General features: G+C 33.8%; 3 protein-coding genes, 1 long non-coding RNA gene and 3 pseudogenes across 6 annotated transcripts; 4 read left to right on the top strand and 3 right to left on the bottom strand.

The window, feature by feature from the left end:
• Nucleotides 1-2,537: 2,537 nt before the first annotated feature.
• On the bottom strand, nucleotides 2,538-3,530 carry LOC120188823 (annotated as a pseudogene).
• A 9,065-nt stretch (nucleotides 3,531-12,595) lies between these two features.
• On the bottom strand, nucleotides 12,596-13,087 carry LOC120190215 (nuclear factor 7, ovary-like). The gene has a single exon (XM_039193325.1). The coding sequence runs from the start codon at nucleotides 13,085-13,087 to the stop codon at nucleotides 12,596-12,598; it is 492 nt and encodes a 163-aa protein (XP_039049256.1).
• A 14,394-nt stretch (nucleotides 13,088-27,481) lies between these two features.
• Nucleotides 27,482-31,398, top strand: LOC120190205. The gene is made up of 7 exons (XM_039193318.1): nucleotides 27,482-28,134; nucleotides 28,217-28,369; nucleotides 28,721-28,828; nucleotides 29,020-29,052; nucleotides 29,840-30,354; nucleotides 30,437-30,650; nucleotides 30,805-31,398. Exons 1-7 carry the CDS (start codon nucleotides 27,558-27,560, stop codon nucleotides 31,239-31,241), a joined length of 2,037 nt encoding a protein of 678 aa, XP_039049249.1. The 5' UTR covers nucleotides 27,482-27,557; the 3' UTR covers nucleotides 31,242-31,398.
• Nucleotides 31,399-34,016: 2,618 nt separating this feature from the next.
• Nucleotides 34,017-38,071, top strand: LOC120190195 (annotated as a pseudogene).
• A 103-nt stretch (nucleotides 38,072-38,174) lies between these two features.
• On the top strand, nucleotides 38,175-63,376 carry LOC120190186 (annotated as a pseudogene).
• A 30-nt stretch (nucleotides 63,377-63,406) lies between these two features.
• LOC120189614 (uncharacterized protein At4g22160-like) lies at nucleotides 63,407-64,328 on the bottom strand. Of its 2 annotated transcripts, none has more exons than XM_039192849.1 (2): nucleotides 63,840-64,328; nucleotides 63,407-63,614 (listed from the first exon to the last, which is right to left on the bottom strand). In XM_039192849.1, exons 1-2 carry the CDS (start codon nucleotides 64,259-64,261, stop codon nucleotides 63,599-63,601), a joined length of 438 nt encoding a protein of 145 aa, XP_039048780.1. In that variant the 5' UTR covers nucleotides 64,262-64,328; the 3' UTR covers nucleotides 63,407-63,598. The 2 variants fall into 2 exon arrangements, with proteins under 2 accessions (XP_039048780.1, XP_039048779.1); XM_039192848.1 differs by having other exon boundaries at nucleotides 63,407-63,593.
• Nucleotides 64,329-66,409: 2,081 nt separating this feature from the next.
• On the top strand, nucleotides 66,410-67,441 carry LOC120188939. Of its 2 annotated transcripts, none has more exons than XR_005522461.1 (3): nucleotides 66,410-66,584; nucleotides 66,728-66,876; nucleotides 67,005-67,441. It is a non-coding gene; the product is annotated as an uncharacterized LOC120188939 (long non-coding RNA). The 2 variants fall into 2 exon arrangements; XR_005522460.1 differs by having other exon boundaries at nucleotides 66,675-66,876.
• The last annotated feature ends 4,648 nt before the right edge of the window (nucleotides 67,442-72,089 follow it).

The raw sequence follows: 72,089 nt of genomic DNA, 5'->3' as shown, positions 1-72,089 counted from the left end.
TCCTAATTTGGAGTTAGAATAGATAACAAGTAGAAAAGAATAATCAGATTGATAAAAAATTTAACGTAAACTAACTCATGCCATCCTGCAATATGATTGATTCTCTTTATTCCTTTCTCTCAAGTCCTTTCGTGGACGCAAATCATAGCCTTGATGGACTAATCTACCAGTTCAACTGTCGAAAATTTTAGCTTTTTTGCTCTCTTTTAACAAGGAATATCCCCGAATTGCTTTTTTGCATAAAATAAATTTCATATTCGAAATATAAATTGGGCCACGTGGATTAAGCCCATTGAAGCAGATTCAGGCATTCATTCAGCTTGCTTGATGAACATATCGGAATCAAATGTCCGAATCAAAAATAATAATAATCATGAACAGGATGCTTGCCCATCGTGTAGCTAATAACGGATTAAAAATATATTTTTTAAGATGAGTATATATATGAATAATATAAATTTTTTAAATAAGATAAAAATAAATAAATTTTTAGGTGGAGATCATCATTAAAATAAATAAGGTTTAATGGTATGCGAGGTTTTTAATTTTTTAAAAAAATTAATGTGACCCTAAAATTTATTTTACACTTGATGTGACCCTTAAACTTTGAGGAAAAAAATTTAATGTAACCTTTGATCAACAGAAATTGTCGTTGACCAACGGTTCAGTTAAAATATGCTGGTGTGGCTCGTTCACTCTGCTATGTCACTCCATTTAATATTTGACTAGGCGTTGAGCAGACCTTTTTTACTGACTTGGCATTTTAACCGTCTCTCACACCGTCTCACGCCATTGTTGCACTCTACGCCTTCCTCTTTTTCTTCTTCTACACTGAATTCGTCATCCACACCCTTGTCGACAGCAGTTTCTTCACCTAACTTTAAATATATCAATTCAAACGCCAACGCTGCCAAGGACCTCACTTCCTATTTAGTTGCTACAATGGGTATCTCCAGGAAAAAAATGCAAAAAGCCAGAAATTTTACTTTGCATTCACATCTTGTTTCATGCAAAACCAAAATACTTCATCTTTTTGGTCCTCCATGATGGTGAAAGTTTTAAATATTTCTCCACTTGTTTTTTAATAATATCTAAACTTGTTTCAACGTTTCATTAAACTTAGAAGATACAATGCAAAGTCTAATTTTATGAGAGATTTTAAGACTAAGCAAAGCTTAGTTTTATGACATACCCATTAAAGGACCAGAGGAGTCGTGGGGGAAGAAACCAGAAGATTTCTGAGGATTCCTGAGTGTGTAAAATTGTATTAATCACCTCTTCAAAACACCATTAATGTAACGATAGCTATGAAAAAGATATGTAATGGGGGTGAGAATCATGTTGACGATGGAGCTTTCTATGGTGCTGTAAAGGATGATGAGCGTGATGATTAAGATGACGGTCGGAGCTAGGAGGCCGACTTCGATGACAACGTTGAGAAGAAATGGAAGGACGAATCTCCATTCCACCGGCTAAATATGAGGTGATTCTTGGCGACGACGGCGTTTAAAATTATGTATTCAAAGTTATTTGAAGGTACCTCTGAAGACTAGGATGTGGACGACAAACTCAATGTAGCAAAAGGCAAGAGAGAAAACTGCAACAATGGCGTGAGACGGTAAGAGAGACAACGAGCCACATCAGCATATTTTAACGGAACTATCGGTCAACGATGGTTTTCGTTGACCAAAGAGCTATATTAAGTTTTTTTTCGATGTTTAAGAGCCATAATTGAGTATAAAATAAGTTCGAGGATTACATTAGTTTTTTTTTAAAAGTTTGAGATTGAGGGTTTCACATATCATTAAGCCAATAAATAATTAACCGAGGAAAAAGTTTAAATTTGAGGGCGAAGGAAAGCTATTGATCAGCCAGTGCCTGTAGCTGTGTAGGTTTATTATTTCCATTTACATCCTCCGAGGAAGGAATCGCTGTTGGTGGACCTGCGTATTCGCTAATATAAGAACAAACATACATGCATATATAAGTATATGTTGGTGGAGATAGGTTAATAAAACCTTAACCCTTTCACTTAAAATTAAAATTAAACTGGTAATTACGTAATTTTGTGATGATAAACATTATTCAAATAATAGATAATAGGAAGTATAGTTCCAAATATTCCAATAACATAATTTGGTCAATAACATAATTTGGTAAAATTTTATAAGACATCCCTACATTAATTTTTTTTGTATTTAGTCCCTTTTAAAATTTGATTATTTCATTTTTTAATTCATGTCTTTGGTCTTGAAATATTTTTTCTAATCATGTTAAACAATTTCTCATGTCTTAATTTTTTAAAACATATATATCTTGGTATTTGTTATAGTTAAATAAAAATTGTACATTTTAAAACGAAAGACAAAAATGTAAAATATTATATATAATGATTGTTCAACTATATAAAAGATATCAAGGTGGACTTATTCATAAAAAAAATCAAGCTAGAAAGGCAGAAACCTATTGTCTGATCACAAAGATTAAGCGTGTAGTGTCTGAATTTGTCTTAAAAAATCACTTCAAATCATGTTTGAAAGGATAAAGTTATACAAATGATGAAATAAGGGTAAATAAATAAATAAAATAACAAAAACAACATAATTGAAGGACCTTTTACGAAATTTGACCAATTAATTACCTTTCTTCCTCGTCCCCGTTCTCCAACATCTTATGATCTCGAGGCAGCACCACATGATGATGATGATGATGATGATGTTCAGTCATTGACCTTCACCATCATCATAATGATCATCAAGAAGAGAGGACAGTTAGATGTTCAGAAAATGTCAAGAATCTCGAGGATCGAACGGTTGCAGAGGGGACAAGACCCTCGATTGAGCCACATTTCCCTAAACGCTGCAGAAAGTGTGTCCACATGGGATAAGCGCTGCACCTTTCTTCCTCCCCATGCACAGGCAGCACATCGAATCATCCCCCATTTCCAAGCTCCCCCCTTTCTCCGCTTCGCCGCCGTCCGCCGCCTCTATCAGCCTCATCAACGACACCCTAATGGGCGTCCCCGGCAATCTACTAAACCCCACATTACTTGTTGGAGTCCCTTGCGGTTCACGCGATGCCCGGAAATGACGCTCGGCTGCTAGAGCCGCCGCTAGGTTCATGCCTGAAGAAAACGGAGCCGGGTTGACGCAACCCGGATCCGGATTACGAACCGGCTCTTGTTCTGGTTCTTCTACTCATCTTCGTCCCTGAGGCTTATGGTCGTTGACCGGGATCCCCAGTTGGACCCGCAACAGCCCATGACTTTAAATCCCAGCCGTTCTTTGAAACTCCTCCTCCTCCTCCTTTCCCTATCTACACCGTCCATTGTTCTTGCTTGTTGCTTCCCTTTCTACCTGCAAAATAACGCACCGAGTTGACTCATTTTCTTGTTAACAAGGATATTGCAAGTGCAAAGAAAACCCATAGATTATTACTTGAAAGAAACAACGAAGAGAATCTCTAACGAGTTCTTAAAATAACTTTTTTTTGCAGAGCTGTTGAAGCCTAATATGTAGTCAGCTCCCCTGAGAAAAGGGTTTACTTTTCAAGTTTCCATGAGAAGGAACAAGGACAAGATAGAAGGTGAAGAGGAAGAAGAAGCATATGGGTGTTTGTGAGGAAGGTGCTTGGGGCCTGAACTTTTGGATTGAGCAATGAGCAGCACTTTGGGTTAAATATATACTATAGTTTTTAGATTTGATTAGTTATAGTTTGTCAATTAATTGAAATTAGAGATATTATTAGGATGATCTTGGGTTAGATTGAAATTTTACACTTAATCTGACTCAAATTTATAAAAGTTTCATTTAATTTTAAATTCGATTTTATTTTTTTTAAAAATTAAAATGCCTAAAATAAAATGATTGAGTAGAATTATATCTTTAAATTTGTAATTGAATAAAGTTGGAAATTTAATCACTATAGCTAATGTTGGCACAAGTGGTTAAGATTCATGAATTTGAGCTTGTAAGGCTAAGTTCGAATCATACTACCGTCACTCTTGGTGGACAAAATGTAAATTTCTATGTAAATCTCTCACTCTTGATGGACAATCTGTAAATTTCTATGTAAATCTCTCACTCTTGGTGGACAATCTGTAAATTCTATGTAAATTTCAATTGAATTTTAGGTATGTCCTGACCTTGGACTGGGGGAACCACCCTTAACCTAAACTTTTCTTTGTATAAAAAAAAGAAATTTAATCTCTATAATTGGAATATTAAAATTATTATTTTTAATTTAAAAATCTTAATTCAGCTATTGATATTGTTAATATTTTTTTACAATGCTAGAAGAAATCATTATAAATTCAACAAACCTATTAATATAGTTAACAATTAAAGTAAATTTTTTAAATAGAAAAGATAGATTTATTTTTTATACCTCAAACTTTATCAAACTATATTTAGAGGAGCAATGATATATTTTTGACCAAATGATTAGTACTCCTTATAAAATATACACACCATGGCATAAATAAGGATTTGGAAATGTTAGGGTGTAATAATTTGGAAAAATAAGGATTTAGAATATTAGAGTAAAATAATTTTAGAATTAAAAATAAAAAAATAATTTAAAATAAAAAAAATGTGACCTGTACCTAACCCAAAAAACTACAAAAAAAATTATGGCAGATCACCTGACCCGTAAAGTCAAATATTTACCTTTAAAGTACCTAGTAATTTTAAACCAAGTTGACAGGTCAAGTAATTCAAGTTAAATATTTTTTAACACTCCTAGTTAAATAATTGAGAGAGAGAGAGATTCATCGGAAAAACAAAAATAATGAGTTAATCTCAATCTTTGATTTCATTCAATCCCTTCAAAACAAAAATAAAGATTTAATCTCAATCTTTGATTTCCTTAAATCCAATAGTATGAAATAATGTATAAAACTAAAAATGTTTTACTAGTGAAGTGAATTATAATCTACACACACGCATACCAAGAGGTCAAAATATGTTATTAGTATTTGTACTTTGTTAAAGTTATAATGTTTAGGTCTCATTTTATATCTTTTAAATTTTAGTCTTAGCCTAAACAATATGAGACAATATGATTAAATTATAAAAATTTAAAATAATTAAACTAGATAATAGGAACTGAATCTATAATTTACACATTGTACATGAACTACTGGCATCATTTGAATTAACATAATTATATAAGATCAAAATATCAAATTTTAGAAAGTACAAAAAATAAAAATGAATCTACAAATTTAACATAGTAAATTTAAGTTACGTAAGAACTTCATGCAAACAAGTGGCATGTGATTCCTAATAAAATTAATATTATCATGTTAATTAAACAATAATTTATAATTTATGTCAAAGTATTTTAAGTTTGAAGATAGCATTTCCCTATCAAACAGGGGATCGTGAAATAATTATAAGAAACAAAACAAGAACTAGTCAAAGTGCATGAAAAATATGAGAGGAAAATACCTATATGCATAAACATGGTTGCTTGGCTTAATTTTGTCATTAAAGGTAAAGCCTTAAAAGGCTCAAACTTGGAGAAAATATAAGGAACGACAACTTAATTTAAGGTTAAGGAACGACAACTTAATTTAAGGTTAAGGAACGACAACTTAATTTAAGGCTAAGAAACGACAGGGATTAGGCGTGCAACAAAAAATGTTAGAAAAAATTAATATTTTAAGTTGCGTCCAATCGAAAATATTACATTTTTATAACATTTTTTATTGTGTATATTCTTTATCGTTCCTTAAACTTAAATTAAGCTACAGTATGACATATCTCAAACTTAGTTTGCGTGAGTTGTGCAAAAGTTAAGATGAGTATGTAAGTGATCACCACTTTTCTGAATTATAAGAATATTTATATTAATTTAAACTCTAATAAAAATGTCAAAGGACAAATAATATAGACATGAAGAAAGTTGAGGGGTTAAACTAAATGAAGAAATAGTAAACGGGTAAAAATGAGAAATTTACTAAAGTTGAGTGGTCATTTTAGGCATTAAATCATATTCATATTGTTTATTAATGGTCCATCGGTTTATAATTGATGTTAAGCTCAAATGAGCTGTGCAATGTCCTCTTTCCGGTGATTTTTGAATTTTATTGTAATTAGGTCATCATAATCACCCTTCACCACACATTGATTAGAATCTTTGTTATAAAAATTCAAACTTTTGTCTACATTGATCAAATTTCTGTAGACAATTCAGATAAGTCTTTTTTATATAAGTCATATATCCGTTGTATACTTTATATCATAATCTTATTTAGATTATTTATATATTAAAAAATATAATTAATATTTCATATTTACGTTATGATAAACTATATATATTGAATATTTGGTTGGACGAATTTTTTCAATATCATAAAAATAGAAGAGTGATTTGTTTAATTTTTAGGGATTAAACTGAAAAAATTATAAAAGAATAAGAGTATTTTTTATAATTATGATCAAACTGGTAAAATGTGTAACTATTGAAGACAAAATATGTTATTATGTCAATTGTTAACGGTTACCTCAACATTTCGTTAGGATAGTAATAACATATTGGTTAAGTATAAAAATAGTAATAAAATAAAAAAGGGAATCAGGTCGACAAGTCAACGGATACTTGGTTAAGTATAATTTTGTGACAAGGGCTCGACTTGGAAACCGCCAAAAATAACAGATTGGGTACCTAACTCGCAAAATCATGTATTTACCCTATTCCCATATGTAATGGGGTGAGGGAGAGGTAGGATAGTAGGCTGCCCCCAACGCCAGGTTGAGAGCAACTTCCGTAGAAGACCTCCGGCAGTCAGAATTATGAATTGCCCACCGTGGGACTCGATCCCACAACCACAAAGTTAAGAGCCTTGCGCTCTACCAACTGAGCTGGACGGGAAATTCATATTTACCTCTAAAATACATGGTAATTTTATACAAGGTCGGCGGGTCACGAGTCTAGTAATTCAGGTCGGGTATTTTTTAACACCCTGGTGGAGATTAAATGGAAAAGTTAAGCATTAATTGACTCACCTTGTAATACCCTAATCCGATCTGACCTGAAGGTTGTCAGATCAAAGTATTACACGGGACCACCGAAATGGCTAACCCATAATTTTTCTTTAAAACACGTGGAAATCAACATTTAATTACCATCATTGAAATCATAAAGTAAAAACATAAGTATTTAAGTTTACAAACGAGGAGCTCCCAAATATGTTCCAAAATAGTACAAATAAAATATTTCAAAATAAAGTTATGACTCAAATACACGAAGGTCTATGAATAGTATATACCCTATAATAAATAACTCAAGACGTACTCTGTTATTGATATGAAGTCTGGAATGTCAACTACATGATAAGCTCCTCAATGTTCCTCTTAAGAACCTATACACGGAAACAAATTCTGAACACTAAGTTCACAACCTCAATTCCACACTAATGGCTAAACTATACTACATGCGTTCACTACATGGTCATGCTAGCAACCAAGGACATAAGCATACAAGTATGCTAAACACATATTTTGAGGTAGGCATCATGGTGTGGTCAAAGGGTTCACTGCATCTCGGGACACACACCCCTCTCGCTTACCTAGGGTGAGATATGAAATTTCTACATCGAAAACATACACTCGGTCAACTTACTCCTTGTGAGTACTTGAAGCATCTACTCCGAGCTAGCGACTAAAGTGCCTTGGCACTAATTGAGATATGTTCGAACATTCTAAACATACAAGACGATCATCATAGTGCTAGAGTAACTCGAGTGTCCTGATTGTTTTCCTAAGTGTCACACAATGACTAGTTTTATGTCATCTTAATTTACATTGGTTCTAGATGTAATTGTATTCATTAACTTATTCTCACTTTTAGTCTCATTAGTGAAGTTTTGGTGTTATTAGATTCTTTCTCAACCCCTTGGTCAAATTGAGTTTATAACACAATTCAAGACAAGGGTATCAATATTCAACCTTTTAGTATTGATGCTAGTCAATGAGTATCCGTACTCACCCTTGGTACCGATACCAAAATTGGCTATTGAAATTTGGGATTGCTTAATGGAATTGATACTCCTACTTGGAGTATCAGTACTTATGTACTAGGGTATGCATACCATCCTGAGTATCGATACCAAAATCTAATTCAATATTTTAAAAATTGATTCGGTATTGATACCCTTACTTAGGATATCGATACCCTTCACTCGGTATCGATACTCCCTTGAGTATTGATACCAAAATATGCTACTGGAATTTGAAATTTGCACGTGGTATCGAAACCCCACCCTTGAGTATCGATACCCTATGAACAATATTGATACCTAATGAATAGGTATCGATACTCCTAGCAAAAAAATCCCTTGTTTTAGGCTATTTGAAGAATAGTATCGGTACTGTTCATATGGTATTGATACCTAAGTCTATAAATGCTCTATTTTGTGCACGAAAATGGGACCTAACTCTATCCATTTTCCCCCTCTAAATCGCTTAAACGTTATTTAAGTCTTATTTAAGCTGTTAGATGTCATAAAGAGTCATTTATCATGCTAGCTAACATCATAATTGAGATCTACCATGATTGTACTCATATGCTCCTAAACTCGCGCAAACTAACTATGAACATCTTATGACTCACAAGTGGTATGGAGAACTTAGAAATGTGTTACATTGATCCTACACTACTGGAAAAAAATCCTCAACTTAACCAAGAACCAACTTCTCCTTGCCTTGGTCTTAGAGCTCTCTCCAATCTCTTTCACTATACAAGAATTAGAAAAATGTGTTACCACTCACTGAAGAGATTGAAGAGAAGTTAGGGGAGTTTCCTACAACTAAAAATCTATAAAAAAAATTGGGTTGGATTGATGAGTGTTCTAAGTCGATAATATTTTCTCGTTAATTCTTTGTTCTTGTGGATTTATTGCTGCTGATTTGGTTGTATTATACTTATTTTCGTGCAGGATCTTACTTTTCAGAATTAGCAGTAAAAAGGGTGCATTCTGCAGTTTTTTATTATTTGGTCACGGCTGGAGACATGGGCATGACTCTGGGTATGACATAGTCTGACGTGACAGTTTCTAGAAGGTTCAGTCAGTAGTAGTTTTCTAGAAGATCTAGTCAGCACCTTCTAGAAGGTGGACGGGCAGAGATATCTTAGGAGATTTAAAGTTTGAATTTGAATAAAACATTTGGAATTATCTTTAGGATTATTTTTATTCCATGTTTATCTCTAGGATTTTAGTTTAAATATTTTAAGAGTTGTCTTTTATATTGTCCATATTTTTAGGATTTTATAGTTTAAGAATTACCTTTAGGATTTATTTCTTATTTATTTTAGGAATTATTTTTCCTTGTTTTTAGGATTTTGAAGGCTATAAATATCCTCTTAGGGTAAGCCTAAAAACACATTCAAAATTTATTCTTCTTCTTTCCTCTGGTTTAATAAAAGTTTTCTTTTTTTTTTCAAAGTTTTTCTTTGTTTTTATTTTTATTTTTAAAGATGCTAACTATGATTGTCATACTTAGCTAATTTCTCCATAGCCAATGGTTGAAGCGATAACTCAATGTCTATTGTGAGGATTGAAAAACACTAAAATAACTTCGAGTTATTTTCTCAAATTTCTGGAGGAATAAGATTGGTAATCAACCTATCTTTTTAAAATCAAAACGTTTTTAATCAAAAAGAGCTCGTTGGTTCGAAAGTTGTTCTGATTTATAGTTGGGAGGAAGAATCGACTAGTAGCAACTTTGACTTCCTGTGAACACACTTAGCAGTAGTCTACTAAGGGAAATTGAGATGGGCTTGATTCTCATTGAGGCAATATAGTCCAAGTAGGGTTTTTCTAGATCTTTAAAATAGGCTGGTGCTAATGAAGATAGTCGTAATTAGTCTCCGTAAAGGGTTGATATCCAAAAATAGATTTTGGATTATAAGTTCACAAGAGAGAAAAACAAGTTACAGGGGTTGGACCCTGTAAACTGTAACCGACAAATAATCGAAGCAAAAATTTATTCTGAGGATCAACTGGAATTGAGGAAAAAGCTAAAGCTTGGGGCTAATTTCAACATAAGTTTTTCTTTATCTAAATCACTTTAAATTTATTTATTTATTTTGTCCGTATCTTTTATTTTAAAATAATTTTTAAACCCCCCATTTAATCTCATCCAAAACTCTACCTTATCGCATCATTATCAAAATCAGAAAGTTCACTTCATCAGAAACTCTAGAGTTCCTGCGGACCGACCATGCTTCTCTATTCTACTATTTATTTATTTATTATTAAGAAGCCGAAATTATTATTTTGACAACAAAACAAACTAGGAATGGACACCCTAAACCCTACAACTAAAAATCTATCCAAAATTGGGTTGGATTAACAAGGTTTCTAAACCCCACTAAAACCATAAATGGACACCATAACAAAATCTTGACATGGAGAACTTGACTGGAACCTCTTGGAAGGCTAAGCAAGAATCTTACCTTCACCAAAATGAACTAGGAATGCTAGCAGATAAAAGCTTGCACCTTTGAGTGGTATGCTAAGGGGAAAAGAGAGTGCTTTTGGGAGAAGAAGACAACTTAGGTGAAGAAAAAGAGATACAATGCCCAACTTTTGTTTTAAATAATGAGATATTTATGGGCTTTAATATCGATATTATTCTTAAGGTATCAATATTGTATGAAATTATACTAAAAAGTTGTACAAGTTATGAAAGGAGTATCCATACTTATTCTTCAGGTATCGATATTGTCCTATTGATATCAAGATGAAATGTTGGATTTCAATAAGCTAATTTAATATCGGTATTGTCCTAGAATATAAAAACCATCTTGTGAGTATCAATATCTTATTTGGTATCAATACCTAAGGTTGTTTGAGCCTAGTTTTACTTCTAATTTAGGAAAATTATAATTGATTCATAATGGTCAAATGTCCATATAAGGAGGCCTAGATGTACTAAATGAATGGAATACCCTTAAATGGTGTAAATTATCAAAATGCTATTGTAAACACAAAATTATCAAAATACCCCTTAAACTTAATAATTGGTCTTGAGGGGTTAAAACTTAAGGAAATGGGTACCATATTCTTGGGGCTTAGTATTGGATCTTGAGAAACCTGTGTTGATATTAATGGAAATGGCTTGAAGGTTAGAATAACTAAAATGTCCCTAAATATAAAACAACCAAAACACCCATATATAGAAGAAAAAATGTTAAATTCCTCATAGTTTGAATGAATCATTCATAATTACTTGATGAATCTTATTAACGATTATAAGGTACTAAAAGAATATTATACCCTTAAACATAATGTTTTAAGAAAGAATTTATAATTGAGGGTAAGTTGTATAATTATTTGTCAGAAAAAGTTTTACGTCTAATGAATGAATAAATGTTATGACTATGTAATCAAGCTACATCGATTGGCCTTAAAGGGTGACGATTAATATGTTTTGCCTACGAGCACTTATATACGTGTGACTGCATACATCGAGATCATTGTTTGGATATCTATGATTGTACAATTTGATCGTTTGATGATATCATATGTTTGATCCTTGTATTTATTCCGGTGGAGAACAATACTTGATTACTTAAATGATACAGGATACCACATATATCATTGATACTAGATTGCCTGACTGCTTAGAGATATTCGTTGCTATTATGATTTATTATCTTCGATATCTATATTTTAATTTGATGATCATTTCAATAGCTTAATGTAACATTTTAAATTGACCTACGTTTAGAATTTCTTTATCTATATTTAGAATTTATACATAAAAAATAGATCAAAATCAAAAGTCTAGAAAACAATTTTATCTACCTACGTAAACTTTAATTTTTTATTAATTGGTAATTGATCAAGCTCGAAAAGAGAGTATGGCCAATTTTGTTGAAAATCAAAATTGGAACGACACTTGCAGTTAATCTGTTAAAGGATACATAATTTTGAAATTTTGAAAAAAGAGAGGGAATATTTTATTATATTACATAGTCATTTTTCCTTTAATTATATGGAAATGTAAATGCAAATAAAAATTAATTAATTGAGAAATATTAAAAAAGTTAAGAATAAAAAATTTCATATAACTTTATAGTATTTTGATGTTTTTATTGCTCCCTTCCAATCATTCAATCAAAAGAGATAAAAGTCGGTGAATAAGAAAGAATAAGAAAAAAAGTTTTTATAGAACGAGATTAAGATATTACATTATCTATTAATTCAATTACACTATAAGGTGTTTATAAATTCAATTAAATTATAAGTTGATTATAAAGTAGTATATATTCTAATTATAACGAACACTCAATTACACTTGTAGTCATTGGTGCTCGAATCCGTGATCTCTAAGAACAATAACGATTCCTTTAACTATTGGGGTAATCATACAATATTAAGCATAATTTGGATAAAAATAACATTTTAATGTAAAATAAATGTTTCATATAATGCTTTCTCACAATTGTATATGCCCTTCACACAAATTACAGCAAGGAGTGGCCCAAAATTTCTACGTTGACTAACCTAATCTGATTTGGATTTTTTATCTTCATGTTCTGTATTGATCAGCCAATAACAGTCATCAAGAAGAGAGAAGACCTATTAGAAAATGTCAAGAATCTGGCGGATCGAACGGCTGCAGGGAGATATGTCAAGAATATCGAGGATGGAACGGTTGCAGAGGGGACATGACCCTCGATTCACCCACAGCAACCTCGAACACACCCTGCAAAAAGTGTGTCCACACGGGATCAACGCCGCCCCTTTCTTCCTCTCCATGCACACACAGCACATCGAATCACTCCCCGGTTCCACGCTCGTTCCTTTCTCTTTCTCATCCGCCCTGTCTCCGCCGTTTGCCTCCATCGACGGCGGTGTAAGCCCTGGATCCGAATCCGTTGCTGCTACTTGTTCTTCTATTTCAACTTCACCTTCGTCCTTGAGGCTCAACGTCGTTGACCTGAAACCCCAGTTAGACCCACAGCATCCCATGACTTTAAATCCCAGCCGTTCCTTGAAACTTCTTCTCCTCCTCCTTTCCTTATCTACAACGTCCATGTCTCTCCCTGCAAACATCAAACTGAGTTGACTCATTTTTCTTGTTAACAAAGGATATTGCAAATGGAAAGAAAACCCAGTAAAAGACTAGCTAGGGAATAGCGGTCTGATATCAAAATAACAATATTTATAATGATTATAATTTAAATGTATGTATCGTATCACTTGAAACATTAAGAAAATCTCACCTCTTGAATTTTGATTCAATTTTGCAGAGTTATAGTCTTCGATTAATCACTTTATTGATTCAATTTTGGAGTTCTGATTAATCACTTTATTGTAGATAAACCATTAGGTTAAGTTAAAGTTCAAATGTTTAAAACAATATTAAATCATAACACGAGAAAATAATAATTAAGTAACTAAATAAAATAATTAAATAATTTTTATATAATTAAAAATATAATTTTATTTTAAAATTTTGTGCTTTTTTAATTGAGTTTATCATTTGTCGAATGGACGTTGATATCATAATAAATAATAAAAAGTAAGAAAAATTATATTTTTCTTAAAAAAAATCTACCTAAAACTAAAAAAAATGCAAAGTTATTTTAAAGTTTACACAATTTCATTTTTTTTCGTATTATTTCTTTGAAACAAAAGTCGATAACTTCTAATAATTCTCGTACCAAAATTAATTTGAAAATATTTTGCGTAAAAAAAACTAGTGTTTCATATACAATTAATAAAATTAATTTGAACTTTACATTTTTTTAAAAAAAATTCCAATTTTATTGCAATTAATTTAACAAACATAGGAGTTGGAAGTAGTGGTTAAATGGTTTGCTGAAGTTTTTAAGGACTCATAAAGTTTAACTTTTTACTACCAATAGGATGGTGACACGAATCAATAATAAAAAATTACTCATAAGCATATAAATTAAAGAAAATGAAATCTAAGTATAGGGATTAAAATTAAAATGAAACCTAAGCTTATTTTCAATGATGAAAATGAATTTTTTTTTATAATTGAATGACACAATGATAAAATTTACCCTAAAATTATTGAATGGGTATATATATAGGGACCCATATGATTTAAATTATGGGAGCAGGTGCAAAGCTAGAATTAGTTTAGTTGTAAACCTCACCTCCCACGGGAAACATGAAGGAGACCGCGGGTTACTTTGTAGCTTTACGCAGAAGTCAAGTTGATATATCAAGGTTTAATGTACTTTAAGTCCCTTAACATTTGTATGTTTATATCATATTAAAGGCATAATAAAAATTTACCCCAATGTTTACACAAATGATCACATTACCCCTTATTCTTTTCTTAGAGCATTTTAACTCCTAGCGTTTCAATTTTTAGTCACCATCGGGGTAATTTTTTTCATTATGCCTATATTAACTATTAAAATTTTATAATTAATAATATAAAAATACCAAAAATATATCATAATAATATTATAGATAAAAATTTATGCATTTGATTATTATATAGATTTAAATTTTTTATGTTCTTATTTTTAAAGGAATATTAATGATAAATTTACTATTTTTTTAATTTTAATTGAAGTTGAATGGTTCTAGAATAATTTTAATGAGTCCAATGTATTTTTTTTTTGTGAAATGGACATCAATTCACGTTCATGAGATTAAAAAAAATGTAAACTAAAAATTTTAGGGTCTAATAGTCAATGGTGGTGAATATTGATGTTGACTAGCACTGATCGATGATGCAGTAGAAAGAGATGATCGATGGCATGTGACTTTGGTTGAATTTAGGGGTTAAATTGTTATTTTATTTTAAGTTTAGGGGTTAAATTAAAAGTTATCCCTTTTTGTCTGATATGTCACATCATCATATTAACCGAATTAATGACTCAGTGACCAAAATATATTAATAGATAATATAAGTAACCAAAAATAAATAAATAAATAAATAAATGAGTAATCGAAATGTACTTTTTTATAATAAAAAAAATCATGAGCAAAAATATATAAACATGAAAGAAAAGTGATCAGTTAGATAGTTAACACACAAATCTTATATTCCTCTTCTTTAGACTTTGAAAGGTCCCTCACACAGTCACACTAATAGAAAAACAAAAAACTGAAGCGTGTACGTAATGGACTACAACGATGATAACGTATAATGATAATACATAATAAAATATATATATAAATTATATAAAATACAGATTATATAAATTCTATTTTATATGTAGAGATTTTATTTATGATTTAGGAGTTTAGTTAAAATTAAAAATTTTAATCATGAACCAAGCAATATTGATGGTAAATGAATCGTTGTTATTCCTTAAGGTATTGGGTTCGAGCATCAGGAAATGTCAGAGCTGTGAGGTTCAATGTCAATGGTTGAGATCTTTGAACATATATCACCTTATACTTACCCTGGATTAATAAAAAAGATTTAAAATTTTAAAGGGTAAACTATCGGAATGGTAATTTATTTTATACTTTTTACATTTTTGCTCATCAAATTTAAAGAAGTTAAGATTTGGTGGGTGGGATGTTGAATATTGTTAGTGTGAAATGTTAGTAAAACGGTTTAATTTTATTTTAACCTCTAAAATTTAGATAAAATACTAATTATGAGTTTTTCTTTCTTTCTTTTTTTGTAAACCCAAAGTAACTTAGGGACACATTTTTAATTTAGTCCCTTTTTAATATGTTTTCCCCGCTTGCGTGATACACCCCAATTCTTGTTGTTCATATTTATCGTCGTCGACAGACATGAACCAAGATATATGACTTGGAAAATTATCTCATTTCTTGAACCAAGTTATCATGGAAACCGAGTTGCAAATCTTTGAAGCCTTCTCACGGGTTTTGAAACCCAAGGGGCCACTCCTAATTTTGATACCGAAAATGGGTAATGGGATCTTGGTTTTAATACAATATCTTCCTCGATTTTGATACTCATGCATGAAAAATGGTTAAATGATTCTATAAAACCTCTTAAGTCTCAGACCCCTATTATTGATACGCAAACCATTTATAACCACAAGACAACACTCTTGACCATGAAATATTCATTTTAAGTCGTTTAAAAATTAAGCTTCAAGTAAAGAGATTAACATTTGCATATTTCATTCAAGAATTGTGAGAAAGGGGCCATCAATGACTAAAATATGATATATTATTATGCTTCTCATGCAACTACATCATAACCAGCTTGTATAGTAGCTATGACTTCAAGCTTACTCAATCTCTTAACTTCCTATAACAACATTCATAACAGAATCCAAAACAATCATAACAACTCACACCACACTCAATGCACACATTAGCAGTGCATGTTCTAGAATGCACTGTATATTCTAGAATGCATATTCCAATATTCTCCCTACTCTTTTCCTTCTTGAGCAAATGAGAAAACGAACACTTGGATCGGAAGTGCCGATGTTTCATTCCGTTCGACTTGAATCGGAAGTGCCGATGCTTCCTTCTGTTCGACTTGAATCAGAAGTGCCGATGCTCCTTCCGTTCGATTTGAATCGTCGGTGCACCTTGAAGGCTGAACGTGCTTGACACGCACATGAATCCTCATCCTGATACTCCTGTTTCCCACCTGCTTGTTGACTTTAACACCAATGACACGTTTCGTGACATTCCAAACCCGACCAGTGCGGCCGTGGTAAAACTTATGGGGCATACCCTTATGAACGGCGCTGTTTCCCTTGACGTCGACATAGTCGCCGATCTTGTAAGTCTTGAGATAAGTGGACAAGGGAATGTAATCCTTCTTTCTGAAGGGTCTGGAGAATGAATCCTTTGTTTGAGAGCGGACACCATGACCGGCTGGCATTTCCATGAAGTAGAAGGAACCTCTTTCATCTAAAAAAAACTCAATAGTTCCTACACCAATGTAACCAATAGAAGCTGCAGCAACAACTGTTGCATCACCCATGGCCTTCCGTAACTCTGGTGTCAATGCTGGAGAAGGTGTCTCTTCTAGAAATTTTTTATTCTGTCTCCGGATGTTGTAATCACGCTCACCCAAGTGAACAACATTACCATATTTATCTGCGAGAACCTGGAACTCAATATGCCTTGGATTCTGAATGTACTTCTCCAAATAAATTCCATCATTTCCAATTGCAGCAGCAGCTTCACTTTTGGCTTGTTGCAATAACTTCACAAACTCATGAGGTTCTTTAGCAAGACGCATCAGAGGAAAATAAGAGGGTTGCAGAAAATTAGTGCATGCAGCAAAGGAAAGTGACAATCCAATGGAAGAAGCAACAATAGTTGAACTGATTTAGATCTACAAAAAAATGAAAATAACAACAACGGATGAAGAAAAACAAAGACGTCAGGATCTTTGGCGAATGATACCATGTGAGAAAGGGGCCGTTAATGACTAAAATCTGATATATTATTATGCTTCTTATGCAACTACATCATAACCAGCTTATATAGCAGCTATGACTTCAAGCTTACTCAATCTCTTAACTTCCTATAACAACATTCATAACAGAATCCAAAACAATCATAACAACTCACCCACTCACCCACTCAATGCACACATTAGCAGTGCATGTTCTAGAATGCACTGCATATTCTAGAATGCATATTCCAATAAGAATTAAGCATGATGTGAACATTAATGCACCACTTGACATATACACACAACTTTCCTTTAAGACTGAAAATGTATAATGCTTACTGCAAAACAATATAATACCCAAGGAAAACTTTAACAAAATATTTAATATACATGTCACTAGTATTAAGAAGAGATGGATAATACATGAGGTGACTATGTTGCTTTCCAAAATTCAATGTAAACCCCAATACGAGCTAGCTTTTAGCAAAATAACCTACACACAAAAACATTGCACGTTGAACCTTAAACTCAGTGATACCAAAGAAATACACACATGCAACAACGATAATGTAAAACATGTTTTGATAATTAATTAAGCATAAATACAACATTCATATTACATTACCATCATAATTCATCATAAAACTTCATTAATTATTCGGTTGACCTTCGTAATAGTGTGAACTCTTCCATAGGTATACGAGTAAACAATATTACCTAAAAGGGTGACAGCGTAACCTAGAAGGGTCAACAGTATGGTGCATGATCCTTATAGCTAATCAATTATTCTTAATAAGAATCTATGGCTTATGAGATTACATTTATCGAATAAGTGGTTATACACTTTATGTAGCCCACTCATCCTGTCTATATAGTCAAGATAGTATGGTAACAATAACCATATATCCCTACAATGACACTTTTTCATGTCAGATGCATAAAATATTTTTGAATAGTACGTGATGATTATAAGAAATGACTGTTTATAAATTTCTTAACCAATTGATAACATATACATACCTTACAGACGCAGTTGGTCAAATCTAAAATCTCTAAAGACAACAACATTTTCTTTTACCACCGAGGCTACTTAGTGATTTCCAGATACATAATATTTATTCTTAAATCATTTAATATAACATGTTTTTTTATCAACATATACAATCTACCTTACGAATTCATATCTCCATGAATTTACCTTAAATTATTAACACACATATAAACATAAGCATAACATAAAGGTTAAATGGAAACCTAATTAACCACAAAATTGTAAGTGTTGTAACACCCTAGACCAGTACGACACACAATCGGTCGATTTAGGATGCCACAAGGAACCACCGAAGTGGTTGACCAACTCTTTACTCATTTCTTGTACTTTAAAACGACCATTTTTTTAATATAAAAACATCCATGAAATAAAATATACTTTAAACTTTACATATGAGAGCTCTCAAAATAAATATATACATTTAAATAATACAGACCAACTCTTAACTGAATTTACGACTCAATACAATTGGGTTTATGAATATACATGCACTTCAAGAAACTTGATGTTGTACTTTGCTCTGCTGAAAACATCTCAAATCAGAGTTGGTGACTAAAAAGTAATTTTTAGAAACTTTATACTCAATTTTGAAACAAGTTAAAAGTTCAAGGACTTAAATGAAAAATTTCAGTGTTATATTAAATGGTGATTGTGGAAATTTTTAAGGGAATAATAGTAATTTCATAAGAAAGATTTTTATTCCTCTTTATATAGGAGATGGCACGTGGAAAAGGGAGAAAAGAAAATAGAAAAGTCTGGAGACTTTGGTTCAACCTTCTTCTTCTTCTCTTCTCGTAAGCTCCATAACAAAGGTAAGTTTAATTTCAACGGATTAATTCCTGAGTTTTAAGCTTAGTTTTGATTCTTGGAGTGATAAGAAAGATTATTTAGATATTAAAGCAGGTTGAAACTTCAAAATGGATGAGTTATGAAGGATTAAATATGAAGAGTTTTTAAGTGAATTATTGCAATAAAGGGAGTTAGTATATTTTGAAGTTGAATTTGACGTTTCAATGATTGAATTAAGAGATATGAGGTGTTAGAAATGGATTTAGAACATGTTGAAAAATTGAGTTTAATTTTTCAATCCCAGAGGTGAATAGGATTTTGAGGTTTAAGATGTGATAAATGGGTATTAATTGGTTTAAGTAAGAGTACGTAAGTTAAGGATATCAAATGGGTTGAATTATGGAAATATTGAGCTAAGTTGAGTGATTTTCGTGCATAAATTGGAATTTTGGACCAGTGTGCATCGGTACACATTCAACATGTACCGATGCATCAAGGGTAAATTTCCAGAAATTGTTCAGTGTGTATCGATGCACCCTTAAAAATGGAAACATCGAATGCAATTAGTGTATCGATGCATAAGGAGTGCATCGATGCACATGTTAAGGGATGCATCGATACACTGTAGAATGTACCGATGCACTTTAAGGGAAAATAGAATTAGGTCTTTCTTTTGGCCTAAGAAATGATATATTAGAATACATCAATTAGATACTGATATGTATCAATGTATAAACATGTAGATATCGAGCACGAACAAGTTCCGGGATGACCATCAAGTTAAGATTCGATCGGAAGAAAGGAAATCATAAAAGGGGATTGGAACTTAGTGAGGCCAAGGTGAGTGCATACAAGTTAGTTTATGATGTTTAATGGAAATAAGACTTGCGACGAGTCTATTTCCTATATTAGAATGCATGAATTTATGATCATATGCATATGTTTGATTTGGGTATATGTGATATATATACATTATGTATTAAATGATTTGCGTGAATACATGTATTGTGATAAGTTATAGGAATTAATATGAATGATCTATATGATTATATGGGAATGTGAAATAGGTTATGTGATAGGTGACCATACATGTTACATAGTATACGTGATCAATTATAAGAATCAATATAATAGATTTATATGACTACATGAGAAAGGTGATGAGTTAAATAAAATTAGACTATAGAGTAATATGAGAATAATATATTAGTGAAGGGAATTGAGTATAAATGATGATACCAAACCATAAGATAAGTATTTACTTATAAGATAATATGAGATTATATGAATATATAGTATAACTTTATGAGGAAGAATTGGGTGTTTTATGATTTACGTATGGTAATGATCTATGTGTAAGTAAATTACGTAATTATGTGACTATGTGTGAAATGGAGTACACTAGGTAATTATAAGGTATGTGAATATATGTATAAGATAAGCCATGACTATGAATTAGGTGAAATTAAATGGTGAGAATGATATGACAGAAAGTTATAAGAGAATATGTTATGAGAATATATAGAACAAGTATAAGCTATGTGATATGTGAGTATTATGAATGTTCTAACGTGCAAGTGATCTACGTGTATGTGTGATTTACATGGAAATGAACTACTTGACTACATGTGATCTTATAAAAATGTAATAATAAGACATGTGACAAGAGATGTGTGATTACATGAAGGTATGATATAAGCTATGTGAAAGGGATCTATATGACTATTTGTCTATGTGAATACAAATACATGGGATATGATATATATGATAATGAGATATGAGACTCTACGAGAATATTACACGATCTACGTGATAAGAAGCTATGAGATTATATGTCTATTTGATATGAATGTCTGAATATGTGACAAACATAAATATTAATGCCCATGTTATGTGTCTTGAGAGCTAGAGGTATAGTTGGAATACCAAGAGTCGAGGGTCTACGCGGTCCTTCGGGACATATATGTATTCCTTAGAACATGTGTGATGTCTTTTGAGACACATACTTGATCCTTTGTATATGTATATGATTCTTATGGAATTTTCTACGTGGTCTTTAAGGACATTTTATATGGCACTTCGGTGCAATTCTACGCGGCACTTCGGTGCAATTCTACGTGGCACTTTGGTGCATTTAAACGAGCTATGGTGACAACATTAGTGCACAACCTCTAGAGACTCACATATCAATAGTTCTCACATATGTACATGGGTTAATCAAGAGATAATAACAAATATATGTTGTGATATGATAAATTTTATAGCAAGGACATGATGAGGTATAAGTATAGTATATGATTAAGAAGGTTAAGTATATGTGTTGTGTGATTAAATGATAGTGATTAATGATGATTTATATGTATGCATGTATTTCTTATTAGATAATCTTATATCATTTATATAATGATGTCTGTATTGCTTGGTTAATTGAATAATATGTTGAGTAAAAGAATAGATATAAGAGGATATAATTATAAGATATAAATGATAAGAATATTGATAGTGAACTAAGGTTAGAGATTTAAAATAATGTGGGATATGTATATGTTATATATAATGTTATATTGTTATGATGTGGTATTATAAGATGATATGTTCATGCATATGTAAATAGTTAGAGTTCTTTTATAATTTAATGTCTCACTAAGTCATAGACTTAGCATGTGATTGTTTCACACGTAGGTTACAGAAACGAGAAGAGAAGTCAAGAGGAGCAAGACAGATTAGCATCTTCCTTACGAACATCAAATCAAAAACATATGGAGTCGATGTATTTTGTGTTATAAAATTTAGTAAAACGATTTAATTATATTTAATTCTAAAAAGTACTCACTTTTTCAAATGACGAATTTAAGATTTTGGTGGATTTATAAGGAAAAGAGTATTTAAAAGTCAATGTGACACCTCAGACTCAGATCCAGGTCAGATACGGGTTGGGGGTGTTACAGCTGCACTGGATCTGGATATTGGTCACTCTAAATCTTCTCTAACTAGTCAATCTACTAACCTGCCAACGAAAACATATGAAGGTTGAGATAACTAGCTCAGTGCCACACTAACAACTAGCTCATACTAAAAGTGCATCACTGAAAGGCTCATGCTATCAAGTCTACTGCTTTTCTTTAATGAGTATATTTGTACACTCATTATCTACTCTATAGTAGACATAATGGTGCGGTTGAGGGTTCTACATCTCGGAGCTCAAACACCCCTCTAGTCTATCGAGGTTGGTTACCCATAATCTTTGCATTGGTTAACCCCCTCAACTAGCTCACTCCTTGAGTGTTTGACCTTGCACCCAAGCTAGTCAGCTTAAAGTGCCTTGCACACTTCCTAAGGATATATCCGCACTGAATCTATACTTTTGACTCTGCTAACTTTTCTAAAGGAACTCGGGTGTCAGAATCGTTTCTGAAGCATCAAACAATGCTAGTTTTATGTCACTCTAATTTATCTCGTTTTTAGTTGTAATTAGCATTATTTTGTTCTCACTTATTGTTTTATTAGAAATTATCCCAATTAAAAGCATACTATAAGTCCACGGCAATCAGTGTACCATTCTAGACTTATTTAGCCAAAATCAGTCAAAGGTTTTGAAACCTACTATATTGGTCTGGGTAGCGGTTTCGAAACCTATTGTATAGATTTCGAAACCTTTGCCTAAAATTACATTCTGGATAAAAGGTTTTGAAACCAACCATAGGGGGTTTCAAAACCTCTTCTACAACTTCAAAATTTTACCTATTTAAACACTTCCAAACCCCCACAAAACCATTCTAACATTTTTAATTGACCAACATAAGTTTATACATGATAAATAGATTATAAAAGGGGCTTTAAATGAGTTAATTAACACCAAATGCTAAAATATACCATGGAAATTTTCTTAAAATACTCAAACTCAACTCTCAAGCTATTTTGCAATTCTAATGACTCACTAAGAGTATAAAGGAGTTTTGGGTGTGTTACCTGGCTTTCTTGGCTACTAGCACTTCTTTCAAATCAACTAAGAGTCACATTTCCTTCATGTCTAGCATTGAAACTCTCTTTTACCTCTTTAACTAAATGAAACAAGGAAAAAATGGATTACTACTCAACTAGAGGTTGGATTAAGCTCAAATACAACTCTTATAACTCAAATCTACCTTAAAACAAGCTAAAAACACTTGATTCCTTTCAAATCCTAAAACCCTATTTTCTTAAACCTTGCCCAAAACCTAAAATTTAGGGCTTGAATTGAAGCTTAAGGAATGAGGATTAAAACTCTTACCTTGGTTAACTCTAATTTGGCTTGGAATCTCAAAAGCTCTCACATTTTCTTGTTTTTGGAAGGAATAAAAAGAGAGAAAATAAGAGGAAAGTAGAAGATATTTTTTGGGGATTTGGTTCACGTGAAAAACTGGTGACTTAAGGGGGGTTTTAACCTTAAAACTGATTATGGGTAAACTAAACTTTTGGTCCCTCACCTTTTAACTCACTTTTAAAAACACCACTTTCCTTTAATTATTGGGCCAACCCAAGCCCAATACCCTTTTTGTACTGGTCCAAACTATCTAAAGAGGTCTAACTCACTTAACTTATAGGTTTTGGGTTAACTCGAACTACTGACCTAAAATTCGGGGCATTACAACTCTCTTCTCCTACAAGAAATTTCGTTCTCAAAATTCTCCTAGAGAAATGTTTCACTCTGAAACTCTATTGGGCATCTACGACAGATCTTAACTACTAGAACATCTAACACTAAGGGCTAGAAACTCAAACCCCTATCTTTTGATCATTGGCTAAAACTTTCTCTTTAGAACTAGGTTATAACATGTACAAGAATCCTTATGACACTTACAACTCACCGGGTTACTCGAACTACTGACCTAAAATTCGGGGCATTACAACTCTCTTCTCCTACAAGAAATTTCGTTCTCAAAATTCTCCTAGAGAAATGTTTCACTCTGAAACTCTATTGGGCATCTACGACAGATCTTAACTACTAGAACATCTAACACTAAGGGCTAGAAACTCAAACCCCTATCTTTTGATCATTGGCTAAAACTTTCTCTTTAGAACTAGGTTATAACATGTACAAGAATCCTTATGACACTTACAACTCACCGCTAACACTAAACCTTATACTAAAGTCGACCTCTATACTTCTGTTGCACAACTCTAATTTAATACTCCTATACGCTATCCAACTTCTTTCTTAACTTTATAGTTCTTCCATAGAACCTTAACTAGAGGAATCCTTATGTGCCCTAATGGTCGGCACGGTCTTTAAACCCCTAGGCTTCTTACTAAACATCATTATCTTAGTCTCAACTTCTTTTATAAGCTTAAACCATCGAGCTTACACCTTAAACTCACATCACAAGAATCACCATCTAGGGAGGTTCTACTCTCATTCTTTTCATCTCTACTGTGGTCTGAGCTCTCTACTGTGGCCTAAGCTCTCTACTATTTCAAATGCACCCAGATCTTCTGGATTTAGCCGGTGGTCTTCAACGGCAGCGACTCATGTGGCGGTGGCTGAGAAGTGCATCTGACAGCGGTAGCTTATCCTCTGCTAGGCAATGATTGGCATAGCCCTAGGGTTATGATGAAACCTCAGAGTTCTCACTTTTCATCTGGATCGTTAGATCAAGGTAAGATCCAATGTCTTAGGGGTGAGCGGCAGTTAAGATAGGGTTTAGAAACCCTAACTATTTAGGTCTCCTTTGTTGGGCTTGAACCAGCCTACTGGATTGACTGTTAGGCCTCAAGTTTAATTGTAATTGGGCCCCGAGTTTTGTAAATGGCATGTAATAATATTTTAATTATTAAATAATAATAATATATATTAATAAATATATGGACGAAAATCACTGTCTACATAACTATAATTAAATTTAAAGAGAAACATGAATAACTCGATTTAAAGTTTTTTAAATAAAGTTTGAATCATAAAATAAGACATATAAACTCAATTAACTTAAGATTCTTTGATTCGACTCGATTGAATATCTACCTTTAATTCTTTTTTAACTTTATCATGGTTCATAACCTTAACATTTATAAAATTGGGTTGGTTGATTGTTATTATCTGAGGACAATTCATCCCCCATAGATCGCAATCAATAGTGGCAGAACTTGGTGATAGAGTTTTGGGGGACAACTTAAAACTTTAAAAATTCAGAGGTTTAAATTAATTTTTTTAATTTTTTTTGAAGTGTTTAGTTTTTTCCCCAAAAAATAGGGTCTAACTAAAATTTTTGAAATTTTGAGAGGCTTAATGAGAATTTCTAAAAATTACGGGAGGGGCTTACTTAAAAACATTCAAAAAATTGAAAATTTAATTGAAATTTCTAAAATTTTGGGGGGCAGATTAATTTTTTTAATTAAAGGGTCTAAATTATAATTTTTAAAATTTTTGTTGTGCATGACCCCCTCTAGTTCTGCCGTTGGCAATCAATGTGGAACCAGGTACAAACTTGTATGAACACATTGGAAAGATTAGATATCCTAAACTAAACTAAACTATTAGTTTTTGTCTATTTTAGTGCCTAAACTTTCAGTTTTTTAAAATCATTCCTAATGTTTAGTTTTCATTTCATTTTAGTACCTCACCGTTAAAATCTTAACGTGGTTAGTACCTAAACTATCATTTTTGGTTCATCTTAATACCTAAACTTTCCATTTATTCAAAACTTAACGTTAAATTTTGAATGGAGTACTAAAATGAAACAAAAATTAAAGTTTTTAACGGCGGAGTACTAAAGTGAAACAAAAATTAAACTTTAGGTATGGTTTTCAAAAAAATTGAAAGTTTATGTACTAAAATTGACTAAAACTGATAATTTAAGTAATAAACATGTAATTTACTCCCTATATAAATATCTCCAACTATTATTTAATTGATGTTAAATTTTGGGATATGATAGAATGTGGTAGCACCACAGTCAAATATATTAAATTATCGTAAATCACCGTGAACCACAGTCGAACACTTCGAATTTGATTGGATAAAAGACTAAAATCACCGATAATCTTTTAAGCACCGGACACCTCATTGGATGGAATAAAATTCTAAACATTTTAATATGAAATTGCTTTGAATTATTTTTATACTTAGGGCTATCATGAATTATTTTAATACGTGCATGGAATGCACGTATTGTTCCAACACTTGCTCCTTTGTCTCTTCAACCAATAATTACTGTAAATTAATATAAAATAATCAGACATTGTTAAATATAAAATTTGTCTTTGTCTTTAACCACAATGTTAGTTAAAATTCAACACCCAAAACTTTTTCTAAAATAATGCTTATGCGGTCGTCCCTTTCGAATTGGCCATTTGTCACAGTTTCTTAAATTACACTTCTTTGGTCTCAACGTGAATAATGAAAAGCAAATTCCTTTATCAACTTTGCCCAATTGTTTCTTGTATTTGGAAAAATATGAAAATTCCTTATGATAACTAAAATTTGTTACTCTCTTGCCGACAATTTTAAAGGATTTTAACCCCTTATTCTCATCTCTTTCTTTTTTATGATATATAATCACTCATTAAATAAATTTTTAAATCGAATCTAATAGTCTATAGAACATTTTATGACATTTAATGATTAAATATTATTATTCTTATGTTTAAATATCAGTGGATTAAAAATTCTAGAAAAAATATCAGTGAATTAAATGGATTCGAGTTAAATTAATATCATGTATAGTTATTTAAGTAAAAGTTGTTTAAGTAGGGACAAACATAATATTTTATGTTAGGGGATGAATTTATAAAATTTTAAAAGATGATGAACTTATAAAATTTTAGAGGATGAAAATATATTTTCAATAAAAAATATGAAAAAAATATAAAAATATATTAGAATTTAAAAAATTTAGTGGTGTGTCTCATCCACTCCTTCCTCAGTCCATCCCTTAATAAAAGTCTAGCCTAACCTAAAACATTTCTTATACAAAAGACGATGCATGATTTTATGTTAGAGAGTGCACACTTAAGAGATTATATTAAAAATTTGAGAATACAAAATTAGATAATCAATAGAAAATATAAAAAAAATACGTAAATTATATGAGAATTTAAGGTACAACTGCATGCAAAACACTTCTTGATCCCTATTCATCCTTGCTCCCATGTGTAATGTGTTGTGCATCAGGATGGTGGTGCCTAAGCTTAGTTTGCATGTTTTTAACTTTATAATATGCTCACGGTTTCTTCATCTTTTTTTCCTTTTTCATGTTTTCAGCTTTATCAAATAATCAAGCAAAGTAAGATGCCATGCACGTATATTTTTCCAGCTACTAGTGTTCAAGTAATATCAAGCTATAAAATCCCACCAGGTGAGTCGCCAATCCCCAACTCATCTCAAAGTTTCATCAATGGAGAAGGAAATAAACATCTTCAAATCCAAGTTAAACAATTTGAATGAAATGAAAGAGGTTTATGCCAAGCTTCTGGCAAACGACGCCCAGGGCTTGAAAAAGATTTACCAGAAAAACCCTGGAGCGTTGTTCGATCGAGTCACCGTGTGTAGGGACACCATATTTCACGTTGCGGCCTACAAAGGGAGCGATGGAATGCTCGAAATGCTGGTGAAATTGGTGCCCCACACGAGGAGACGTGAGCTGTTGAAGATGAAGAACATCTATGGCAACACGATTCTCCATGAAGTGGTCACCTCTGCCAACATCAAAGCGGCTGATTTGCTGATCGGCGAGCTGTTGTTCTGCGATGGACCGTCGAACCACGAGACCGATGTGCTCGAACGGGAGGCGATACTGGCGGATCGGAACAAGTTGGGGGAGACCCCGTTGTTCAGAGCAGCGGAATATGGGAACAAACTAATGGTGATGTATTTGGCGAGAGAGATTGAACGAGTGGGGAATATTCATAAGCATTACACCAGAGATGATGGAGTCTCCATTCTTCATATTGCAGTCGTCGGCCAACACTTTGGTACGTAAAGGATATCATCTACATTGTAGAGGGACTAAAACAATAATTACACCTTTTAACATTGTGTGTTTTTGCATTTCAGACACTGCTATTTGGTTTGTGGAAAAGGATCCAAAACTTGCAACCTACAAAGACAACAATGGGAAGACGAGCCTTCACCTCCTGGCTAGCATGACCACTGCTTTTAAGAGTTCTTCTTTTTCACCCACCATGTTCGAGAAGCTCGTCTATGATAGTAAGTATTTTTTTTTATGAAGGATATAGATTATACTTTTCAGATAAATATCAAGATTTACACTCACATAAAGTGAGACAATATTAACGTCTTTAATTATAAGATAAATTAGTAAATATATGTGCTAGTCCGTCTTTTAAATACTGCTTTGAGATTAATTGTAGCTCTTTGTCTTCTAATAAAAAACACTTTTATTACTGAGTTCAATGATATCTTTTGAGTGACTTTAGTGATTTTTTTTTTTTTTGAGGTTTTAAGTTTAAATAATTGTATTTATAAAATATGTATAATCAATAAATCAAAAAAATATTATGAATAAATATATCATATAATGATATTGTTTGTTTAAAGGCATTCCGAGAGAAGCGTGTTATGGCGATGGCATGGATAAACTTCCGGTAGCTCTGCGAAACAAAGATTTGGAACAGGCCGAGCCGAGTCAGTCGGTCCACTCCAAAGGTATTTAGGAAGATTATTCCGTAATGCTTAAATTAGATACAACTTCCTATCCTTAAATTTGATCATATTTTAGAGAATAATAATATCAATCGAATTTACATCATTTTATTATGATTTAAGAATGAATTGTACAATTAATTAATTCTTTACAAAATTTCTGACAGATTTTATATCATTCCATTATGTTACAGGTTTCAATTGGTGCGGCAGGCGCCTTGCTAAAGGTTAGAGATCAACTGTCCCCAGATCATATACTATATTTAGGATTAAACTAAGAAATCCCTAAACTTATCTTCTTCTTTGCTTTAAGCTCCTAAATTATTTTTGGGTCAAAAGAAGTTCTTAAACTATTATATAACAACTTTAAGTACTTAAATTATTTTTTGTCAAAATAAATTCCTAAATTATGACTCTTTTTTGCTTTAAGCTCCTTAACTATATTTTTTTTGTCAGAACAAGTATCTATTTTTTTGTGACATGTCAACATGTTATTAGCCGAAAAAATTAAATAAAAAATGGATAGACTTAAAATGATTAAATATAATAGTTTAAAAACTTGATTTGACCTAAAAATAATTTTGGGATTTAAAGCGAAAGGAGAACATAATTTAAGTAATTATCTTTACTTTACAAACATGATTCCAAGAATCTTTTTATTTTGCTATTTTTGCTTGTTATGTGTATTAAACTATTGAAAACAAAAAACTAAGAAAACGGTTGAGCCTGTATGTGTATATTCAAAAATATGTATATATAAAATTTATATTTTAAGAATATTAGTTTAATTTAATTTATAAATGCATATAAAATGTAGTAATATATAATTTTAATAGTATTAAGAGAATAAAATGATTTTTTTAAATATTTTAAAGGGACCAAATAAAATTTTGTAAAAACTGTAAGGGATTTAATAGTAAGTTTCTCAAAATTTGAGGGGCATGACAATCTCTAATCCTCGTGTAGTTCTTGATATGTGTGTGGTGTCATTTTCATATGTTGTTGTATTTATAGGATGGAAAATGCTTGATCGGATGTGGAAACAAAAGCAAATGCATTTATCAGCTGTTAAACTGACGAAGCTTTTGGTGCAAACCGATTTGTCTTGGTTCGAGTCTCATGAACCACAAGAGGATGATACAATTTGCTTGGAAAGAATGGAAGGTATAGAAGGGGTGATGGAAAGTCCGGTGACCGATAAAGAGAGGCGTTCGGAACCCGATACGCCATTGTTTATAGCGGCCAGCACGGGGATCGTTGAGATTGTGAAGGAGATACTCCGGCAATACCCTCAAGCAGTTGAGCACATCAACAAATCAGGACAAAACATATTGCATACCGTCACTTTACATCGTTCATACAAAGTGTATGAACACATTAAGTATCGAGAAGAGAAAAACAGGTTGGCTCGAGGGATCGACAAAAATGGTTGCACCATATTGCACCATGCTGCTGACACCAAATATTATCAGGGTGGAACCAAACCTAGCCCTGCTCTCAAATTGCAACACGAGTTGGAATGGTGCGAGGTAATTAGTTTGTCCCTTAACCAAAAGCAGCACGAAAATTTATGTTAGGAGGTATCTTCAGTGTTATTATGTCATGTTACAGGATGTGAAAAATCTGGTTCCTAAGCATTTCGAGCTGCACCGAAACAAGGACAACAAGACGGCATCTGAGTTGTTCAATGAAATGCACGAGGAGCAACTTAAATCGGCACAAGAGTGGGTGAAGAACACCTCTCAATCATGCTCTACAGTTGCTGTTCTCGTGGCCACCGTCGTCTTTGCCGCTGCGTTCGCCCCACCAGGCGGCTTCCACCAAGGTAACTAATCGAAACCTTTTCATCATTTCTCTTTGACATAATGATAAAGTAGTCTCAATGTTTCAATTTTCAGTTAAAATAACTCATTAGATGAAATCATTAGTTGATTGATAATTAATACATATTGTTGACATAACATTTTCACATGTTGCAGACAAGGGAGATCCAATTCTCCTCGACCGCAAAAAGCCTCTCTACTCGTTCTTCACCGTCATGGATGTGGCGGGCCTTGCAAGCTCCTTGACCTCGGTGGTGATCTTCCTCTCGATCCTCACTTCTTCACTCGAATTCAAAGATTTCAAATCAAAAATCCCTCGGAATCTCTCACTCGGATTCACTTTTCTATTCTTCTCCGTCACTTCGACGATGCTTACTTTCACGGCCACGATTCTTCTGCTCCTTCATTTCAAGAAAAAGTGGACTGCAAGTTTAACATACGCGGCTGCGTTCCTTCCCATCTGCATATTCGCATTGTTCCAGTTCCCTCTGTATTATGAGTACTCCATTGCAGCTGCGAAGAGCATTTTTGATTTCCTCAGGAAGAATATGCCTGGAAATTGGGAGTTTCTTCGGATTAAAGATGATTATTGATTTAAGAACCCAGAAGATTCGAATTCGAGAGGCTATGCATTAAATATTACTAGTGTTTTTATTTTTCCTGGATTTGTTTGTCTCATTAAGCCTTGATAATATTCACTAATGCCATGGGCAGAACTTTCTTCCATCGGTTCTTTGATAAATAATTCGAGGGTGGTGTTTGATAATGTATTATTAGTTTACTAAAATATGTTTGAGGTAGTTTTTCCTTTCTTTTTGCATATTTTATTTTATTTTTTTATGTTATTTTGTTTTATAATTTTTCAATCTCACATAAGAATAATATATATTTGTTTGTCTCGTTTATTTATTTCTTTTTTAGGGTTGAATTTGATATTATATATCTTTTCAATTTGTGTTTATTTTATTATTTTTTAATTTATGTTATAATTAGATAAAAACAAAAATAAAAGAATTAAAAAATATAATTAGATAATAGCAAATAAAATACAATCTTTTATAGCCTACAAGAGTGCTCAACCATTTTGAAATACTAGCATAAACATCACTTTTAGATCTCGTAGGAGCATTTTTTAAATTTTGCACTTACAAAGATATTTTAATAATGTGTACTCTGAATGACACTTCAATCATTAATGAGCTAAAACACCTTATTAATTTCAATTAATCCTATTATACAATTATTTCTTATTCTCATGTATTTTAAATGATAAAACAGTCTTTTCTCAATCTTCAGTATTGATACTATACAAGGGATATTGATACTTAATCTTATGATATTGATACTTTTAGATAATATCAATACTAAATTGACACATTAGAATTTTTAAATTTGCAGCCAATATTTGATATTGATATTGAATGAACAATACCGATACCTCAAATAAAAGTATCAATGCTCTTAGAGTAATTTACCCAAATTTCTACATCATATTCATATGATATCTGTGTCTAAAGAACAATATTACTATCAAAACTCAAAAATATCATTTTAGGCCCAGAAACCACCCTCAAATCTCCTATACACGCCATATTTAAGGGCATGCATCATTCGTAAAGTCTACGAGGATACTATAGATTCATTTACCATCAATTAAATATATGTTTAATAATCATATCCACAATTTGATCACTCTAATATACTCAACAACAATATAATACACACAACAAGACATCACATTTACGGTAGCCATTGATTTTACCCATAAATTATGCCCTTTTACATCAAATCTCATAGATCATTCTTTAATTTTGAAATATTTTTAAATTAAATCCACGGATATATTTTAGTACTATTTGAACCTTATATGTTGAAAATTACTTATAAATTTCATAAATTATATATTGTTAATCCTCTTTGAATTTGAATTTTATTTCTCAAATTAAATACATTTTCTAAACTTACACGTAGAACTCACGTTGAATTCTGATTTTTTTTCACTTCTAAGCCCATATTAAAAAAAAAATTCTGGTCGGGTAACTCTCGCCAAGGCAACCCTTCTTGATATCCCTAACTATTTCATGCAAACAGTAGAGATTCCTCGGGGTATTTGTAAGAAAATCGAGCAAATTGTTCGTCGCTTTATTTGGGGTGGGTACTGATCACCCGAATATGACGCTGGTTAATAGGAAATCTTGCTGCCAACCTTAGATTAATGGTGGGCTGGGCATTCGGCCTCTGTGGGTTCAAAATGAGGCTTTCCTGATCAAGTTGGCTATTCTCTCGTGACTAATCCTTCTGCTCTTGGGGTCCAGGTCCTTCGCTCTAAGAACAAAATTTCGGACCCCCAGCCTGATCAAATCCAGCCTACGAGATGCTCCTACGTGTTGAGATCCTTATATCGGGTTTGGAACCTTGTTCATGAGAACGTCTGTTGGTCTTTGGGGGATGGGCGTAGAACGAAATCCTGGACTGAGGCATGGATCCCTGGTTCGAATCATCTTATTGAATTCATTACTCCAAACTGTCATATTAATCTGCATGCTGTCGTTCGAGACTTTGTGGGTGTTGATGATAATTGGAATCTTCCGTTGTTGAGGCATTACCTGGACGATGAGGTTATCATGCTCATCTCGGCGATCCCTCCCCTCGGTGATGAGGCGGGTGAGGACAAGCCACGTGGTGTTGGGATTGCACGGGAGCCTGTTCCGTGAAGTCTGCCTCCATCGAGCTTCATAAGAGTGGTTGGGATGCTCGTAACCCATTATGGAACATTGCGTGGGGTTTTGATGGTCCTCAAAGGATCAGAAGTTTCATTTGGTTAGTCCTCCACCAGCGTTTAATGACGAACAGTGAGCGTTGCCGGAGAGGTATAGCGGTGGACCATCTTTCTCAGGTGTGTGCCACGGCGGAGGAGACCATTATTCATGTTCTCCGTGACTGCACCACTGCTCGAATGGTGTGGCAGGCCATTGTCCCAGACTCTTACAGGGATGTTTTCTTCTCCTCTCCACTTGTTGATAGGCTTAGAAATAATTTATCTCATAGTTCAGTTTTTGACAGGATTGACTATAGATGGAAGCACATTTTTAGGATTACAATTTGGAGACTTTGGAAACATGGAACTGCTTTGTTTTTCAGGGACAAGTCTGGTCTTCGCAGGAGATTATCCGCTCGACGCTGGCGTGGGCTAAGCTGCTTCGTAACTATCCTGGTCGTCCTGGCCTCGACAGGCTCAATCAAAGGTGCGCGTCGCAACAATGGAGGCCCCCTGACGTTGGAGTATTGAGAATAAATACTGATGGTTCGGTTAATTCCAGCACAAACGAAGCAGCTGGTGGTGGTCTCATTCTAGACAGTGAAGGAAGATGGATTACTGGCTTTGTTCGGAATATTGGTCGATGCTCCATCTTACATGCAAAGCTTTGGGCTATTATGGATGGTCGCTCTTTTTAAAATTGAAATATTTGGCAGATGAGATCGCAAAGCTGTTTCCGAATCAGTTCGGGCAACCCTCGGCGATGCTAGTGCCAAACGGAGTTGACAGTGTTGGAACACGTGCTAATGGAAGTAAAATGATTTATCTCTTTATTTGGAATGACAGATTACTTGCAGGAGCGCACGAAAGGTAGCATTTCGTATGGTTTTAGGGGAGGTCCTGCCGGGATAATGAAGTGCAAATACATAGAATTGAGTGCAGATACATGGAATTGAGTGCAGATTATATTTACCCCTACAGAAATCAGGTATCATTCACTGGTTTTTGCAGAAATTCAAATGTTAAGAAGTAAAAGCAACTAGCGAAAGAAACCAAATGACGCCTTAAGCAGTGCATACTTAAGTATCCAGTGTCTGGTAGCAACCGCTGCTGTTGGGGATTTTGATTGTTTTGGAATTTCTATATTATCATCTTGTAAACTGTTGGTGCGAGTGTATAGTAACATAGCTTCAGCTTAACTTGACTCTTGCTGATAAGGAAAATTTAATCAGTGTAAAAGATCATGGCATGACAATATGTCATGCCACCTACATCACAGGTTTGTTATGGCCAATATTAGCATAGCTATGTTTTCATATGTCTCACGCTGATAGATTTTAGCTTTGCGTCTATCCATTACAACATTTGTGCTGACCCTTAAAGCAGAGTTCCCAAGTCCTAACAATTGTGTTTCTTTATTTATTCTAACCAGGGCGGCTTCGATATGATATGTAGTGGGAGAGACAAGATTGAAACTCCTGAGCAGGTAACATTATTTCTGTTTTTCATTCTAGTTATTTAGTTTTACTAATGGTGGCTGACTTATGTGGGTACCATTTTCAGTTTAAGCAAGCTGAAGAAACAGCAGCGAAGCTTGATTTGGATGGGCTTGTTGTTATTGGTGGGGATGACTCAAACACAAATGCTTGCCTCCTTGCTGAAAACTTCAGGTACAGTTAGAGAAATTTTTAATTGTTGACATATAATGATATAATAGGCTGATAGCCTGATATATAGTTTACCTCATTACTTCACTTGTCCATTAGGGGTAAAAATTTGAAAACTCGAGTGATTGGATGCCCAAAAACTATCGATGGTGATTTGAAATGCAAAGAGGTTCCTGCAAGTTTTGGGTTTGATACTGCTTGCAAGGCAAGGCTATATTTGCGTTCGCATTTTATAATTCTAATTATAGTTTCTTTCTATCATTTTTGCAAGTTGTTCTTAGAGACCCTTTAGCTGTATATTTCACTGGTTAGTTAGGCACTCATGGTTGCTTATCTTCTTATAGATATATGCTGAAATGATTGGGAATGTAATGATTGATGCACGATCAACTGGAAAATATTACCACTGTAAGTGCTTAAAGCCTTCAAATAACATGAACCTGTTGAAAATGTTCATGCATGTCTCATGTGTGATTGACTACTTTTTGAGTAGTTGTGTTCATTCATACAAAAAAACACTTGAGTGTACTTTTCAAGATACGTTAGGGTAGACATTGCTTCTCTGTCTTTTGCTATCCTGTGATTATTTACGTTGGTAACACTGTTCAATTCATCTGTCTGTGTAGATGAGCGGCTCATGGGGCGTGCAGCGTCACACATTACTTTGTCACACATTACTTTGGAGTGTGCCTAACATTTTACTATTATTGGAGAAGAGGTATTTTATAAACTATTCTTATCTCTATGACAGTTTTTGTTGTTTGTGTGACCAAAAAATTTGAAGGTCTACAGTTCCATTGTTTTAGGACATTGTCTTTGTACGTTATCAAGTATATGTATCTATTTGTGTTTTGAGTTTTAGGTTTTCTAATGTTTAATTGAAGATAAATGGTTGGTAAAGGTTTGTATGGGGTATGTTACCCTTATTGGTTACATACTTGGATATGGGTTTGAGGGTATGATTCTTCAAAACAATAAAAAAATAAATAAAAATTCAGCATACCTATATCTGATGCACACACATTTCCATTATCACCACCTAGTCCAAGTAACAGGTCCTGAAGATACTTGGATAAAAACCTTTCCATACAGACTACATGGTTGATGTCATTTGCAAACAGGCTGAACTTGGTTACAACTATGGTGCTATTCTCATTCCTGAAGGTCTCATTGACTTCATTCCTAAGGTACTGTTCATCATCAGCTGATCTTTTTTTTATCAGATTATTTATTTCATTCTCATAATGACTTGTAGTTGGGAAATGTGATGCTTTGCTATTTGCAAACATTTGCATGTGTACTACTTGATTGATATGCATGCTTTTGTGTGCTTTCAGGTCCAGCAGCTTATTGCTGAACTAAATGAAATTCTGGCACATGACATTGTTGATGAAGATGGCCAGTGGAAAAGAAACTTACTGATCAGTCTGTAAAGCTTTTTGATTTCTTACCTCAAGCAATTCAAGAACAATTGATGCTTGAAAGGGATCCACATGGAAATGTTCAGGTATTTACCTTGTAATGATGTTCCTCTGCTTATCTTTGTTTGCGGAACTATTTCATGGTTTCCAAATTCACAATGTTAATATCTGTTCTTTTATACATTAGGTCGCCAAAATAGAAACAGCGAAAATGCTCATTCAAATGGTTTAAACAGAATTAGATAAGAGGAAGCAGGAACGTTCCTATAAAGCTGATTTTAAAGGACAGTCATATTTCTTGGGTACTAATCGCTTTCTGTCCAGAAATGTCTTTTCTTGTAGGTTTAAACCTTATTGCTGAGTGACTTGACCCATAAAGTGTGTTTGTTATTGGATCGACAACTTGGTTCATGTTGACTGACATCTTTTCCTATCTGATTTTATAATGTTCAGTGATGAAGGAAGATGCGGTTTGCCAACTAACTTTGATGCCTCATACTGCTATGCATTGGGCTATGGTGCTGGAGCTCTCCCCCACAGTGGGAAAACTGGATTGATATCATCGGTTTGTTTTCATCCCTTTCGCTGCCTTCTTGCCACCATCCAACCCTTTTACTTCTGCGTTGATATTGATATTCAATCGGCCATTTAAATTTAATGTTTAAATTGTTGTATTTTCTCATTTTGTAATGTCATCAGGTTGGAAATTTGTGTGTCCCTGTTGAAGAATGGACTGTTGGAGGGACTGCTCTTACATCAATGATGGACGTGGAGAGGAGACATGGTAGCGTTACTCTTCAGCCAATCACTTCAATCAACTGTCTTTAGAACTTTCATTTCTTATTTCCTTTGTTAATTTATCCTGGTGAAGAACACTTCTTAGAATGTACTTGACCCCTCATATCATGCATTTAGTTTTGTTTTGTAGGTTTACATTTTGTTCTGTTAATTTAGAATACACTCGACGAGTAAAATAAACCCTACAAAAAACAGAAGAACACTATTAGAATGCACTTTAGATTTTGTTCTATTAATTTTAGTATAGAGGGGCTTTTAACGAGTAAAATGTAATTCGGAACAAAAGCATACACCATACTATAGTGATGCCAACTTTCTCCTCTAAAACTAAACAACAGTTTCATATGCACGTATCTTTCGGTTGATTTCCTCTCAAATTTGAGCACAAGATTGACATTGAAATGATTTGCAGGTAAATTCAAGCCTGTTATCAAGAAGGCAATGGTAGAATTGGACGGTAAGATCTGCAGATTTCTTATTTTGCCGATGTTGTTTATGTACTCTATTCAAGATAATGATGCTACAAGGTATTTGTTATGACGAACTGCTACATTAGTCCCGGTTGGTGTTGAATTTTGTATACTTCGTGTCTATTTGTATAATTTGTCTTTAAGTTTGTCCACAATGTATTTTGGTATCAGGTCCTATTCAATTTGTTGGGCCATCTTCCAAAGCAGTTAACCACACTCTGCTCCTTGAACTCGGTGCTCAAGCTTAGAGGTATTGATTAAAAAAAACTGCTATGGTAGAAAGCTCAAATGTCTAGTGATAACAAGTCGAACTTAGTATTTTGTTTTTCGTGTTTCACTCTTGTTATTTTTTCCTTCGAGTTTTGAAACGATACTTTTTGAGGTTTTTGGACCCATAAATTAGCTTATATCTATGGATTTTAAAGCCTGTAAGAATCAATCATATATGTTATTGTGAAGCGTTTTGGTTAGCAATTGTGGTAATTTTTTACTATCATGATCATCTTACCAAAAGACATTTGATAGATTGTGCAATGCCGTTACTTTTAAATTTCAGCGCATTCGCTCCTTTTTGATGTGGGATTACTGTCCCCACTCCTTTCTCGGTCGGCGTTCTTTCGGCTTCAAATCGGATAATTTGGAGTAAAGTTGTTAATGAGCACAGGGAGTTTATTCGAATGTTACTGAACTCGACTCAATTTGAATTGTGAGTTTAGAATTTTCAAGCTTGATTCAAATTCGAAATTGAAAGTTCAAGTTCGGTCCGAAAGCTTCCGAGTTTAAGATTTTTAAGCTTACCCCGAAATTAAAAGCTCAAGCTTGATTTGAACTCAAAATATATTTTTTTGCTTAACTCGATTGAAACTCAAACTCGGGTTTGATTTAAACATGAATTAAAATTCGAATCTCAACCTTAAATATATGAAAGCAATAAATTTTGTGAAAATATACCGACACAAGTTTCGGGTACTATGGTTCGTTTGATTTAAAAACAAACAAACGAATGCTGTTTAAAAAATTAAAAATGAGTCTTAAAAATTAAAATACTTTTATTATTAACTTAATTTAAAATTATTTTATTTTCATTTTCATTTAAAAATATATATTTTATGTTAAAATTTATTTAAAAGTATGACAAAGATAAGTAAATAACAATGATTAAATGTGTGGTTATACCAATTATCACGTCACATATTCTATCAATTGTTTAACATCAATTAACTCGTGATGACAACATCTTAATTAATTAACAAAGAAAGTGATCATATCTTATATTTTTTTGAAATTAGTGATCAAAGACGGACAAAACGTAAATATAAGTGAGCACCTGTGTAATAATCTTAAAAGATAATTTATCAAAATTTTCAATAATTAAAAAAGACTTTCATAATTATAATTTATTTAAATTTCGAAATATTTTTTTAAATACAATATATATTTTTCTAATTTCTATGAAAGACAAAATACTTCCTTAGATTTGTCGTTTCTCTGTTTTAAATAACGAGAGTATAAAAGTTTTAGAGCAAAAGTAAATAAATATAATTAAAAAATTAAAGAAATATAGATATAAAAAATCATTTAAAGATTTGGCAGGTAACTCATATATATATAATGCTGGAATTTAAAATCTTAAAAATTAGTAATAATATTTTAATCGTTAAGATAACTTGATTGATGGTCATCTCGTAATGGCCATTTTGAAGCAATTTCTCACTACCACAGCTCTTTCGTGGCGAAAGATGGCCTCTCCTTAGATCCTAACCCCAACCTCAACCACAACCACTTCAACTTCACCTTCTCCCTCAACTCATCTCCTTCATCCTCTCTACCAGCGTAAGTATCTTCTTTTCTTTATTTGTAAATGTTTCAAAACCTTAGTGATGAGAAATTAAGGAATCAAAATTCTAATCATTAGAAATGGCCTGATATTGATGTTTGGATTTTAGTTTAATGGAAGTTGTTTCGTATAAAAATTGATTGGTTTCGTGGTGATTGTCGTTGTTTTTCTCCAATGGGTCCTTTTTTTTAGTTTGACTACTTGTAGAAAATTATCTTTGTGCATAAATTGAATGCTTCTTTGTTTACTTATCGGCTGTTGAACTGATGGTGTTTTCTTCATGTTGCCTTATATGGTTTAAACCCTGGGAATCGGACATATAATGTTTATATCAGTAATTTCCTGATATTTAAATTGCGGTTTTGCTGGTTTTTTCGGTAGTGGTGCGTTTATCAATGTTGTAGATATAACGGATGTTATTGCAGTCACTGCAAATATTCGCGGTCGTGATTTTCTTTTTTAATCCGCACAACTTATTGTAAAGGATAATAATTTTAATTGTTGCAACGAAATGTTGGATTTTTTAATTTTACTGTAACGGAACAATAACATAAATAGGGGTCCACTATTTCTGCAATTGGCCATTACTTAAATTATGACCACGATCCATCGCTATTGGTGTGATTCCGCTTCACACCGCTATTTTCAGCAATAGTGGTTTCAGACGGCACTGCTATTGCTATATAACAGCTGCTATTCCGTTATCCGATTGCTATTTAAATCCCTGATATTTTCCATTTGATTGTTTGAGAATTTATTCTTATTATTGTTATATGCAGATTTCCCTCAAAGCTTAAATTTCACTATTGGATCAGATGTCCAGAAGCCAAGGTTGGTGCTTACTGTTTCAGGGTCATACTCTATACTTCCAGCTATTTTGGCTGGCTTGCTTGGAGCAGGAATAGTAGAGACAGCGTATGCTGATGCTGATGAGGTTAATGTTATACGTCTTATTATCAAGTATATGCATGTTATGTCTTGCTCAATACTAATCAAAGTGTTTCCCTAAATGTGTACCTTAAGCTTATTGTAACATCCTAAATCAGGGTCAGTGACTAAATTATAAATTTTGAAAGTTTTGTGTTCAATTTAGAAATGAAATTTAAAAGTCTTGGGATTTAAGTAAAGAATTTTAATATTGGATTAAATAGCAAAGATGGATGAACTAAAGGGGTAAAATGGTCTTTTCAAGGGAAAGATTTTTATCTTCCTTTTTGAGTATTATAAACGTGGGAAATATGAGAGAGTTCCAGACTTCTCTTTTTTTTCCACCGTGAAGCCATAAGCAAAGGTAAGTTTCTTCATTAGTTGATTATTTGTTCAACTAAGGGTTTGGTTATGATTATTGGATGATAATTAAGCTTAAGGAAAGCTTAAATCATCTTAAAAACAAAGGATGGTGGAATTAGGAGGGATTAAAGATTAAGAGTTTTTTAATGAAATTCTGGAATAGAGTTCTTTAATCAAATTGGAAGGTAAATTTGACTTGTCAATGGTTGAATTAAGAGATATGAAGTGATGGAATTGAATTTAGAACAAGAAGAAAAATTAGTGTGATTCTTGAATTCTATGTAGAGAATTAGATTTTGAAGTTAAAGATGTATTGAATGAGTAGTAATGAGTTTAAGCATGTATATGTAAGTTAAGAATAAGAAAGGGGATGATATATGAAGTGTTTGAGAGGAAATGAAGTAATTTTCGTGCTGAAAAATGATTTCTGGGTTAGGGGAATCGGTACCCATTCAAAGGGGTATCGATACCCTCTCAAACGACAGAATTCCAGAATGTCATGAGGGTATCGATACCCTCAGTAGGGAATTGATACCCCCTAAAGGAAAATTGAAAATATAGGTTTAATAAGTTCGTTTAAGTTGATAGTATCCAACTACAAGGTGTAAGTATCTAATAATTGCCTTAAAATGTACATTTATGTAGATATTGAGCCTAAACAAGTTCCGGAATAATCAAAGGATTATAATCGAATCAAAGCAAGGCTAAGGTAAGTGCAATTTAATTTGTACTTATATTATTGAATAAACATTGGCTTGCGATGAGCTAGTGATGGAGTTACTATGGTAAGAAGTAACTCCTAAAATGTGATTTGATTGATAATCTATGTGATGATTTGTATGATTATGGGATATGTGTTAAAAGACAATGATCTAAATGACTACATGAATCATGTGGTATAAGTTATGTGATTACATGTATGTATTAATACATATTTCTTGCATTACATGTTAATGTGATTATGAATAGGTAGAAAGGAAACAAATGATGATATAAGAATCTATTATAAGATATATGATATGAAAATATGATAGTGAGCTATGTGAAAGAACTATGAGATATATGAGTTATATGGAAAATATATGCGAACAAGATATGACATCTATGTTTATATGAAACAATGCAAGGTGATATGAGCTATGTGAGATATGAATATAAAATCATATGAGAAATGAACAGAATTACATGAAAATAGACTAAGTGATTACATGTATATGTGAAAGAAGCTACATACACATATGATATATGCTATATGAAATGACATATGAATAGGCAATACGTGATACATGTGATATGATATGGAATACATGGTTACACATACATGTGGTATGTGACAGAAGAGAAATGACAAGTAATGTGAACTGTTAAATGATAATGCCCATGTTATGAGATAAGAGAGCTAGGGTATAGTTGGCATGCCAAGGGTCGAGGGTTTACCTATGTTCTTTGGGACATATGGAATGTTTACCTATGTTCTTCGGGACATATGGACTGTTTACCTATGTTCTTCGGGACATATGGACTGTTTACCTATGTTCTTCGGGACATATGGACTGATTACCTAGGTTCTTCGGAATCTATGGACTGGTCCTTCGGGACATTGATCGAGCTGTGGTGACAGCATATGTGTGCACAACCTCAATATACTCACATACCTTAAGTTCTCACTAGTGTACATGGGCTAATAAAGTGATTAAACAAGCATACTGAATGTGATATGTATATGATGGGTTTATAAATGGTTATCAAAGGTAAGTGGTTTGAAATGTGTTACATGAACCATAGATGTTATGTGTTTCTTAATGATAATGATAGAGATTATGATAATGATGGTATATGTTTATGTATGCTTTATGTTATATGAAATATTATATGTTTTATATGCCTCACTAAGTCATCGACTTAGCGTGTGATTGTTTCACACGTAGGTTTGGAAAGCGAAAAGAAAAGTAAAGAGGAACAAGACATGTCAGTTTTCCTTAACGAATGTCAGATCAGAAGAGAGGTGAATAATATGTATTTTTGTATATAAAGTTCTAGTTGGCATGTAATCAAAAGAATATATTATATAAGCTCTAAATAATTTTGTAAATGTTTTGAATAATTTAAATGTTATAAAAGTTTTTAAATTACTTACTATTTTATACGAATAAATTTTTGAAAAGTCAATGTGACACTTCGGACTCGTATCCTTGTCGGATACAGGTTGGGGGTGTTACATTTAATGGTATCAGAGCTAAGGTTTAGCCGATTCTCAGCATAAACTGAAGTCCAAAGTGTCATAAAATGTGTACATGCCAACATAGAGTGAAAAATTTCTGATCTGATAGTGTAAGGAGTATGTTGTCTTGCTATAGAATAAGAATATTAATACAGAAATCCGATCGTGATAATTTTGAAGTAAGTGAAAGGTGATATTTCTGACTGTGATAGCTATTCACCTGCCCTGGCCAGGCAGGATGAAGAGCGGACACCTCAGGAAATGCCTAGTAAGATCAAAAGTTGATTTCTGAAAGCTGAAATCATATCTGAATAATGATAGAAAGTTTTCATTGTTTTGAATCGGAAACACGATATGGAATAGTTTTGTTATTTTATGGATAAGATAGAATATGGTGAAAAAGTGTCACTATAAGATTGTTAAAAAGATCAAAGGATGTGGTGAGTATTTGTATAAGAATTCAAGAATAGATGCATCAGTGACAAGTGTATAAGAGATATGGAGATAAAGTTTATGAATTTAAGGCAAAGGGATAATATTGTGTATAAGCAAGAGTGTGGCTATAATAAGGGTTTGCATTCTAGATGAAAAGAGTTAGCGTTGACTAACCAGATTATGTGATGGAAAATGTATGTGAATTATAAGATTTTGAGATATTGTCAGAACAGAAAAACCAAAGATGAGGTGGATATGGATACAGTTGTATATTTGGATCATAATAAATGTGGATTTGATAAGTTAAGTAAACTATTGCTGAGATAATTCCGACTGGAATGAATGTATATGAATGGTTTTATAAAGGTTTATGTTTTAGATTGGAATAATTGGTGGTGACTAACAGAATTATGTGATGGTAAGTGTATCAAAGGTAAATGATTAGAAGATGATATCAGGGTAAATTAATTAAGTAGGGTGTGAATTGAGACACGATTATGTGTTTTGATCACGGAAATGTAAGGTAATAGAGGAAACAAGAGAATAATATTGTATATGAATAAGAGTGTGGGCTGGATAAATGAGTAAATTGCACTGATTGGATTTCAACTGAGAAGATGAATATGATTAGTCTGATTAGGGCTTATGCCCTAAATTGGAAAAGTTGTGACTGATTAATTGTAATAGTATGAATAATAAAGTTCTAAGATTTGAAGAAAATATAAAGTTAAGTTAATCAAGTATGATGTGGATTTGGATATGGTTTTGATCATATAAATATGATGTAGGCAAGGAAATAAGTATTGGTATGTTTAAAAAGGAGCTTTGAGGAAGAAAATACAAGTACAAGAGATGGTAAAAAAATGAGATTCTGTATAAGTAAAGCAGATTATCAAATTTATGAAGATGCGATGAAGATCAGTAATCAGGGATAAGTATAAACGATATAAAAAGAGTATGAGAGCCTGAAGAAAAGATGTGATCTATGTTATAAGGAGATTGTGATGTTGGAAGGAATGAAAGAATAAAGGGATAGGAAAAGACAAAGATGGAGGTTAAACGATCAAGTAAGACAAGAGGTATATTGAGATATAAGTTATAAGTTGATATTGAAATAATACAATTTTCAATTATTAGAAGAACGAGAATGGGTGATTATTCTTTGAACAAATACGTAAGGGTTATATGAAAAGATTGTGTGTATAATAATACTTACAAGAATTAAGAAATGAGCAAAAGCTTGATTTATGTGCAAAGCACATAGAGAATGATGGAAAAGATCAATTGATCCATAATAGTGAGGATTAAGGATTTGGGGTTGCTATCTATATAATGAATAATATTATATGGACTTATAAAGATGTGGACGTATATGAAGAATTGAGTATGAGAAAATGGTAGGTTGTAGCTGTGGCAAGAAATATTAAGGGAAGCAACATGAAAAAATTAGAAGACGTGATATTATAAAGGCATGCAGTGAAAATTCGAGGACAAATTTTCTTTAAAGGAGGGAAGATTTGTAACATCCCAAATCAGGGTCAGTGACTAAATTGTAAATTTTGAAAGTTTTGTGTTCAATTTAGAAATGAAATTTAAAAGTCTTGGGATTTAAGTAAAGAATTTTAATATTGGATTAAATAACAAAGATGGATGAACTAAAGGGGTAAAATGGTCTTTTCATGGGAAAGATTTTTTTCTTCCTTTTTGAGTATTATAAACGTGGGAAATATGAGAGAGTTCCAGACTTCTCTTCTTCATTCTCTTCTTTTCCAGCGTGAAGCCATAAGCAAAGGTAAGTTTCTTCATTAGTTGATTATTTGTTCAACTAAGGGTTTGGTTATGATTATTGGATGATAATTAAGCTTAAAGAAAGCTTAAATCATCTTAAAAACAAAGGATGGTGGAATTAGGAGGGATTAAAGATTAAGAGTTTTTGAATGAAATTCTGGAATAGAGTTCTTTACTCAAATTGGAAGATAAATTTGACTTGTCAATGGTTGAATTAAGAGATATGAAGTGATGGAATTGAATTTAGAACAAGAAGAAAAATTAGTGTGATTCTTGAATTCTATGTAGAGAATTAGATTTTGAAGTTAAAGATGTATTGAATGAGTAGTAATGAGTTTAAGCATGTATATGTAAGTTAAGAATAAGAAAGGGGATGATATATGAAATGTTTGAGAGGAAATGAAGTAATTTTTGTGCTGAAAAATGATTTCTGGGTTAGGGGGAATCGGTACCCATTCAAAGGGGTATCGATACCCTCTCAAACGACAGAATTCCAAAATGTCATGAGGGTATCGATACCCTCAGTAGGGAATCGATGCCCCCTAAAGGAAAATTGAAAATATGGGTTTAATAAGTTCGTTTAAGTTGATAGTATCCAACTACAAGGTGTAGGTATCTAATAATTGCCTTAAAATGTACATTTATGTAGATATTGAGCCTAAACAAGTTCCGGAATAATCAAAGGATTATAATCGAATCAAAGCAAGGCTAAGGTGAGTGCAATTTAATTTGTACTTATATTATTGAATAAACATTGGCTTGCGATGAGCTAGTGATGGAGTTACTATGGTAAGAAGTAACTCCTAAAATGTAATTTGATTGGTAATCTATGTGATGATTTGTGTGATTATGGGATATGTGTTAAAAGACAATGATCTAAATGACTACATGAATCATGTGGTATAAGTTATGTGATTACATGTATGTATTAATACATATTGCTTGCATTACATGTTAATGTGATTATTGTCAATACACCTTTTCGTCCTACTAAGATTTAAACTCCTAAAAATAGGATATAATTTTGCTATGATTCAAACTCCTAAAAATAGGATAGAGTTCTACTATTATTTAAATTCCTAAAGATAGGATCCACAAGCATTATAAATAGTCATTGTAACTCACTATTGTAACACATTCGGAGAAGGATATACGAAATACCAAGCAAAAAATTACAAGCTACTCGTAGCCATTTTTCGAAGCATTTATATTTTGAAAGGTAAAGTTTATACCTTCGCATGTTATTTTTCCTTACCCTTGTTGTGTTTTGATTCGAAAGAAAACTGAGAGAAGTGTTTTTGGCCGATGAACGGGGGCATTTTCGAGATCTATTTTTGTAGATCTAGTTCCCGAGGCTTGTATTTTTGAAAAACTATTCGGATTTTTATAAATGGGTCGTGTGGATCCGCGTGTTTTGTCGTTTTTTTCTTTGATTGACTTTTAATTTTGACTCATAATTCATTTTTTATTTTAATTTAACCCTTATTATTTATATGTATAATATATATATATATATATATATATATTTAATTATATTTTATTTATTATTTATTATAATTTTTTCATTTTCTTTGCGTTATATTATATTTTTCCTATTATTATATATATATATATATTATATTATTATTTTTTATCTATGTTTACTTATTTACTATGTTTTTTACTATATTTTCCTAACGTTTAGATATATATTCTTACTTCATTTTATTTTTATTTTATGATTACTATTTTTTAGTTAATATATATGTATTTTTTTTCATTTATTTATTATTATTATTACTATTTAGTATTATATTATACATACTTTTATATTTTTATAAATTTTTTATTTTTTTATTTATTTATACTATTTATTTATTTTCATTATGTTTTAGTTTCTTTGTTCTTATTATTATTTTTCTTTTTTTTAAAAAACACTTTACCTTTTTTATTCTTTTTTGTATATATATTTTTTTCTTCATTTATTTTATTTTATTTTATTCAATTTCATTTTTTTTTCATCCAATTATTTTATGTTTATTATTATTGGTTTCATTTATTTCCTTGGTTTACTCTTTAGTTTTGTTATTTTCTTTTATTATTATTGTTTTCTTTTAACATCTTATTTTAATTTTTTAAGGGTATTTTCGTAAACTTATTAAGGGTAAGTAATTCGGATCAAAATTTACCTTTTAATTTAACTTGCAATTTTCTTAATCAAAGACAACTGGAAATTACGTAGTACCGAAAGGGCGGTTCAAGGGTGCTAATCCTTCCTTGACCGTAACCGACTCCCAAACCCGACACATCTTTGGAAAGACGCAGATCAGGTAAGAAATAGGGTATCCGATCAATCCATTTGTTTTAAATAAATGATCGGTGGCGACTCCCAATCCACATTTTTCAAGTCGAAACCCAATTCCGGGGCCTAACCGAAAGACGGTTGCGACAGCTTGGCGATTCCACTGGGGACACAGGTAAGTGAGTCAGACCAAGGTAATTTCCAGTTGTCTTTTTAATGAAAAGGTAAGTTTAAATTTTAAGGTAACATTTCGATCCTTATTACTTACTTTTGATTATATTTTCGAGTAAATAGTTGTACTGACCATTTTTTAATGATTTCAGCCCTTAAAGATTTTTCATCCAAAGGCTCTATACCCGAGCTCCGAACCCGTTTTAAGTGGGGGTGAAAGCGACGCCTTCGTGTGAATTTATTCATCGTATGGGCCTAGCAAGTAACCTTCGAGATTCATATACCTTATGTCTTCGTGTGAATTTATTCTCCGTATGGGCATAAGGGAATGTTTCCTCTCGAGTTTAACTTAGTCCACACAAGCCTGTGATGGGTTTAGGACTAAGGATCTGGTAAGCCCAAGGGGGCACCGGCAAGGAGAACTCGAGTACCTTTTTTTTAGAACCTAAACCCGGAGACTACAAGGAGTTAGGGCCCACTCCAAAACCTCGTTTTAAACCCTAGGATGCCGAAATTATTTTCTGCTTTACTTTCTGTTCAAAACATGTGAACTAGAAATTTATGCGGTTAGGACTTGTTCAAAATCAACTTGCGGGATAGAGATCATATCCGGGTAAGAATAATAAGCATGTGGGGTAGATATCATGTGGGGTAGGACTTTTATTTTTATGATTGCTTTGATTATTATCTTTACCTTACTAACTCTTTTTATTTTTTTTTCCTCTCTTTTATTTTATTTCCATCATCTGCATCATTCAAAAGAGGTGTTGATCCACCAAAAAACGTGTTCTTTAACCATAAATAATCTGCATTAATGGACAAAGGTGTTGTAATACAGGAGATTAAAAACCCCGAGGTACGACTGTGGTCCGAGAAGCCTCAGAAAGAAAAGAGAGTCAGTCTTCAAGGAAGTTATGTGTCAGAGCTTGTTAGCTATGCCTCTATCAGCCTAAAACAGAACAATGTGCAAGAACTTCGAGACATCTGGGACAGTTAGAAGAATGATCGAAAACAGAAGTTTAGTCAGCGGTATGGTGACGTTGCACTTTTGCTTCATGTTAAGACCGGTGAGCCCTTAATCAAAGCCTTGGTTCAATTCTGGAACCCGGGATATAGTTGCTTCACTTTTAACCAAGAGGACATGGTACCTACCATCGAGGAGTATACTACACTATTGCACTATGAAAGCATTAAACTGGAGCGAGGCTACATCAAACACATCAAGAGTCAGCATTTCAAGAACAGACTGGCTAAGTTGCGGGAGTAGATGAAAAATGGGTAATTGACCGGACTTAACGCAGAGGTAGTGGGGAAGGAATTGAATGGATCCACATAAGGCAATTAATGAATAACCACCCTGATGAGTGGAAGACTATAGACCTTTTTGCACTAGGTCTGTACGGATTGATTATCTTTCCGAAGGCATTGGGTTGCATTAACGCAGCCGTGGTAGAATTGTTTGAACAACTTCCGAGACGAATCAACCCCGCACCGACCATCTTAGCCGAGACCTTTCAGTCTCTTAATCATTGTCGAAGATCTGGTGGAGGTAGGCTCGTTGGGTGTATTTAGCTACTTCAAGTCTGGATTCACAACCATTTCTGGAAGACTAACGGGGTCGCCTACCGCCCGATTTAGCACTACATATTCACCTTTAGGGGAGTTCATCACAATGAAATGGCATGAAGGTGCTTCAAAGGAAAAGTGGATGAAAGTTTTTACACATCTTCAGGATCGGGATATTACCTGGAGAGCCCCCTGGTTGTTCCTCGGTGACGTTCTTTTCCGGTGTGGGGATTCTGATACTATAACTTTACTCGGACTTTGGGGTGCAGTTGGGTATGCTCCATTGTTAGCACTTAGACAGTATGGGGCACGTCAGTTTGTCCCCGCAACATACGGACTAATTAAATCAGAGTTTGTGTATAGCGGTGACAGTTATAAGAAGATGATCAGGGAAACATCTGAGTCATGGAAGAAAGTATTTCGAATGGATGTCGTTGCTACCAGAGACATGCTTACTCGGGATTATGTGGAGTGGCGAAGATTGAGAAAGAATGATAACGTCCCGGTGCCAGACTGTGAAGACACTCGGACTATGGAAGAACATCTCAGGCATGTCCCTTCCAGACTGGAGATAGCCAAGGCAGAGTTTGAAGCTGTGAATAGCGAGCTGAAGCAGAGGATTAAGGAACTTGAAAATGAACGTTATCAATGGAAACTCGAGGCCGACTCACAGAAAGATAAAGCAGACAAACTAGAAAGAGAACATAAAAAAGTCCATTTTGAGCTTGAAGACTTGAGAAAGGGGTATCAAGATACGGTCAAGGATAACTCTAAGTTGAAGGTGTCTTATGAGTACTGGAAAGATGAAGCTCACAGCTTGAAAAGAAAGTTCGAGGGGCCTGATGAGAGAGCCTGGAAAGAACAGATAAAAACTGCCCAGAGATGCTTAGTAGACAGCCAGCATCAAAACCAACGCTTGAAAATCCAGATGGCTGATCTGGAGAAATAACATGAGAGAGATGGCAAAACAATAGCTGAGTTAGAAACTATTGTAGATGGGTTCAAGAAGAAAGCAAGCGAGCTTCAGATAGTGTCATTCGACAGAGGTTTACAGTGGCGTTTCCGCTGGGAGCAAGCACAACAAAGAGTGAAGGCCAGAGACGCAGTCATCCGAGACTTCCTGGATCAAGTACAGAAGACATATCGCCATCTACACGGCCTGGCAAGGGAAACTGGAGTGGTCCAACAAGGCATACAACCAATGACAGATGAAAACAGAAGACTTGTCAACCTGTTGGAAGCTGTTCGGGGTCTAGAGGATTTAGTCCGAATGTACCTTTGATTGTTTTTATGTCTCTTACAAGATAAAACATTTTTGTCGAAATAAGGATTATTTATAATAATGGACACTTTTCTGGATCAATGCCTCGAACATTTCATGCATTTTTTTCATTTTGCATTGTGCATCTACATTTCATATTTAAGCATTTTCATAAACATGAAATTTCTTCATGGAGGATTCGATGAAGTGGTTTTAACCACATGGAAGCAAGATTGTAACATCAAAAAAAAACTAAAAACAATACAGTGGGAGCCTAATCAGCTGATTGTAGGACAAACCCTGTCAGGATGATCTAAGAAAAGAATCCCCATATCCTAAGGGATACGATGTTGAAGCTGTTAGCTGTTACCACATAAGAAGCCCCAAACATTCCTCTGAAAACTGTAAGGCGCTTGCCGAAGAAGGGGGCATGGCATAAACCATTTGTACTTAGAGGATTATTTTGTTTGAACACGTCTTTGATCTTTCATGTTTGCTTAATCTTTTAAATGATTGAATTTATGCTGCTTTCTAAGGTGGAGCAATTGAACAAATTTTAATCTTTAGTTCTTCGAATATTAAATGAATTAATGATTCTTTTAATTCTTCAAGAATTATAGATTTTTGACATATGGAAAGATTAGACCTTTCTTACCCTGTCTCAAACCCCAGAATAAAATACATTGATTCTTTGCCCAAAACAACTCATGGTCATTACCAAAAGACGAAATTTTGACATTACCTCCTTTTGAAATTCTTGACCGTTACCTTTATCTTTTTGATACACTCATACCTTTCTTTGAGTCAATAAGATCACACCACTGTCTTTTTTAGACTCAAAAATAACATTTCTTACCATTAAAACCCAAGGCATTGAGTTATTCATTTTAACATGAGCATTCTTCTAAAGAACCAACTTGGGGCATCTCGTGGGGAGCCTGAACATTGAGACATCTGGGAAAAAAGAAGAAGAATTCATTCGAAATAATTCTATCATACATTAATTACATTGTTTTCATGTGAATAGAATTAATCTTGAAAATCTTTCCCCCTGGGGATACCTCTTCTATGAAGATTTACATGTATGAAATGATGAACAGCTTTCTTTCTTTATCCCTTCACAACAGGAGAAAAAAATATATCCCTTGTGTCCCCTTTTGAGCCTGTAGTATTTTTCTTCTGATTCAACCCTAACCAAGGATCACCCTCCACACTGGGGGCAAGGTGGAAGAAATATGCTCACATGAGCGAAGACATTGATTCAGATGAGATACCAAAAGGTGAACCAAATGGCAAGTACGAAGATCCAATCAAGAACAAAAAATAAAAGAAGCAAAAAAGCAAAAAAACAAAGAAAAAAGAGAAAAAGGGACAAAAATAAAAAGGAAAAAGGGACAAAAAACACATGTAAATATTCCCTAAAAAAATGGCACATCAAGCTTCAAACTATGAGATTGATCAAGCACAATCATTCTCGAATCACTGAATCACTTCACTAAAGATCATAGAGCATCAAGATAGAGAAACATTTTGAGCAGGATTGAAGACATCATAATGAATTGATCCTTGGTTCAACACCCTGAAACACTTGTTTGAAATGGCACATCAAGCTTCAAACTATGAGATTGATCAAGCACAATCATTCCCGAATCACTGAATCACTTCACTCGAAGATCATAGAGCATCAAGAGAGAGACATTTTGAGCAGGACATGATTAAAGGCATTAGAATGAATTGATCCTTGGTTCAACACCCTGAAACACTTGTTTTGGCATATTTATCCTTTTTTTCATAACCATGAACCCTGACATACATTACGTGCCTTAAAAGTCCCTTCTAATCATACATGGATTTCTAAACATAAGAGATTATCTTCAGATTTCATCCCGCCCATCAGGATTAATCTTTGTTTGCAAAAAATAATGTAATTAATGTATGGTAGAGAAAAATAACAAAGGGGGGTTCAAGACGTAAATCCTGAATAACGTCTTGAAACCAAATGAGGGTTCGAGTTAAAAACCTAAAAATGCGGCTCGAATATAAAAACTGTGTAACTGAGGCGATCACACAAATTCCTTGATACGACATCACACAACCCGAGTGTGACCACGAAGGTTGGGAGTCAGAGAACACTTCCAGTAGAGGAGCATGCAAGCTACCCCATCAAACCTTTAAGCATCAAATGCCAAACCTTTGACCAAACACAATAACCTGAGACCTTTTTATCATTTCCTTACTTAACCATTTCCCAAAGATAGCTTTGATCTTGGCACGTGTCAAATAGCTATAATTTATTTAAGGATTAACATTGTACTTAAACATTTGATATCCAATGAACTCTAGTTTTATGATTCGTCTCAATTGTAAAACTGTGAAAGAGACAATATTTTCAAAACTTTTGATTAAACATTTTTCGAAACTCTTTATTGATATTTTCATAACTTTGAAAATAAAAGAGAAAGAAAATCATTTTTTTTTCAAACAAGACAGTCTCTCTAGAGTGGATCTTGGTAAATGACATGTGACTCTTAGACACAAAACTCATGCTCAGAATCAATGCTGAAGCAAGAAATGAGGAACATTTGGGGAATCTTTGAAGATTCAACATCAAATATTGGGGCATTTTTTGATATGGGGGCATCATTTGGGGATTCAACATCCTAATGCAAATTATCAGACCTTTTTCAGGAGATAAAATATAATCAATTCATGTTACATGCATCTTATGCATACATTTTAGAGCATCATATTTATCATTTTCCACATACATAATTTTTTACAGCTTTTAGAGTCAAGTTTCAACTTCAAGACGAAGGATACTCGATTCAAAAGCACCTTTAAATATTCATGTTGGTTGCTTAACTCAGCAGTAAGAAGCTACACTTCGACCAACTCGATAGATTGAAAGTTTCTCTCGAACTCACAATTTGCTCGAGAGTAGATTTCAACTTCACAACGAATGATATCTAACTCGAAGCCAAAGATCCACAATTTCAAATCCACGACGGAGGATATCGTGCCACTCAAGACAACACAAGTTCAACTTCACAACGAAGGGACAGCTGGTTGTCAACAATAATTTTCCCAATTTCAGAGCCAATTTCAACTTCACAGCGAAGGATATTAGACTCAAGAAAACGCAAGTTCAACTTCACGACGAAGGGACCGCTGGTTGTCAATAAACAATTTCCCAATTTCAGAGCCAATTTCAACTTCACAGCGAAGGATATTGGAATTCAGACAACGTAAGTTCAACTTCATGACGAAGGGACTGCTGGTTGTCAACAAACAACTTCTCAATTTTAGAGCCAATTTCAGCTTCACAACGAATGATATTGAACTCTAGACAACGCAAGTTCAACTTCACGACGAAGGGACCGCTGGTTGTCAATAAAAAATTTCTCAATTTCAGAGCCAATTTCAACTTCACAGCATAGGATATTGGACTCAAGACAACGCAAGTTCAACTTCACGACGAAGGGACCGTTGGTTGTCAATAAACAACTTCCCAATTTCAGAGCCAATTTCAACTTCTCAGCGAAGGATCTTGGACCCAAGACAACACAATCTCAACTTCACGACGAAGGGGCGGCTGATTGTCAACAAAATTTCATTCAGAGTCAATTTCAACTTCACAGCGAAGGATATTGGACTCGAGACAACACAAGTTCAACTTCACAACGAAGGAACAGCTGGTTGTCAACAAACAATTTCCCGGTTCCAGAGCCAATTTCAACTTCACGACAGAGGATATTGGACTCGGAACAATGCTACTTACTTGGATTTCAACTTCACAACGAAGGGCATCAAATTTCAGGCTCAACTTCACGACTAAAGGGGCCACCCGCGGTTTCAACTTCACGACAAAGGGAATCGTGCACACAAGCATCATCCATCTTTAGATTGGATTTCAACTTCACGACAAAGGATATCCAACTCAAAGAAGGAGTATCTGTCAACAAAGACCTTCGAGTTCGACTACGCTCAGCTCCAAGGCACATCATTTACAGCATAACTCAAGGCTAGAAGGGTTATCTGCCATCAAAATTGTCGAGTTCGATACCATTCAGCTCGATGACATATCAATCGCACTACTTTTCGGTTGCAGTTGAGGTTTTCAAGTCGAGAAGAGGACCTGGGTTAACCGTGCTTTGTGACAAGCAACCATTTTCAAGCAAAAGCTATCTGTCAATGAAGATTTATGAGTTAGATTCCGATCAAAGGTCTTTAAACCGAGAAGAATACTGAAGGGAAACGAGAAGCCACGTGCTTATTCAAATTCCGAACTACGGCTTCAATTTCATATCATTTCATGATGAACTCGGCTTCACGACGGAGGAGTCATCCGTAACTCAATTCGACAGGGAGTTATTGAAACATCAGAGTCTATTTTCAACTCCACTGAACGAAAAGTGTGCCTTTTAATCTTTGCATATCCCCGTTACACGACTATGGGCAAAGAGGGGCAGCTGTCAATACACATTTTCTTCCTACTAAGATTCAAACTCCTAAAAATAGGATATAATTTTACTAGGATTCAAACTCCTAAAAATAGGATAGAGTTCTACTATTATTTAAATTCCTAAAGATAAGATCCACAAGCATTATAAATAGTCATTGTAACTCACTATTGTAACACATTCGGAGAAGGATATACGAAATACCAAGCAAAAAATTACAAGCAACTCGTAGCCATTTTTCGAAGCATTTATATTTTGAAAGGTAAAGTTTATACCTTCGCATGTTATTTTTCCTTACCCTTGTTGTGTTTTGATTCGAAAAAAAACTTAGAGAAGTGTTTTTGGTCGATGAACGGGGGCGTTTTCGAGATCTATTTTTGTAGATCTAGTTCCAGAGGCTTGTATTTTTGAAAAACTATTCGGATTTTTATAAACGGGTCGTGTGGATCCGTGTTTTATCGTTTTTTTCTTCGATTGACTTTTAATTTTGACCCCTTAATTCATTTTTTATTTTAATTTAACCCTTATTATTTATATGTATAAATATATATATATATATATATATATATATATTTAATTATATTTATTTATTTATTTAATTTTTTCATTTTTCTTTGCGTTATATTATATTTTCCTATTATATATATATATATATTATATTATTTTTTATCTATGTTTATTTACTATGTTTTTTTTACTATATTTTCCTAACATTATATATATATATATTCTTACTTCATTTTATTTTATATTTTTATGATTACTATTTTTTAGTTAATATTATATGTATATTTATTTTTCATTTATTTATTATTATTGTTACTATTTAGTATTTTATTATATTATACATACATTTTTATATTTTTATAATTTTTTTATTTTATTATTTTATTTATACTATTTATTTATTTTCATTATGTTTTTAGTTTCTTTGTTCTTTTTATTATTTTTCTTTTTTTTAAAAACACTTTACCTTTTTTATTCTTTTTTGTATATATTTTTTTTCTTCATTTATTTTATTTTATTCAATTTCATTTTTTTATTTGTTTCATCCAATTATTTTATGTTTATTATTATTGGTTTCATTTATTTCCTTGGTTTACTCTTTAGTTTTGTTATTTTCTTTTAACATCTTATTTTAATTTTTTAAGGGTATTTCCGTAAACTCATTAAGGGTAAGTAATTTGGATCAAAATTTACCTTTTAATTTAACTTGCAATTTTCTAATCAAAGACAACTGGAAATTACGTAGTACCGAAAGGGCGGTTCAAGGGTGTTAATCCTTCCTTGACCGTAACCGACTCCCAAACCCGGCACATCTTTGGAAAGACGCAGATCATGTAAGAAATAGGGTATCTGATCAACCCATTTGTTTTAAATTAATGATCGATGGCGACTCCCAATCCACATTTTTCAAGTCGAAACCCAATTTCGGGGCCTAACCGAAAGACGGTTGCGACAATTATGAATAGGTAGAAAGGAAACAAATGATGATATAAGAATCTATTATAAGATATATGATATGAAAATATGATAGTGAGCTATGTGAAAGAACTATGAGATATATGAGTTATATGGAAAATATATGCGAACAAGATATGACATCTATGTTTATATGAAACAATGCAAGGTGATATGAGCTATGTGAGATATGAATATAAAATTATATGAGAAGTGAAAAGAATTACATGAAAATAGACTAAGTGATTACATGTATATGTGAAAGAAGCTATGAGCTTATATGAATATGTGATATGAATAAGAATCTATTATAAGATATATGATATGAAAATATGATAGTGAGCTATGTGAAAGAACTATGAGATATATGAGTTATATGGAAAATATATGCGAACAAGATATGACATCTATGTTTATATGAAACAATGCAAGGTGATATGAGCTATGTGAGATATAAATATAAAATTATATGAGAAGTGAAAAGAATTACATGAAAATAGACTAAGTGATTACATGTATATGTGAAAGAAGCTATGAGCTTATATGAATATGTGATATGAATGAAGCTATATGATATGATCTATGTGATTATATGCACATATGATATATGTTATATGAAATGACATATGAATAGGCAATACGTGATACATGTGATATGATATGGAATACATGGTTACACATACATGTGGTATGTGACAGAAGAGAAATGACAAGTAATGTGAACTGTTAAATGATAATGCCCATGTTATGTGATATGAGAGCTAGGGTATAGTTGGCATGCCAAGGGTCGAGGGTTTACCTATGTTCTTCGGGACATATGGACTGTTTACCTATGTTCTTCGGGACATATGGACTGTTTACCTATGTTCTTCGGGACAAATGGACTGTTTACCTATGTTCTTCGGGACATATGGACTGATTACCTAGGTTCTTCGGAATCTATGGACTGGTCCTTCGGGACATTGATCGAGCTGTGGTGACAGCATATGTGTGCACAACCTTAATGTACTCACATACCTTAAGTTCTCACTAGTGTACATGGGCTAATAAAGTGATTAAACAAGCATACTGAATGTGATATGTATACGATGGGTTTATAAATGGTTATCAAAGGTAAGTGGTTTGAAATGTGTTACATGAACCATATGATGTTATGTGTGTTTCTTAATGATAATGATAGAGATTATGATAATGATGGTATATGTTTATGTATGCTTTATGTTATATGAAATATTATATGTTTTATATGCCTCACTAAGTCATCGACTTAGCGTGTGATTATTTCACACGTAGGTTTGGAAAGCAAAAAGAAAAGTAAAGAGGAACAAGACAGGTCAGTTCTCCTTACCGAATGTCAGATCAGAAGAGAGGTGAATAATATGTATTTTTGTATATAAAGTTCTAGTTGGCATGTAATCAAAAGAATATATTGTATAAGCTCTGAATAATTTTGTAAATGTTTTGAATAATTTAAATGTTATAAAAGTTTTTAAATTACTCACTATTTTATACGAATAAATTTTTGAAAAGTCAATGCCACACTTCGGACTCGTATCCTGGTCGGATACGGGTTGGGGGTGTTACACTTATACTTGTTATGATGGATTGGAAATGCATTATTTTACTTGATTTTGAACTGAAACTAGTTTTTTACAGGCCACCTCAAAACCTCCTCTTCCATTGGATCCTCCTGTAAGTCATGTCAACCTTGAGGAAACTGCCAAGAAAGAGAAGCAGCGCATTGAGCAGAGGCTTATAGATAAGGTAATTAGATATGGTTCTTATCCTCGGTATATTGTTGCTGTCAAGGGCCAAAAGGCTGTTTCATTTTGTTTCAGTTTATTTATTTATTTTTTCCTTGGATGCCATAGCCTCCTTCATTGTTTAGAAGGGGAAGTTCATGGTGAATGGTGATGATCCTAATGATCTGTTTGTTCTTCCTGATGATTTACAGTGTTCTTTTTGGTTAAATTAAGTAATTTATTTTCGGAAAGCATGTTTCACGGCTAGTTCTCATCTGTAAACCGGTTTTGTGTGTATAACTGGATTCATGGTTGTAAACACTAATTTTTTCATTTTGTTTTATTATTATTATTATTAATATTAATTATATATTATTATTATTATTAAATAAATAAATAAATTACAAGACCTGGAGGCCCATTTTACAACCAGAACTGGCCCGTTTACAACACATTCCCAATAGAAGCCAATCTGGCCCAACAGAAGCCAATCCAGACCCAATCAGATGGCCCAGTATAACCCTAAACTAATAGGGTTTCTTTCATCTCATCCCAACCGCCGCAGATCCTCAATCGTTGGATCTAATCTGATCCAACGACCCTGATGCAATCCATTAAATAAACCCTAGGGTATCATAACTCTACCGACACTCCCACTGCCAGGTGACCCAATCCGCTGCAACCACAACGTCGTCGCCTCGATGAAACCTCCAAAAGAGCCAGCTGCCCCCCACGTCGAGTTATATGGTGAGTCACCGCCATAGCTTGGTGACTCACCGAGAAACCTCCCTGGGACCGGTCCAAAGGTAGCTCAATGATGGCCTATAAATATGGCCACCGAACTTGCAAAAAGGAGGACCATCAACAGCAACCAACAGCCACGGAGAACACGGGAAAAAAAACAACAAAAAAATAGAAACCAAGAGAGAACGAGAGTAACCACAGCAACAAACAGAAAAGAAAGAGAGAAGAAACAGAGAAAACTTACCACCGAGGAAGCTACACCGTCGTCAGAGCCTCCACACGCCGTCAAAGAAATTGAAATACGTGGGTATTTCTGTAGATCTAGGTAATTTTGGGGTTGTTTAAGGGAAAACGAGGTCGGATTCATCCTTAAGACGGCGGGATCTATATTTTAGGGTATTTTGGGAGTTCCGACCACCGTGAGCGGTGGCCGGCAGTGGTGATCGGCACCGGAACTTTACCGCCGGCCTCCGGTGGGAGGTTTTAGAGAGAAGGCAGAGAGAAGCTGAAAATGAAAATGAAAGGAAATGGCCATTTTGGGTTGGCTGTAGGGTTTAAATACCCTCCCGTACGGCGTCGTTTTGGGGGGTATTTGTGTAAATTCCTACATGGTCAAACCACACGCGCAGTCCCTCTGCGTTTTGTAAATTTCCATTTTAGTCACTGAAGTTGAATTCTGAACCTTTTAATTTGGTCTCATAATTTTTCTTTTATTTTATTTTAGTCCCTGTTAATATTTAGTAAATATTTAGGATAAATACTAGATTTAGTCCCTTTAATTTAATTAATTTTTATTTTAATCCTGATTAAATATATATGGTTAAATTACATTGTTAATTATTATATTTCATAATATTTTGAATTAGAGCCTTTAACTTAGATATTTTGTATTTTAATCATTGATATTCTAATTACTTTCATTTTTGACCATTCATTTTATTATTTTACGATTTAATTCCACAGTTTTAAATTATTTTTATTTTAGTCATTATTTAATATAATTTTATTCTATTTCTATTTTGTCATTTATTTTTTAATATGTTTAAATTAGTACTTTATTTATCTATTTGTTATTATTTATATTTTATTCACTAATATTTATATGAAATACCATATAATAATTTCATAATATTTATTTTTAATATTAAGAAAGCGCAGTCTTAAAGCAACTGGATATCCATTTTTTGATATTTTTAATAAATAAATATTTTAATTTTATAAATTATATATATATATATATATATATATATATATATATTTAATGTTTTATATTTATTTATTTTTTAATATTAAGAAATGGGTTGTCTTAAAGCACCTAGAAGTCATTTTCTGATATTTCTAAGTAAATAAATATTTTATTTATAAAAATAAAAAATATATATTAATATATTTTCTTAAAATTATAGTAATAAATTTGAAATAAATAGGATTATAAATTAAATATATCTTTGAATTTTGAAATTTCTAATAATAGAGACAATTTATAATTAATGAGTACTAATTTTGGGCGTTGTGGGTGTGTTAATCCTTCCCCCAAACGTAATCGACCACGAATCCCTTTTATTATTAAAAAGAACGAATTTTTCGTTAAAACTCATACTATTTTATCTTTTAACTGATGATTTCTTAAAAATTCTTTTAAAAGATAATATTTAGGTATTCGACCTACCTGACCCAAAAGGCCGATGGCGACTCCCAAAACATTTTTAAAAAAAACATTTATCCATATTATTTTCCTGCCAAGTAAAAATTCGTGCCCAGACAAAATCCGGTTACGACAATGGTATTTCTGCTTAGCTTAAGTATTTTTAATAGGAGTAAACTTGTTATAGATTACAATCAAGTTCCAGATTCCTCATGGTTGTGAAGTTGCACAATTGATTGTGAACCTTGTTACACATCTGGGACTGAAAGTTGAAGAATTTGGCGGTGGTTCAGATGTGCTATTGCGCGCATGGGACAGGTTGTGAATGATAAATTTCCTTTTAAACCTAACCTAAAGCTGCACTTATGTTGGCCTTAAAATCATGTGAAGTTCCAATCTTTTTATTGTTTTCAGTTCACTTGCCTGGCACATGACGCTTAAACCACTGGAGAAACAGAAGGAAACTGGAATAAATGAGGGGCATTCGCATAGGAGTAGAGACGAAGGGGATTTATGCATCCTCATTTTCCGTTCACTGATAAGCTCCGACAAAGCGGTTGATCTTAGTTCCTTACAGCTTCTTAAAATATTTTAGTATAAGATTGCATTATTTTCTTTATATTTCACAGAGAAACTGTTTAACCATTCAAATTATTATAGGAAATCGAGTTTATAAAGCAAGGAAGTTTGAATCAGAAGGAGCTTGATGCCTTTGTTTCTGCCTTAGAACTCGCTGGTCGAAAGATTGCACAAAGTAGCTCTCTGGTAAACAAACCAAGGGACGGATCTTTACAGACGCCTGCACAACAATCAACCTCTAGCCTGAGGGCCATGGTAGTAAGAATTTACGGGCTTGATATGCCACATCAGAATAAACCATACAGTGAGATATCATGGGGCAATATTGCTGGATATGATCAACAAAAACGGTATGTAAAAGACTTGATAGACTCTGATTTTCCATCTTCGGTCAAACAGAGATAATGCAGAGCTGTGCTCTTTTTTCAGAGACATAGAAGATGCAATTTTGCTGGCTCTAACTAGCCCTCAAATATATGATGATATTGCACGTGGGACTCGCCAAAATTTTGAGACAAATAGACCCAGAGTGGTGCTCTTTGAAGGATATCCCGGTTTGCTTTTCAACCAGAAAGAAATATTGATTCATGTTCCTGGAAATGCAATTTTGAACTGATTCATTTATATCAAAATTTTACATATTGCAGGTACAGGGAAGACATCTTGTGCTCATGTTATTGCTAATTATGCGGTGAGCAGCAAGTTTCTTATCTAGAACATTGATGACGAAAACACACATTTTTAGTTGAATGTTAAAATAGTTTTTGTTGCTTAGTATAGCATACTTTGTTCTTTGTAGAATAAGTTGTACAAATATGGTTTCTGTATGAGATTATTTTATTCAAATATGTAATGATATGAGGCATGTCCATGCTTTGCAGGGTGTCCCACTGCTCTATGTGCCACCAGAGATTGCCATGTCAAAGTACCCTGGTGGAACTGCACGGATACTTGGGCGAGTCTCTTGCCAATCAGCTCCCCAATGGTGCTATCATATTTTTAGATGAAGCAAGTAGTGATTAATCAACAAAGCTTTCCCGTTTATACATGGGCCACTAGTTTCCTTGCGTTCACTATCATCAATTTGCATTTCATTTGTTTTAGATTGTTGAGAAGACGGCTTGTATTTCAGGTTGATTCTTTTGCCACTGCTCGTGGTGGTGAAATTCATGAACCTATGTGTCAGATTTTGTCAATGCTTTTGCGGCAGGTTAAAGTGGATTGTTGAGTGGTGTTGGTTTCTAATGAAAATGCACCTCTCAGCTTGCATGTTCATGAACTTTTGATTATGCCTTTATGCAGCATGAGTATCATTAATCACGTTTTCTGGATGCCGAAATAACGATGCTGTTATGGTGCCATTGATGAAAATGTATTATCGTTGTTACAGATTGATGTATTTGAACAAAAAAGAAAATGGTTGTCATTGCTTCAACAAACACAAAACAAGATCTTGATCCAGCATTGATTAAGTAGGTACTCATAGATGCAGTCCCGGTCCCTTTTGGAGTGACTAATCTGATGAAATGTTTCTGTATCGCACATTCGTGTTTGCACTTTGCAGTCGCTTTGACTCAGTCATTGTGTTTGATCTACCTGATGAGCACAACCGGCAGGCAATAGCAGCTCAGTATGCAAAGCACCTTACAGAATCAGAGTTAGCTGAGCTTGCTGAGTAAGTCCAACATTTTGGGATCTTAATTTCTCGGACTGCATTATGTATGTTTTGTTCTATATGCATCATTTAAATCATAACCCAGGATTACCATTCGAAATATCCAGAATGTCTGGTAGGGATATCCGGGATGCATGCCGACAAGCTGAGCGATCATGGGCATCAAAGGTGAGTTATCCAACCCCAAGTATCAAACATGTTTTGATATATAATAAATACCGTTAGTTTTTACCATTTAGATTCATTCATGGCTTTCGGCAGCTGATTCGAGAGCAGGCAGAGAACGACAAAGAACAACCATCTCTCCCACCTTTGGAGGAATACATAAAAAGTGCCATGGACCGAAGAAAGGCTCTACTCAGTGCGGCGGAGCAGAAAGACCAAAACCATGGCCCTCATTCAAAGAAACCTCAGTTATCTTCGCAACCAACAGCAGCAGTCTAGGTGGATTATGTTGAGAGAAACATGGTAATTATCTGCCATCTGCATTTAGTCCCATGTTCATAGGTTTTTCATTTAATATAATTATGGTTACATTACAAAGAGATATAGATCACAGATTTATTGTCACCACCAACTTTGATAATAGATAAACCAAAGAGTAGTCTATTAATTTTAGCGAAACTTCAGAAGATTAAGTTACACTGCAACAAGCTCATCAGCGAAGCTCCTTGTCTGCATTAAGAAAAATAAGGTCTAATTATGATTTTAGGATTTAATCCCTTGTATTTGGAATAATTTGATTATTTGCTTTTAATACAACTACTAATGCATCCAAATTGATAATGTCGACGGTTGTTATTGTTACTAACAGTAGAGAAATCAAATTATATCAAAATATTGAATTCCAAACTAGTAGAGGAACTATCGCAGAAATTAGACCAATAAAATGTAGGGAAAAGCTAACTGACGGAGTAGTACCTTGACTCGTCATCTCCTCCACGCTTCCTTTTCCTGTTATCTCCATCTCCAGCGACAAACGAAGCGATCCTGGACTGAGTCCACAACATCATCCGACTCAACTCCGCCTCCGATTCCACCCTTCGTTTCTCCGCCTCACACCTCGAGGCTTCCATTGCCTTGACCATCTCCATCCTGGCCAGCTCCATCCTGAGAATCGAATCAGAGAACACCCGAAGATTCGTGGGAAGATCAGTCAACGGAGTGGAATCACATTCCGAGTTGCAGTCGTCGGAATCAGAACCGGGCAGTGGATCGTTGGAATCTTCTTCATCGAGGTTTGGAGTGTCGGAAGGGTGTGCGTCGGAGGAAACCCCAGCATCGCAAGGGTATTTTAGAGAATTATCGTCTTTTGGTTGGCCTGGGGCATTCGGGTCTGCCATTAGCGCTCCTCGCCGAGGACAGTATCAGAATATGAGTAAAGAGGATAAGAGTTTATTGCGTTTATTGGTCCAGTGGTCGGTAAAATGAGACAAAAAAGATGGTGCCAGTGTCATATCATCGTTTGTCCCTTAATAGGGTCCCACCATTAAGCATGATATATGCTCAAACTGTATTTTCCGTCCCTCTATTATGCTCAAATTTGATATTTGGTCATTATATTTTTCTAAGAAAATGAAGCTTTGATTGATGGAAGTTAGAGGGGCGAGTAAAACTTGATTTGAAAAAAAAAATTGTTGAATTTTGGGTTATTTGAATTGAATTATTCAAGTTATACCGAATTATAAAGTCAATTTTTGAGTTCAAATTGAGTTAGAATTTGAAAATTTTAAGTCACTGAAAAACTTAGTTGAATATTTTGTCAGTTTTTCGATTTGATCCTTGATTTTCTCGTTCTTGTAATTCCTCTTTCATTGTAAGTATTTTTTTTTATTAAATTTGAACTATCTGCTCCTAAATCATGGTAGAATATCTATGTATCTTCAATTCCTCTTTTTTATAATTTTTTATTTTTTAATTTAATTCTTCAACTTTGTATGGTTTCTTCATTCCTTCGACTCCTGTTTCATTTTAAGTTTATGTATCAAATTTAACTCGATTCTCCTAAATTATTGTAGAATACACATGTATCTTCAATTCCACTTTTTTTATTTTTTCAATTCAATCCCTCAACTTTGTATTATTTCATCATTTCTTTAATTCACCATTTATTTTAAGTTTATTTGTGACCAAATTATGTCAAATCAAAGTATAGGGATTAAATTTTAAACTTAAATATAGTCAAAGGATCAAAACTATAGTTTGACCTTAATTCAAATGCGTATAACTCGTTTTGTAACCATAGAAAAAGGAGTCAAAAGATTTGAAGTTGGGTTTGGTTGTTGATGGATGTTTACCATTTTAATCCAAACCCAAACCATGGAACAGGCTGAGGAGATTCGCTGCATGTAAGAAAGTGATAAAATATTTCCATTCCAATTGTTTGCTTCCTTTCTTTCTCCTACTTTTACATGACAACCATATCTATTCTGCGTTGGATTTAATTCTGATATACCACCATAACTCAAAGAGTGGTTTCAGTTGGCATAAAATGATAAGTTCTCTTTTGATGATTCGGGTTCAAATAGTATTGTCTGTAAAGTATACATGACATTTCTCCAAGCATAAAAAAATATATACTACAATACAATCATAACAAAAAATTTCAAAAAAAAGTATGTGTAATGATCCTTGTCGAGATGATCTTTAAATGATAACGGAATAAAACTTTAGACACTTTAAATGATAACGGAATATACTTTTGGTACTTACTTTGTTAAAAAAAAAAACTTTAGACACCTAAAACAAACAAGAAATATAGTATGAACATTTATTTTTCAATTAAACCAAATACAAAAGATACAATAAGCACTTTTTGATGTCGTTTATGTCATTTTTATTGCTCATGTTGAGAGTTAAGAACTACTTTCTTAATAATATTATCTTTAAAATTTAAGTTGTCTCAAATGTAATAAAACTTATTACAACATCCAATATTTATTTATACCATAAAGTCTAATAAATAAAGATGCATAGCAATAGCATGCATGTAAGTAAGCATCTAATTCTTAAGACCAATATTTGAAGGTGGCATGATGCCCTGGTGGGTGACGAGGGGCTCCATTGATTGCGGGTTTTAAGATGTCGGGTAAAGCTTATACTCTCCCGTTACAAAAGGATTTATGCATCTAACCCACTTGAGAAGCCAGTTGATGCATGCGGCCCTCGTGCTTTGCTTTGGTGTTCTCATGCCACTCAGTAAATGACCATTGATTTAGGGCATATATGGCTGTCATGTCATCAAACCAATTTGAAGAAGAAAAAAAGCCAATAATGGAATAGCCGATAAGTTTAGGCAACTGCTAATGGAAATCAGAGTTTGAGAATTAAACGGACCTTACCCCCAACTTTTTTTTTTAAATAAACGGCCGATTTTATTGAAATTAAATGAACACCTTTTCCTATACTGTGCATCAATTTCTATCGGTAAATTAATTGCATTAAACAAACAAAATCGTAACTTTACTAAACTAAAAAACCATTCCCGGCCATTCGTCTCCTCACTTTCTTCTCTTTCTTTCTTTGAACGCACAAATGCTTGAAGTTAAGTCTTGATGTATCGATCCTTCTACTATGCTCTTCCTTCAATCGGATCTATGGTGGGTCAGTCCACCTTCTGTCCTCCGCTGCCTGCCTCGCCGTATTTTTCAGTGCCTCCTCTACCCAGTATGTGTCGTTATCTCCAATAGATTTGTTTATGGCCAACAAATGAGTTGCCTTATTTCCTTTTCTTTGCACGAATTTGTACTCACATAGGTTGAAACCCTTTGCTAGTTGTTGGGCTTCCTAAATGAGTGCACTTATTTCAGAATAATCGGGTTTGGATGTGGTTAGCTTCTTCATTACCGATCTTGAATCCCCTTCCAGAATCACTCGTCTGAAGCCTGATTCGAGTGCTAGTTGGAGCGCAAACCCTACTGCGGTGGCCTCTGCTGCAAATGTTAATCGTACTCTCAAGGTATGTTTCATGCATACCCCTAATTTGAATCCATTCTCATTTCGTATAATCACACCCGACCTTGCTTCCTGTTTTGATTGAATGAAGCTTAAGTCGAAATTGATCTTTGCTATACCTTCTGGTGGCAGCCTCCATCTCACAACACTTGCTCGCACAGGTTCATGGATTAGATTGTTGGCTATGATAAATTGCCGGCAATGACATTGAATGAATATGATGGTTTCTTTTGCTTGAAAGGTCTTCCTTTCATTCACTCTTTTGTTTCGTGCATACCATAAGGCCCATATGGTTACTAATGCTTCACTGTATTTGTAGATGGGACATTGGCAAACAACCAACTAAGCCATTTTTTAAAATTCCAGTTCAAACTCTGCATTGGCCACTCGTAAGCTAACTTTTGCCAGACTGACAATGCTAGCGTGCAGTCCTTGATAATCTGTAGTCCTTTTTCAACTTGATTCAGGCACAAATTGTAATATGGTTCGTTTGTAACATGTTTGTGAAATAGCATCTGTTTTGTTAGGGCATAGTCATTGCATAACTTCCATACCTGATTTTTTATCTTTCTTTGGCATTCTATGGACCACAGCTTCTTGTACATGTTTGTGTATGGATCCTAAATATCGTCATTTTGCTTTAGTAGTTTATATCCACTACGAACGGAGTATTCACCTAAATGTTCTCCACCCCAGACTTGTATGTCATTTTGTTCAAATCTCGAGATTGGGATGGATTTAATCAATTTAGTTTCTTCGGTTATGAACACTTCATTTATGGTCTCCACTCGCCATTCCCTGGTGTCGTTGTCAATTAGTTCAGTTACTCTCTCAATTTCATCTCTTCTTCGTGAACCAATGAGTTTTGGTTTATCTTCTGGTAACCAGGAATCACTCCATATTGAAATATTCATTACATTGCCCACTTTCCATCTTAATCCCTTTTCCAGTAAACCTCTTGCACTCCATATGATGTGCCATATATATGATGGATAGTTTCCCAGATTCGCTCTTAGGAAACTCGAGGCAGGAAAGTACTTTGCTCGTAACATAATGCTTACTAATGAAGTCGGGTTGTTTAGAATTCTCCAACCTTGCTTAGCTAATATGGCGATGTTAAACTTCGCTAGATCTCAAATTCCCATTCCTCCCTCTTATTTCATTTTACTTAGTTTATACCAAGATACCTAATGGATGCCTTTTTTTTCTTATCTAATTTTTACCACCAGAATTGGTTCATCAATTTTTCCAGTTCTTCACAGATTGATTTTGGTAATAAGAACCAGTTCATTGCAAATAGAGGTAGCGCCTGCAATACTGATTTTATAAAAACCTTATTTCTTCCGTGGGATAGTGTTCTCGTACTCCAAGAGTTCATTCCTGCCCACATATGTTCTTTCATTGAGATGAATGTCTGTCTCTTTCTTCTACCAATCAGTGAAGGTAAACCTAAATATTTCTTTGGGTTTGTCTCATTTTCTACTTCCAGGATTCGTTGAACATCGCCTCGATTTGAATCAATAACATTTGAACTAAATAACAAACCAGATTTTTCAAAATTAATTCTCTGGCCGGAACTACTTCCATAAGTTCGTAAGATCTCCTTTAAATCACTTGCTGTTTTTGTCATGGCTTCCCCAAAGATTAAGCAGTCATCAGCAAAAAGTAAGTGTGTGATTGTAGGGTCATACTTGTTATTTTTACTCACTTTAATGAGCTCAATGCCTCCGCTCGTCTTAGTAGGGATGAGAACCCTTAACTGCTTATTAGGAACAGGTACGGACTTGGTGGATCTCTCTGTCGAATGTCTATTTGGGGTTTAAAAGCTTTTCTAGCTTGGCCGTTTGTAATTACTGAATAAGATACTTTACTCACTTTAATGAGCTCAATGCCTCCGCTCGTCTTAGTAGGGATGAGAACCCTTAACTGCTTATTAGGAACAGGTACGGACTTGGTGGATCTCTCTGTCGAATGTCTATTTGGGGTTTAAAAGCTTTTCTAGCTTGGCCGTTTATAATTACTGAATAAGATACTATAGAAACACACCGTGCAATAATCCTTATCCAGTTGCTTTCAAACCCTGGCTTTTCCATCATTTGCCATAGGTATGGCCATTCCACTCTGTCATACGCCTTACTCATGTCCAATTTCAAAGCAAAATATCCTTTTTTTCCCTTCTCTCTTTTGGATAAAAGAGTGTAGAAGTTCGTACGCCATAATGATGTTATCTGTAATCAATATCCCTGGGACGAAAGCACTTTGAGCTTCGTTGATACACAGATGTAGATGTTCTTGCATTCTCTAAACCAATACTTTTGCTGTTTATGGGCTTCATATATTGTGTTCCATTCAATAGCCCTATGCAGTACTACGCTACTTCTTTCCCCACAATGTGCCAAAATCTTTGGTAGAATATTGCCCCGAGACCATTCTTTCCTGATGATTTGAGAGGACTCATTAGTTTCATTGCACTTGTGAATTCTTCAACAGTAAACAGTTTGCACAACTTAGCGTTACTTTCCTTAGTTATGCAAGGTTCAGCTCCACTTAATAATGCTTAATCCGTCTCTTCGAATTGTGTAGTGAACAGATCTGAAAAATATCTTCCTGCTAAATCTTGAATAACTGATTCATATTCGTATTGATCTCCTATTTGATTCTCTAAATTTTTAATTATATTCTGCTTCTTTCGTTGGTTTGCATAACGGTGGAAGAAATGTGTGTTGTTATCTCCTCTTTTTAGCCAATTGGCCCTTACCCTCTGTACTCAATAGAATTCATCCTTGTCAATTTCCATGTTCAGATAAAGTTTTATTTCCATTATTTCACCTAGATTCTCCTCCGTTGGGTCCAATTCTAGCAGCTCGTTCAGTTTTTGTTGGAAGACTCGTTCTATTAAACCCTTTTTTCCTCATTTTCTCTTGAAACCACTTATCAAGACCTATTTGTATGCGCTCGAGTTTTTCTGGAACAGTACCTGGTTGTGCTGTCCAAATATATTCCCCTTCTTTCATACATGAGTCTTCTAATAGCCAAGATGCCTCAAATATAAAGTGTCAGCTTCGCTTGTTTGAATGTTCGTCTGATGGAGTTAGTAACAGTGGACGGTGATCCGAGAATGAGTGTGTTAGATTAGATAAAGTATTACCGTTGAATAGGTTAATCCAAGCCATGTCTGTCACTCCTCTATCTACTCATTCGCGAATGTTATTATCTGTTTGTTTTTCCTTCTCCCATGTGTACCAACTTCCGTTGAACTCGATATCTACCATGCAGCAGTCTTCAAGGTTTTGTCTGAATTCTAGCATTTGTCATTCGTTGCGCTCTAATCCCCTTTATTTTTCGTGGGAGTATAGGATTTCATTGAAATCTCTCATTATCAATCATGGTTCATTCGGGTTGTCGTTCAGTTGTCGCATTAGGTTCTAAGATTCCCTTCTTCTGTGTTCTTCTGGTGCTCTATAAAATCCTGTGAATCTCCAATTAGGTTCTTTTTCACCTTTCTGGATTGTTACGTCTATATGAGAACTTGATTAAGATCGTACTGTGATTTTTACTTCATCATTCCATGCGATACATAAGCCTCCGTTGCTTCTTTGCAATTCTACTTATATTACTTTGCTAAAACCCAATCTTCTTCTAACTCGTATCATTCTAGTGTTCTGTAATTTTGTTTCTATCAAGAAAATTACAGATGGATTAATATCTCTCAACATGTGTCGGAGACAGTCTACCGTTTGAGGATTTCCCAAGCCCCGAAAGTTCCAGCTTAGAAGTTTCATTGCGTATCTTTTCTTTGTCATTCGGGGAATCGTGCCTTGTTGAGCTTGAAACCTTTGAATGGATGTTTCTTTACCTCTTTATGCCTTCTCCTTTTTCCATAGATGATTTTTCTTCTGCGTCGATCATTATTATCTCAGAGGCTAAGTTCGGTCATGTCTTTATATCATTTATCGTGTACATTTGTTTTAGTATTGGGTTTATCCAACTTATTTGCCCTATCCCTGCTAGATTCCTGTTTTGAATCGGTTTGATATCAATATTTATCGTTCTTCCTACTAGTTTTGTTGGTGAGTTTGAGTCTTATTCCCTTAGCCAAGGGATGGTGTGGACAGACCTTTGACTGGGGGGTGCTTTAAGCGAAGCATCCCATAAGGGTAATAGGTCCTTATGATGTGTTAATCGTAGTGGACAAAATCCTTCTCCATGGCCTAGCCACAGAGGTAGCAAAATAGCTTTAGTTTTTTGTACTGGAAGGTTGTGTATGTAAACTACCTATTAGCTAACACCAGTTTTTTCCTTCTTTTTAATGGGAGCTGTACATCAAGATGAATACGGACTCTTATACTTCCTCGGTATCCCAATGTCACCATTGTCGCATCATAAGCCAGGAACTTACCAATAAAATTTTTGATTTGTTTGGCTATTTGTTCTTATATATATATCCCACTGGTAACTCGTTTATTTGAATCCAAAAATCCACGAAGTGGAGAGGTACTGTCATGGGATCGTCTTATTCTTGAACCCTGTGAAAAAAAAATATATGAGAATTTAAATACCACGGCCCTTCACTTTCGATTCTGTCCGCATCTACTTCATTATAAAGTCTAAATAGAAAATGACCTTCTCCAAGTTCCGTGATTAAGATGCCTCCTATTGGATGCCAAACGTTTGCCATCATAGAACACATTGCTGGACAATTTATCATGCCAGACGTTAGGTAGAAACCAACGAAACAGTATTGTATCGATATCCCCTTTTCTGTTCCTTGTTAATCGATAAATATTACTTCTTCTTCATCTTCCTGTAAGTTTAATTCTTCCATTGTTTGCTCCAGATCTCCCATGCTTGTTGGATAGGTTTTGACTACACCAGATTGTTTACTACGTCTTTGGGTTTTCTGAAGAACTCGAAAAAAATCAAGGCAAAACCTTAATTACAGCCAGTCGGGCTAGAGAATAAAGGCAATAACCCTAGATAAAAATCTACCTCACCTATTTCTTTGAAATACATATAACCTTCTACTCCTCTTGAGTTTATAGAGATTTCTATCTTAAATTGACTTTTGAGGTAAAAAATCGAACATGATCCAATTCGATATAAATATATATTTTTAAAAAAGTAAACTACATGATTGATCATTGTTATAAATTAGAAATAATTAGATAAACTCATTGTTCAATGACATATTTGATATTTTAGCAGTAGTTTAGGGGT

This window comes from Hibiscus syriacus, unplaced genomic scaffold (assembly GCF_006381635.1).
Source record: "Hibiscus syriacus cultivar Baekdansim isolate YM2019G1 unplaced genomic scaffold, ASM638163v2 tig00004072_pilon, whole genome shotgun sequence".
Classification (NCBI taxonomy): Eukaryota; Viridiplantae; Streptophyta; class Magnoliopsida; order Malvales; family Malvaceae; genus Hibiscus; species Hibiscus syriacus.
Note: the sequence above shows the minus strand (reverse complement) of the source record. Positions and strands in the feature narration are given on the sequence as shown.

Excerpts from the sequence above, each read along its gene's own strand:
- LOC120190205 (XM_039193318.1), top strand. The coding sequence starts at position 27,558 with ATGGAGAAGGAAATAAACATCTTCAAATCCAAGTTAAACAATTTGAAT. Across the intron at positions 28,829-29,019 it reads TCAGTCGGTCCACTCCAAAG|GTTTCAATTGGTGCGGCAGG; the intron begins GTATTTAGGAAG and ends ATTATGTTACAG. Across the intron at positions 30,355-30,436 it reads ACGAGTTGGAATGGTGCGAG|GATGTGAAAAATCTGGTTCC; the intron begins GTAATTAGTTTG and ends GTCATGTTACAG.
- LOC120189614 (XM_039192848.1), bottom strand. The coding sequence starts at position 64,261 with ATGGCAGACCCGAATGCCCCAGGCCAACCAAAAGACGATAATTCTCTA. Across the intron at positions 63,594-63,839 it reads GGAGGAGATGACGAGTCAAG|ACAAGGAGCTTCGCTGATGA; the intron begins GTACTACTCCGT and ends TTCTTAATGCAG.
- LOC120190215 (XM_039193325.1), bottom strand. The coding sequence starts at position 13,087 with ATGAGTCAACTCAGTTTGATGTTTGCAGGGAGAGACATGGACGTTGTA.